The sequence below is a fragment of the Delphinus delphis genome, chromosome 3 (assembly GCF_949987515.2).
Source record: "Delphinus delphis chromosome 3, mDelDel1.2, whole genome shotgun sequence".
In the NCBI taxonomy this organism is placed as follows: domain Eukaryota; kingdom Metazoa; phylum Chordata; class Mammalia; order Artiodactyla; family Delphinidae; genus Delphinus; species Delphinus delphis.
The window spans coordinates 60,685,079-60,756,158 of NC_082685.1; the positions used below are offsets into that span (position 1 = coordinate 60,685,079).

General features: G+C 51.1%; 2 protein-coding genes and 1 long non-coding RNA gene across 3 annotated transcripts; 2 read left to right on the plus strand and 1 right to left on the minus strand.

Annotated features, from left to right (window-relative positions):
• Positions 1-1,615: 1,615 nt before the first annotated feature.
• On the minus strand, positions 1,616-49,016 carry LOC132422089 (uncharacterized). Its single transcript, XR_009518807.1, has 3 exons — positions 48,865-49,016; positions 14,654-14,745; positions 1,616-1,929 (listed from the first exon to the last, which is right to left on the minus strand). It is a non-coding gene; the product is annotated as an uncharacterized lncRNA (long non-coding RNA).
• Positions 49,017-52,912: 3,896 nt separating this feature from the next.
• Positions 52,913-55,732, plus strand: TIFAB (TIFA inhibitor). Its single transcript, XM_060006934.1, has 2 exons — positions 52,913-52,967; positions 54,994-55,732. Exons 1-2 carry the CDS (start codon positions 52,957-52,959, stop codon positions 55,595-55,597), a joined length of 615 nt encoding a protein of 204 aa, XP_059862917.1. The 5' UTR covers positions 52,913-52,956; the 3' UTR covers positions 55,598-55,732.
• Positions 55,733-57,699: 1,967 nt separating this feature from the next.
• Positions 57,700-58,667, plus strand: DCANP1 (dendritic cell associated nuclear protein 1). Its single transcript, XM_060007162.1, is given in 5 exon segments — positions 57,700-57,869; positions 57,959-58,070; positions 58,073-58,238; positions 58,241-58,338; positions 58,512-58,667. Coding segments are annotated over 5 exon segments (702 nt in total).
• Positions 58,668-71,080: the final 12,413 nt, after the last annotated feature.

The following is a 71,080-nucleotide window of genomic DNA, read 5'->3' on the forward strand; positions in this document are numbered from 1 at the left end:
TAGAAACTTAGAAAAGCCAAACATTCGCCTTCTCTCCGCTAACCATGCTGGGCTACCAAGTTTCCTTTTATGCAGCTGTTACAAGTTTGGAGCAGGGAAGACTGGAGGCGAGCTCTGCCCAGAGCCCCATGTGTGCCTCAAGTCCAAAGCCCATGAACTTGTCACTCTTCAACTAACCCTACCACCCCTGCTCGCTCCAACCCAAAGTCCACATGGGGAGATGGGGGCCGACATGCTCAACCCTGTTGCCCTTGCACTTCTCCCCACTCAAGCCCTGGCCAGAGAGCAGGTTCCTACCTTTCTCATCAAACTTGGCCATATCCTTCCAGGGTGGGATGCCAAAGAGCCTTGCCAAGGTGGAAGAGATATCTTCTTCAACTATGGAAGAAATGAACATCTAAATCTTCCAAGTTTTCCTCTTGATATGCTAAAAATAATAAAAAATAAATAAATGTGCTACCCTCCTCCACTTTCCTCTCCCTACACTCCCTCTTCTAAAACCTGGCTTTTAATCTTACTACGTTGTCCCTAAATCTTACATTGAATGTCAGAAGCTGATTAGCTTATTAGCTTTGCATTTCTGCTATAATGTTCCTGATACCTCCCCCTCCCACCATACAAAGTTATTCCAATACTATTGACTATATTCCCTATGCTGTATGTTACATCCCCATGACTTATTTATTTTATAACTGAAAGTTTGTACCTCTTGATCCCCTTCACGTATGTTGCCCACACACGACCCCCTCCCCTCAGGCGACCACCAGTTTATTCTCTGTATCTATGAGTTTGTTTCTGTTTTGTTTAGTTTGTTCATATGTCTTGTTTTTTGCATTTCACATTTAAGTGAAATCATATGGTGTTTGTCTTTCTCTGACTTATTTCACTAGACCTTCTAGGTCTTCCCATGTTATTGCAAATGGCAAGATTTCATTATTTTTATGGCTAAGTAGTATTCCATTGTACGTATATACCACGTCTTCTTTGTCCATTCATCTGTCAGTGGACACTTGGGTTGCTTCCATGTCTTGGCTACTGTAAATGATGCCGCAGTGAACATTGGGGTACATGTATTTTTTGAATTAGTGTTTCGTTTTCTTCAGGTAAATACACAGAAGTGAAATTGCTGAATCATATGATAGTTCTATTTTTGATTTTTTGAGGACTCTCCATACTGTTTTCCAGGGTGACTGCACCAATTTACATTCCCACCAATAGTGCGCAAGGGTTCCCTTTTCTCCACATCCTCACCAATGCCTAAAATTTGTTGTCTTTTTGATGACGGCCATTCTGGCAGGTGTGGGGTGATATCTCATTGTAGTTTTGATTTGCATTTCCCTGATGGTTAGTGATGCTGAGCATATTTTCATGCTCCTGTTGTCCACCTCTATATCTTCCTTAGGAAAATATCTATTCAAGTCCTCTGCCCATTTTTTATTTTTATTTTTTTATTGTGGTATGGTTGGTTTGCAATGTTGTGTTGGTTTCTGGTGTACAGCAAAGTGACTCAGATAGATAGATAGATAGATAGATAGATGATAGATAAAGATATTCTTTTTCATATTCTTTTCCATTATAGTTTATTACATCTGTCCATTTGTTATCAGATTTTTTTTGCCATTGACTTGTATGAATTCTTTATATATTGTGGATATTAAGCCCTTATTGGATATATCATTTGAAATATCTTCTCCCATTCAATAGGTTGCCTTTTCGTTTTGTTGGTGGCTTCCTTCACTGTGCAAAAGTTTTTAGTTTGACGTAGTCCCATTTGTTTATTTTCCTTTTGTTTCCCTTGCCTGAGGAGACAGGTCCAAAAAAAATATTGCTAAGACCAGTGTCAGAGAGCATACTGCTTACGTTTTCTTCCAGGAATTTTATGGTTTCAGGTATTAAGTTTCATAATTTTTTGAGCCTCAGTTTCATTATCTGGAGAAAAAGAAATTACAAGGGTTCTAAATCACAGAGTAGTTGAAATGATTAAAATTTTCTGTATATACAAAGACTTGTAAGCAAATAGTCATAGCAGCATTATTCATAATAATCCAGAACTGGAAACAATCCAAATGACCTTCAGTTGGGGGAAAGGACAAACAAAATGTTTCATATCCTCACAGTAGAATATTATTTGGCAATAAAAATGAATAAACTACTGATACATGGTACAACGTTGATGTATCATAGAAACATGCTAAGTGAAAGAAGCCAGATTCAACAGACCACATATTATATGAATCCATTGATATGCAATGTCCAGAAAAAGGGAAAACCATAGAGACAGAGAGTAAGGCAGTCTAGGGCTGCAAGCGGGAGTGAGATTGACTAAAAATGGGCGTAAGAAAACATCTTGGGATAATGGAAATGTTCTAAAACTGGTTTGTGATGATGACTGGACAACTTTATAAATTTAGTGAAATCACTGAATTGTACATTTGTGATGAGCAAACATTATGATATGTAATTATACCTGAATAAAGTTATTTTTAAAGTGAAAAAAAAAGAGGCTTAGAGAACTTTCACCTCAATCTTCAACTATCCCTTGACCATATGAAAAAGGAAGAAAATCCCACTGCCAGGACCCCTCCCAAGCTCTGCAGGGAGATCTCCCTGGCATCTCAAGTCAGCCAAGGAAAATGGCCACTGCCTCCCTGGACCTCCATCCTCAAGTCTGAGGCAGGCCCCCTGGGTGTCAGTGCGGGACAGAGGGGCTACTTCAGCCCTGCCTCCCCAAGGGGTGAGGACAGGATGGCCCAACCCACTGGCCACGTCAAGCACAGGGGGCTGGGGGTGAATGACTTGAGCCTGGGGGGCTACACACAAAGGGAGTCTTCATGATTCACAGCAACAGGGTAAATATTTAGAAAGAGAAGCTCTTTCCTTAGAGGGCCAGCGTTTGTCTTCCTATTCTGACTGAAAGGATTCGGTCAGATAGGAGTCTGTTACAATGGGAAGGGGAAAAGGGAGCCGCAGAAGCCAGACCAACACTGCGGCCTAAATAATGGAGGTGACCCAGTGGCGTGGGGAGAGCTGCTGGTCCAACAACAGGGTGAGGAGCCTCTGCCGGGATTCTCCAGGACACCCCCGGGGGGCTTTGTACATGCCCTGCCTTCAGCTGTCCCATAGGGCTGGGAATGGTGCCCAGGACAATCTCCATGCATCTTTCTCTAGAAGCAAATATTCTCAAGGCTCCAGAGGATAGAGAGGGTCTGCGCCCACTCCTTAGGCATATCCCAAGCCCCTCTTCCAGCACACATAAAGCCTGTTTCCCAAAAGAGGCTCCAGGGTCCTCCCCTAGCAGCTGGCAAACAATTCTGGGTGGTTAAATTCCTCCCATTCCTAACTCTCCACCTCAAGATGTTCATGACCTGGTTCTCAGAGGGAAAACCTTTTAAGCCCCCTCATGATTAGAGGCCCTTAGGGTCTCTTCAGGGATGTAAAGATTTGTTCCAGAAATAAAGGATTAAGTTCCACCTGTCCGAGTTGATTGGGAAGACCAGGCTCTCCCCGTGCCTGCCTTGGCCTCTGCCTTGGTGGATACCAAGTCGAATGGTGACTGCTAGCAGTTCCCGCTCCAACTCACCAAAGGGTAACAATCATATCTTGAAGCCTGAATCAGCCAAACCTAGTCATGTCTTGAAACAGACATTCTTTTATCATAGCCTGACCCTGACTTACTGGCAAGAAATAGGGTGCTGGTGAGGCCCGCCCTGCCCCACAGATCTCCCAGCAGAGCTCCTGGTTACGGAGAATGGGGTCCAAGTCTTGGGTGGCTCATGGAAGACAGAGGTAAGCACTCAGCAGAAACACCCTCGGCAGTCTTGGGCTGTCTCATGCATCGCTGTATGACCCCTGCTTTTCTGCTACTGGTGGCTCTCCATGCAAGCTGTGGTTTCTGATCTGATTAAGGTCCAGACATCCATACTCTGCTTCTATGGGGCAGCATAAAAAGTGAGGAAACCAACATGACAGCAGATGCAGACCACTCTCACCCCACCTGCCATCAGACAGTCCTTCCAGTTCAGGGGCTAGGACACTTCTATCGCTACTTCCTGGCACTCTGGAATAACCCATTGGCCCTCCAGCTCAGAGAGTCACTGTCCAGTCTGCCAAAGGACATTTGTCTCATGTTGGGCCACCCTATATCCATTAGCCCATCTAAATAACACTTCAGTTTATTTTAGGGTTATTGTCACTAACCAGCTTGATATAGTGTGGGTGAAATGACAAATCCAGATGTATCTGGACGATACAGGGTCATCTACAGAGCCAGGCCAACATGTGCATAAGACCAGCCAGTGATCCCTCTGTAGACTCTGAGTCCTTAGCCAGTGGCGTAGACAGAGCATGCACTGCCCAGACCGTCCCTGAGTGTCCTATCTCTTGTCCGCTCCAGATCCCAGACCACTGCTGCAAGGGGTGGGTATTGGCTATAACAGATGTGCTCTCCGTCCCCAACATTAGTAGCACAAGGTGCACCCAGTAATCCCCCTCTGAAGAGGGCTGGACAGTGAAAATGGGGAGATGAGTGGCGGATGAAGTGAGGGAATTGGGATGAAAGCTTTAGAGAGACAAATCACATCGGCTGGGCAGCCACTGGGGCAAGGGAATTGAAGTCACCAGCATGTGCTGGCATTCATGTAAATCAGCCAGGCCACATGGGCACCAAGTGGTGGCTTGATGTGAAAAGGACCAAAACCCACATGGCTTCTCTCACGGTCCTAGAAGCCTTTTAAACAACAGTCACAGCACCTTAGGTCAGCCAGCCTCTCCAAGGGTCAGTACTCAGGCCCATCAACAAGTTTCCTAAACACCTACTCCATGCTGCTCCCTGGTTTAGGTGCCTCACCACTGACCCCACCCCTGCCCCCAGGAACCGAGTTTCATTGGTCCCGTAATCATACCATGAACGTACACATAGATGCAAACTGCAATGACAGCAAAGAGCAAGGGAGGTGACCTGGTTTGCGTAGTGTGTGTGGCCAGGAAAGATAGGAGAACATTTCAATCTTAGTTTCCCCTGACTTCTGCAGCCTCCTGGAGTGGCTCCACTTGGAAGTACTTGTGGCCTCACAGCCCCTCTAGCCAAAGCTCCCTCCATTCTCGGCTCCAGGCATTCTTGGGAGCAGAGGGCACTTCCGAGGGCCTTCCCTGGGTTCCCAAGGCTGACTTCCTGACAGGTTAGGAAATGGACTTATTAGGATTTCATCCAGTTTTTCACCGCCCCCTCTCCCCACCCCCTGCTCCCATCTGTGTCACTAAATCAACACTGCCCTCTCTCTGGCCTAGTTAAGTGGTCCCTAATGAGGGGGAGTTCTGGCCTGCCTGCGCTCTGGCAGACCACGGAACCCTGAAGCACCTGGCCGCCTGCACTGCTCACCTGCAGCCCTCTCAGATCAGGGTGAGCGGTGGGCACAGGGCGGCCCCCACCCAGACCCAACAGGGGCGGGAGGCCCAGCTCTGGATCTGTCAGTCACACCGGGTCCGCAGCTGCGCTCTCCGCGGCCCCAGCGCGCTGCTCCTCGGAGGGAGATAAACATCGAGAAATCCAATCCAGCGCGGCTTCAGAGATAAACAGATGTGCCGGCGGCCATCGGTCAGGAGATAACGCCCCCGCCCCGCCCCACGCGCCCGCCCGGCCCTGCACCTGCCCAAGGCGACCCGGATGCGCCTCTGGGGAGGCACGGCTGCGTCCCCCCAGCCCGGAGGAAAGGTCTCCAGTACCACGGCTGGGGGTGGAGTTAGAGAAGAAAGAAGTTGGGTTTGTAACTCATAACAGAGCCTAGCATTTGGTGTCAACTGCCAGGGTTCGAATTCTGGCTCCGCCACTGTTTGATGAGAGGTAGCAACTCTGAGCCTGGAAGTTCTCATCTGTAAGCTGGGATAACCGCCGGTACCACCTCATTGGGTTGGTACCTTTGACATTAAAGGAGGTCACACAAAGTAAGCCTCAGTAATTAGCGGTGGCCAACATTACCCAGCCTATGATCCGGGTAAGCAGTCGCTGCGAGCCCTCTTTTTGGGCATTAAAGGGGCCCCAAGGTGTTTGAGGTGGTGGAAAGGACTGTGGCCACACTCAAGACTCCTGCTCCAGGAGATGAGCCGTTGCATTACATCTGGAGCTGGGATCTACTACGTCCTTTCATGCCATGACCTGTGTTAGGCACATAGGTCTGAAAACGACAGCTCAGGTGTGATACAGCAAATGATGACAAGTGAAAGTGACATCATGGTGGGAGAAGGGAGTCGGGAAACAGAGAGGGCTGGAGTGGGGTTCCGTCAAAGGAGGGCTTCTCCTTCCCAGGCACCCAAGGCTCCAAAGTCTCTCACACCTGGGCACGAGGGAGATTTCCCTGCCTAGACAACTCATTCACTCTGCAGACACCTGGGGAACCTGTCTCAAGGGCCATATCCTGTGAGGAGTGAACTATGGCTCCTGACCTCATGGTAAAGCTTAGGGACTCATCCGGATCAGAGATGACTGCAGACTATACATCTCCTGGCTTGCCCCTGACGCCCAGTTTCCCTATCCTTCAGTGAGGCAATCATTACCTCAGCAACGGGATTACAGGGACTTCCCTTGAGGTATGAAGGGCTGATGGATCTCTGGGGCTATATCTAATGTATAGTTTGATTTCTGTCCCTGAGGCTACCAGGCCGGAAGTTAGGTGAGGGTAGGCACCCCTTCTCCCACCTCCCCCCCCCCCAGAAACGCCGGCCTCAGCAAATGAGTAGTATGGAAGTAGTACACACAACGCGAGGAAGAGGGTGAAAAAGGAAGGGGCCATTCCGGGCTCAGCCAGCACGTTCGTCCGCCCTGCACTCAGCTGCCTCGCGCGCCCAGAGCACAGTTCGCGGGCTTTGCATGGGACGGAAGGGCCAGCCCCAGACTGGAGGCGTTGGCTGCTTAGCCACATGCTGGGGACCAGCGGCAGAGCCCGCACCTAGGCTGGCGTCGTTTGGTGGCCCTCCTTACTCCGCCCGCCTGCGGTCTGGAGATCCCGACAAGGTCTTCCGCAGGCTCAGGAAGCGCCGGAGCCTCTAGAGTCGCGAGGCCCACGCGGTCGCTCAGGACGCAGGGGTTCCGGGCGAGCCAAGGACTGCGCCGGCATGCCCGCGCGCTTCTGCTACCCAGGTGAGAAGGAAACGCCAGGCCGTACGCTTGGCGGCTGGCCCTGGGTCTCCGAAGGAAGCTGAACGCCAGAGTCTCCGTACGCACAGGGGCCGGCAGGGTGCACGCAGTTCTCACCTCCTCGCGGAGCGCACAAAGGGCGCGGCGACGCCACCGTGCGTACTAGTTAAAAGCTTTTGAGTCCCCTCGGAGCAGTGTGATGCCACTTTGTTCCCAAACGGCCCGAGCGCGCCCTTTCATGCTATTGTGCGCGCCGCGATTTAGCCCGGCCTTTGTGGGCCTGAAAGGACCGGCGGCCTTTCGGGAGCCGCATCCCCACGGCACCGGCTTCGGCAGCATCGCGATCAGAACCGCGCCCGAGGTGCGGCGTCCCCAGAGCCACTGCACCCTCCAGCCCGTCTTCCGTGCGCGGCAGCTGGGGTTGATGGCACAAGTCGCTGAACCAGAGCAGCCCTCAGCCTCCCGCTTCCGAAGCCCTCGCCTCCTCCGCCCCCCTTCCAGCCAAAGCGAAAAAATGCGTGCAGACCTTTTACCTCTACTTGGAAGCAATTGGGCTGGGTTTAAAGGGCTATTGAGGGCTGAAGAAGCAGCCTCTTTTTGAATAGCTTTGTGCGATGTTTGCAGAGACATTTGCATCTGTTTGCGCTTGGGGAAAAGGCCCTGAAGGCTCCGGAGCGAGAAAGCCTGAGGATTGTTTTGTGTCGGCCTCCCCCGCCCCGCTCAGCTCCGCGCAGGCTGCTGTCCTGTCCTGCGCCGAGCAGAGGCACGCAAAACCCGCCCGGTTCAAAGATTGGGCGCCCTCGCTCTCGGCCCACTTTTAAACAATTGCTGTTAACAATGCAATTTTAAGCAGAAAATCGTCTAACTAGATTAAATCCACATAACATTAAAAACCAGAGGGGAAAAAGTCCGCATGGGCATAGGAGTGCGGACGCCTAACAGGATAGAAAGTGTGAAATGCATGCAGAGGTGGAGCGACCGGCAGGTGCCCCTGCCTTCCTCTGACTGGACAGGGGCTGTACAGCTCGCCCAGCTCCAACCCCGACGCCCCTTGAGAGGAAGGGGCTCCCGGGGGCGCAGGCGCGCGAGACTAGTCTCCCACCTATAAGGACCCGGGGAAGGGTAGTGTGTGCCCGAAATCAGGCCCTCGGCTCCCCAGCATCCCCGCCTTTCCCCAATCCGCCCGCGCTCCCCGCCTCCCGCTGCAGGTCCTTCGATCTAACACCGGCTGCGCCCTCCCATCCACCCCCCCCACCAAGGGTGAGGGGCGCGGACAAGGCTGGAGAAACCGGAACGCCCTCTCCACTCGCGAGACTGAGCAGACAGGCTCTTCAATGGAATCGAATGAAAGTCCGACCTTAGAAAGCCCCATTGCTATGGCAGCAGAGTTCCCTGAAAGCGACAAAGACCAGAGCCCCTCCCTCCCTTCTCGGCCCTGCCCTCCGCTCCCCTCCCCCCGCGCTGCCTAGAGCCACGCTCGCAGCGCGCTCGGATGGGTTAATCACTGTAAAAACAAAGAGATGAAAGGCTCTCCAATTGGAGAGCTCTCGGCGGCCTCTTCCCCAGCCTGCGGGAGAGGAGGGGGCCGCTCTGGCCGAGCTTCCCTGGCGAGGCTGCCCCCAGCCGGGTGGGAGCCACATCCCACCATCCCCAGGCGACGCCGCCCACACAATCTGGCGCCTCCCGAAGGGTCTGCGGAGGCTGGCGGAGGGGGACAGGCCGTCCCCCGCCACCCTCCGACCTGCAGCCACAACCCCACAAAACAGACGCACAAAGCCTTGGGCTTTTTCACGGGCTCTAAGGATATGTTTGAAACTTGGGGGCCAAAAATCCCTAACTCTAAAATACAGAACAACAGCAAACCCCCAGCAGACTGATATTAATAAACATTTAATTAATTGTCGGTGATACGACAACATTGTTAGTCAAGTGTAAATCAACTACAACTCGTGTAGCTCTGTAAAAGTTAAATTTAATATAGGATCTGGAGGCATTTTTTATCTTTGATAGGACGTGGGGTGGGGCTCAGGGAGAATTTTTACAGGCATAAATTAAAGGTTTCCTTCTAAACTCCCGCAGGGGAGCCAGGATGGACCCCAAAGCTGATAGGTCCCTATTTATTCTGTGACTGGGGTACCTGGCCTTGCCTTGCACCTCACCTCACCCCCACCCCCATCCTCTCAGGCAGACTGACCCGGACCCCTTCAGTGCAGCTGGAGACCCTGGAAGCAGGGCAGGGACTTGTCTGGTCACTTTGCCTATCAAAGACCAGGCAGGGATGAGCCTGTGGTCTCTGGCTGGTGGTCCTTCCTTCCACCCAGTTCTGAGTTTCGGCCCTTGGAGAGGATGGGGCAGTTTGGAGAAGGAGGGGCACAGAGAGACTAGTCTGCAGAGGCCTCAGGGTCCAGGGCTTCAGGAAGAGGAGGACTTCCCAGAGACTGGCTCTGAAGTATGAGGAGAAATACCCTGGGCTCTTAGAGGAGAGGGGAGACTAGTGCTGGTCTCGGAGCACTGCTTCAAGGGACAGCTTGCAGTAACTCACTAGAGCTAATTGAAGGCTTTTTTTGTTTAAAGACTGTAGATCCAGGACCAGCCCAGCAACCAGCATCATCTAAGCCAAGTGTCATCCAGTCTCCTTGCTTTGTTATCAAATCCCCCAAGGCAAAAAGAACACCACCCACTACTCCCCACACTTATCACCCAACCCGATTCACTTCTTAAAGCTCCTGATTTAGGGTCAAGAATAACAGTAAGAAAAATCTCTTCCCTTTTCTGGGTCTCAGTATCCTCATAATAACAGTAACAGATTCCTGAAAAGTTTTGTGGACAGTGAATGGGGAGAGAAGTGGGCAAGAAAGGGCCACCTCTGGGCTGGGCGAGGCCCACTGGATGTCCCTGGAGGTGTCCCGGAGGATGCCTGGGGGTGGGCAGTGGCACTACCTGCATTTCACAGTTGGGACAGTGTGAGGTCACCCGGGATGAGACAGCTCTGCATCCCCGGCCCTAGCACACAACCATTTGCCCTTTCTGGCAAGGCCTCCAGTGAGAGAAATGCCAGGGAGGGAAGTTTCGTTCTTGGTGAGATTTGCTCCCAGCCTGACCCCTATCTCTTCAATGAAGTAGAGCTTTCTACTCTCTTCCCATTTCTCTCTCTGGGGACTGCCATCTGTCCCTGGTTGCCACATCCCTCACTGCTGGGGAGGGGGGTTGACGAGCCCCACTGGGAGAGGGCACAGCATGGGCCCCCCTCCACCCACTCTGTGTCAAAAGACTTCATCAGGGATGCTGCTCAATCCAGCCACTGGATCCACTTTCTCTGGTTCGTGTGCTGGGCCTTGCTGAGTCCTGGGACCCTCTTTGTGTCCTGGACGGAACACAGCCAGGAACCAAGCCATCAGAGTAACATCTCCTTCTGCCTTTAAAATCCGTTTTCACATCTCCTATTTCCTCTCCTGGGGATGCAGGCTTTCCTCATCTCCTCCCACCCTTCTCCAGAGAAGACTATAATGGGGATTAGGGTACAGTCTTCTGACTCTTGGGAAGCATCATGCCCAGGGCCCAAGGCCAGGGGAGCCTAGAACATGGCGCAGCCACACCCCTTCCCAGCCTCCTGCCCCAGCCCCTAGAATCTGGGAAGACTCAGGTCCCCTCCTCTGGGAGAAGGTCAAGTGGGCTTCCCTTTCTATACCCCTCCCCACAGGACCAAGGAGACAGTAGCATCCCTCTTCTCTGCCTGGTCCCAAATCACTTTCTGAAATGGCCTGAGATCGCAGAGGAGGCCTATTTTACAGTCACGGGAGCTTTCGATGAAAAGCTCAGGCTCTGAATCCAAGATCTGGCTCAAACCCAGCCCCACCTCTGACCTCAGTGGGCTCATTTGTAAAATGGAGATAGTAGCAGCGGCCCTCTGTGGTGCTGTCCATAGGAGTAAATGCCGTAAAAAGTATTTGTCACCTGCATGGGTGTAGCCACTCCACAAGTGTCAGCAATTGTTAGCATTCACCATTGGGATTCTCATCCCCTCCTCCCACCCTGGGCTGGAAAGGGACTTTGCCAAGAACTTTGAACATCACCCCCAATGTGCCATCCTCTCTTCTCCTTGGTATTTTTTTTTTTTTTTTTTGCGGTACGCGGGCCTCTCACTGTGGTGGCCTCTCCCGTTGCGGAGCACAGGCTCCGGACGCGCAGGCTCAGCGTCCATGGCTCACGGGCCCAGCCGTTCCACGGCACGTGGGATCCTCCCGGACCGGGCCACGAACCTGTGTCCCCTGCAACAGCAGGCGGACTCTCAACCACTGCGCCACCAGGGAAGCCCTCCTTGGTATTTTTATAATGCTCTATGGAGGACTCATCATGTTGCAGACACTGCCTAAGTGCTTTCCCATGCTTACCTCATTGACACTTCATTATTACCCCAGTGTAGACATGGAGAGCACACAGAGCAGCCCAGAAAAGCTGAGTGACCTGCCCAAGTTTCACAACCAGTGATGAGCCTGGGATTGGTCCCCAATCCTCCTGCCTCCAGAGCCGTGCTGTGAAGCCCACCAGGCCCCTGGTCATCCCTCTGTCCAAAGCTGGTGCCCTACCTCAGGCCAGCTGCTTCCCTCCTACCCACCAAGATGGGAGAGGGCAGGCCTGGAGGAGCCTGAGGCCTGGACCCAAGCACCCTGGAGAGGAGGTGTGAGCACTCCTTGGAATGGGGACAGAAAGGCCCTTGAGGGGAGCGACCCATGGAGTTCTTTATCTTCCCTTCATTTCCTTCTCCTCCGTGTCTTGCCCCCAGGGCGCTCATCACAAGTGTGGCCTACTCGGTGCTTACTACAGTCCCCCACACCACCTCTGGGCCTGCACAGGTGGCAAGGATACAACCTTCCTGATAGGTACACCTTGGTGCTGTGCCTAACTGGTCAGAGGCAAGAATATCCCCACACCCCCACTGGAGGGACTTCTCCGTGTTCTCAGGACAAACCAGCCCCCTAATGCTTTGATCTCACCTCACTAGCGGGACCCGATGGACTCCGGCCCCTCTGAATCAGAGCCATCCAGATGGGCAGGTGGGAGAGGCTGAGACTCCGCTTGGGGCTCATCTCCCTCATTTCTCCATCAGAGTCTAGCAGGGTCTACCTTGATCATTGAGATCCCCGGGAAAACATGTTATAGCCCCTGCAAGAATGCTGGTCAGGGCCAACCATCTCCCCTCTTATCCACCTTGCCTCGCCTAACTTCCTCTCACTGCCTAAGAGCAGAAATTACATTTCAGGACTCGAATGTTTCAAGACAATGAACCATCTGCCGTTGACTGTCAATCAAGTCCAAGCTCCTTATTGGAAAGATGGGGAAAGGGAGGGCCAAAGAGGCAGTGACTTGTCCAAAATCAGAGCCAGAGAGTTAATAATGAGAAGCTGGGCCATGGACCATCCACACCAGGAAGATGGTGCTTCCTTAGTAAATGAATGGTCATTCCCTGCAGGCCTACCTCTGCTCTAGGTTTCAGGAAAATACTGGTGAGATACTTGTCTCAGGGCTGATGGGTGACCTTCTAGGGTGAAGGCTTAACCCCTCTTAACCTTTGATCTCTGGCCATCAGTCCCCTCTTGGCCTCAACTCCTTCTCCCAGGCTAAGTGAGTACAAATCTGGCATCAGTCTCCACGGAGGCCACCTGGGGGGACAGAGAGGCCAAGAGGCCCAGTAGGGACAGAGCCCCTTTAAGCCGATCAGCCTTGCCCCAGTGAAGGGAACCCCGGAGGGAGAAAGGCAGCCATCCCCAGTAGGATAATTGCTGCAGGAGGGAAGAGCTGGCCCAGGCCCAGTCTCCCATGAGGACCGCTCTGTCCACATTCCCCAGACCAAAGCCCACTCCTGGGATGTGCAAAATGCTCCCAGGACTCGGGGGAAAGAAGCTGGGTTTAAAAATCCCAAAGGCCTATACCAGACTCCTCCAGGAGAGGTCCAGGCTGAAGAGGGCTCCGCAGAGCTGGGGACTTTTAGCCTACTTGAAAGAACAAACAACTTTCAAGTGCTCTCTGGAGCACCTATTTCATTGCGAACTCTTGTTATGCTAATGAAAGATCCTTCTTCTCTATTCATTAGAGCACATCTCCAAAAGACCTCCTTGCAGCTACTGTGTGTCCACGTGCTTTTGTATGTGAGTGTCTTAAGAGTCAAATGGGGCTCCAGAAAGCAGGGCTTGTGCGTCTCGTACCCCCGTCAGTATTCGCCTGAATTAGACAGGACGGGAAAGGGCGATCACCAACACCTCACCTATTTAGAAGTCACTTCAAAGAAATTGGCCCTTTCTGGGAGCAGCACTGAGAAGCAGCCAGCAGGGAAAAATGTCCAGGCTGCATAGGGTATGTTGCCAAACTATGCCTGGGACCTGGTGGATCGCAGAGTGAGCCCGGGAGTCAAACAGACCCCCGGTTCCAGTCTTGGCGCTGCACTCACAAGGTAGGATACCTAACCCTGCTCTGGACTCTACTTCCTCGCCTGTCAAATGGTGAGGATTCTTGTAGAGGCTAGGTGCTTGCGAAAGCATCTGGCACGGGGTCTGCACGCGGCAAGCAAGCCCTCAGGAGTGGTCTCCACTGTGGTGGGTATTGCCCTGGTCCCTGGCTCAGCACACAGCCAGAGACACGAACCCAGGATGGGCAGGTTTGGAGGAAGACTTTGGAAAGGAGGCCCCTGGCTAGTTATTGGATGTGTGGCTGGCTCTCGGTGACCAATTTGGATAAGCGCTCAGGCGGGCTTGATAGATTTTCTTTTTGGAAAAGTTAAACTGTTTTTTTTTTTTTTATCTGAATGGAATGCCCGATAGGGGCAACTTCTCAGAAAATTTAAGAGTGCAGAGTAGATTCCTTACTTTCCTCTGGACGTGGCAGTGCTCTATCACTTACCATGCATGCCCATGGATGAGTGACTTGGTGCTAAGAACTGAATTGTGTCAGCCCCACCCCCAAGATTCAAATGTCCCAAGATTCATATGTTAGAGCTCTAACCTCCAACTTGACTGTATCTGGAGATAGGGCTTTTAGGAGGTAATTAAGGTTAAGTGAGGTCATAAGGGTGGGGTTCTACTCCGATGGGTTTGGTGGCCTTATCAGAGGAGGAGAGAATAATATCTCTATCTCTCTCTGTCTGTCTCTCTGCCACGTGATGACCCAGCCAGAAGGCTGCTGTCTGCAAGCCAGGAGAAGAGCTCTTGCTAGGACCCGACCATGCCAACACCCTAATCTCAGACCTCCAGCTTCCAGAATTGTGAGAAAATAAACTTCTGTTGCATAAGACTCTCAGTCAATGATATTTTGTATGGCAGCCTGTGTTGACTAATACACTTGGCCTCTCCATGCCTCAGTCTCCTCATCTGTAAAGTGGGGATAGTAATAACACCTTCTTCACTGAGTTGTTGGACACATTAAAGGAGCTTAGCCTGGTACCAGGCACCATGGTAAAGGTTGGTAAAGGCTCATACTTGTCATCTATCACCATCATGATCATCCTTCCATAATGAAATGCGTCATACTCACTATAATTTTAGACAACCCTGGTGCAGACCCCATACGAAGCAGCAGTCTAGAGAAGCAGGACATCTCAGGCATCTGGGGTCATAAATGGCTTCCTGGAAGAGAAGAACATAAAATCATTTTTCTAGTGGCTTTGTTGGCCCACCCCCTCCCTTGCTCTTAGGGGTGGGGAGGGATCAGATTGGAATAAGAGATGGGTAGCCAGCAGGAGGAAACAGCTGTAAGCTGGGGCTCACCTGTGCCCCCTTCTCTCCCCCGCCTTACCTCAGCCCATTCTGGGGCCACACAGGGGCAGGATACTCACACAGAGCAAGGAAAGGGCTGTTGCCTTGGGGAAGAGAAAGCCCTCAAGAGCAGGCCACTGATCTCAAAGGAAAATAATGGGATTTTCTGGGATTCACACTGATCCCCATAGGAGAAAAGCTTCTATTTGCCTTTTTTTAAGCCGCCAAACAAGAAACTAAAGCCTCTTTCAGCCCTGAGTCAGGGCTGTCCTTTCTGAAGTCCTTATTATCCCTGGGGCACCGGCAGAGCAGGCCCCAGCGCCCAGTCCACCATGCAGGGAGCTTTCCGCCAGGCAGAGGCCTGCCCGGTCTCCTAGCGACCCACACCCCACTGGATCACAGGCACTGGCACCTTGACCCACAGCGCATGACTGTGGCCTGGAGCAGGCCTGGCTCCCGTCCTTGATCTGCCCAGGGACGTGTTTCCATATCTAGGAGCAAACACGTGAAGCAATAGCTCTCTAAGCTGCCAGATGCCACACACACATCCCTCACCCCAGCTACCCGACAACGATGACAGGGATGATAACAGTCACTGTAATAACAGAGCGGCTAGTTCTTGATTCGTGTGATGCTCCAACCACCTTGCCTCGGAAGATCTCAATGCCTGGGAGGACGACCAGGCTTCACGCCCAATTGCTGTTCACAGCTCCAGGCCTGCCTAAGTGATTCCAAAGGACCTTCACCTCTTGCCACGTGAGTGTGCCCCTCATCGCCACACTCTAGATGGGGTCGTTGTCTGTGACTGCTCCACCTCTGAACCTCACTCATACATTCACACACACTCATGCCCACATACTCACACACTGCCACAAACACACACACAACCCAAACTCAGTCTCCGGCCTTCTCTCTGGCCAGCTCCTGTACCCTCCCTTCCCTGGACACTCTTCCACCCCCCACTGCTCTCTACACCCCTGGCTAACTTCCTCATATTCAACCAAGTGAACCCAGTCTCCCCCTCCCGACTCCAGCCTGGTCCTCTTCCGCCCACCACTCACCATCCCAGGAACCTCAAAGGCCTCCTCCTCTCCTCCCTCTTCCTCTCCCTCTCATCTTCCCTTGTAGATTTGACTTCCTCAGCATTTCAGCTTAGAAACTGAACTACATTCCAGTGCAGTTCAGACTCCACACTGCACTTGGAGATAAAGCCAAAACGCCATTTTTTGAGGTGCACAGGCACACAACTTGAGACTTTCTATCTTTCTAGCACCAGCTCCTGACTTTGCCCTCCAGGTAAACACACACACACCTGTGCACACAAGCGTAAGTATGCTGCTGTATTTCAACACTGTGCTCTGCATTTCAGTCCCCTCTGTCTGGAAGGTCCTTCCCCCTCCTCTGAGAATGGCCAGCCCCAGTTCATCTTTTAAGACACCTCAGGTGCCACCCTCTCCAAGAAACCTCTCCAATCCCCACCACCACCTCCTTGTGTCATATGTCTGTGGTAGAGACTGCCAGGTGTCTTTTCTTCTCCCACAGTAACAGAATTTTTAGCTCAGTAAATAGTCGAGAGAAAAACTACATTTCCCAGCCTCCATTGCAGCTAGATGTGTCATGTGACTAAGTTCTGGCCAATGGAATGTAGGCAAAAGTGACACATGCCAGCCTCCAGGAACCTTTTTTAAGAGAGCACTGGAGTGTGCCCTTTGCCTCTTCATCTCTTCTTGCATCCTGCTACCTGGAACAGTACTACCCTCTTAGATAAAGATATGAAAGCCACAGGCTAGGAATGAAAGGAACCTGGTTCCTGAGGGTTTAATGGAGCAGAGCTGCCACATTAGTCATGGGTGGAAAACCTAGAGAGAAAAATAAACTTTTACCTTGTTTAAGCAACTCTTGCTTTGGGTTTTGTGTCCCTCCACATAGTGTCTTTTTATGGTGCTCACTTGATATCACAGGCCTATTTCTATCACTGTACCCATCACATTGTGATACAGTCACTTTTCATGGGTCTCCCTGCCACCACTAGACACTGAGCTGCCTGAGGCCAGGGGTTGTATCTAAGGTAACACTGTATCCCCACACTCCACAGCATGGTAGGCATGCAATAATGAGTGGAAGAGCAAATGAATACATGATGATTAGACAGGCAGATGTGCAATGAAAGCCTTGCCTAGGGAAGGTAACTGCTCAGTGCAAGAGTACAGAGGAACTGCTTCTAGCCTCAGTTTACACGCCAGCTCAGATCTGCCCACTTGCCTTGCTTTCTGGCTTGCCTTGTCCTGATGGCTGTTTCTGGTGCCTCCTGTCACTCACAGCATGGCCAGACCTCACCCCTTACCCAGGGACTTCCCACCCAGGCACACTAACCAGGGCACTCCCCCAGGCCTGTGAGGTTGCAGGCTACAGGTGGGCACACAGGGAGAGCTGCTGCCGTGTGCCTGCTCGCCAGCTCACCCAGCATGTCCACCCCAAATGCAGACGTCACTGCTGCTGTCTTGGGATGTGGCTTCCTTGGTGACTGCTGGAGGGCCAGGCCAGGTAGCACAGCTCAGAAGGACACAGGAATTGATGCTCTAACTCCCACGAATGAGACAGAAGCCAGCGGACAAATTTTTCTTCTCCTTTCCTCCTCAGGACTGTTTGAAGACCCAGTAGCCTCACACAACCTCTCTGCAGATGTCTGGCAAGACCAAGAAGCCAGCTGTGCTGGGAACATGCCATGGCCAGCTCACAACACTCTTCCTTATAGTTGTTCTCCCTCCTTCCCTCTCTCACTCCCTTTTCCCCTTAGTCCTGCTTTCCCGGGATTGAACTCAGGAAATGTCAGCACTTGAGTTTTGTGCTCTATTTTCTAAGGATACCCATAGGTATCATGCTTGGGGACAGTGAGGGATCTGGTGTGGTCAGAAAGCAGAGGAGTGACGTGCTATGATGTTGGCAAAGTCAGTTGGTACTGGGTGAGACACTCAGCAGAGACTGGTTGCCAGGCTAGGAGTCTGCTTCCTTTTGAAGCCACTTGGGTACCACGAGGACCATGACAACCATCACTAGGTAGATGTCTGTATTGTCCCTACCACAACCTGGCCAGAAGCTTCCCTTACCTCCTCTCCTGCCATGAAGCCAAAAACTTTCATGATGCACAAGTGTGGGCAGAGAAGACTGGATATGCCACAAACAAGCATTCCCTTTGGCCTACCATCTCACTTTTAAGAAAATATGCTACAGGTCTATCCTCATATGTGTGCAAAGTTGAACATATAAGAGATTCAAGCCAGGCCAATTAGATTCTATTCCAGGACCTTTGCTGGAATTAATGAGAAATTAACAACCTCTTTTTCCTGGGAAGGTTTAGCTCATAGGCTATAAGCCTGGAATAGATGGTGGCTGTCTTGCCTTCATCTGGGGAGAGCCTGTCTGAGAACAAAACCATACAGAGAGGAGCAAAGACAAGAAAGAGAGAGAGAGAGAGAGAGTGAGTGAGTGAGAGAGGAGAGTGGGGGAGAGAGTGAAGAGAGGGGAGTGGGGGGGAGGGAGAGGGAGGGAGAGAGAGACAGAGAGAGAGAGAGAGAGAGAGAGAGAGAGAGAGAGATGGCTGCATAGGAACACCAGGATTCTGCTGTTGAAGTCGAACTTAGACTTTTCAGCTACGTGAACTAATACATTCCCCTTTATAATGAAGCCAGTTTGCATTAGGTCTCTATCATTTGCAAATAAAAATGCACTCATCAGTCCACTGTATAAGGACGTTTATGGTGGTATTGCTGTAACAGCACAACAGTGGCACTCTGTAAATGCCCCTCCTAGTACCTTACTTAAATGAACTGAAGTATGTGCACATAACAGGACTATGCAGCCATCACTACGGACCATGTGATGGTCAGAGGGGGATGGTGGGAAGGCCTCTGCAGACCTCCATTAACCCTTTCAGGGCAGGATTAGCTCGAGCCGGCCCCTCCCCCCACAGATGCTTTCATCCCACTCGTTCGGGGACAATGTCTGCTGCCCCCACCCCCAACCCGCCTTCAGCCCCAACTTGGTGATGACCCCTGAATGCTTGGAAACCCCAAACTTCTGCTCCCAAGGCATGCCTTCCCAGGAAGCCCAGCGTGGCCAGGCTGAAAGCCCAGGTTTAGCATCTGAGATCTGTGGGTTCAAACCCTAGATCCATCACTTTCTGCATCTGTTCATTCATTATGGTGGTTAATTGAGTGTCTACTGTGTGCCAGGCAGTGTGCTAAGACCTGGGAATAAAGCAGTGAGGAAAACCAGCACAGGCCCTGCCCTCATGGAGCTTAGAGTCTGGTGGGGAGAGAGATCTTTTTAACAGACTGCATGGATTTTTTGGTGAATGTCTTACTAGTACAAGGGCCACAAAAGAGAGGTACAAGTGCTGACACTGTTGTGGGTGGTGGAATTCTGACCTGGTCAAGGGGACAGGCTACTCGGAGGAAGGATGTGTGGGAGCCCATCTGGGAAGAGTGGAGCAAAAGATGTTCTACTCAGCAGGAACGGTATGTGCAAATGCCCTGTGATTCAGGGGAAAGCGTGCCATACTAGGGGCTGAAAAGAAGGCCAGTGTGTTTCTAGTGCAGAAAATATGAGAGAGAGTGAGGTGAGAGATGACATTGGACACGTTGGAGGGACCAGGGCCATGGAGAGCCACTGGCGTAGGGGGAAGGCAAGGCAGGGTTGCCCAAGATCAGCTTTTTTTTTTTTTTTTTTTTTTTGGCGGTACGCGGGCCTCTCACCGTTGCGGCGTCTCCCTCTGCGGAGCACAGGCTCCGGACGCGCAGGCTCAGCGGCCATGGCTCACGGGCCCAGCCGCTCCGCGGCATGTGGGATCCTCCCGGACCGGGGCACGAACGCGTGTCCCCTGCATCGGCAGGCGGACTCTCAACCACTGCACCACCAGGGAAGCCCAGCTTTTGTTTTTAAAAGACCATTCTGGCTGTGGACAATGTAGGTATGCAGCCAGCAAAAGCCACACACCTCAGAACCTCAGGCTTCTGCTCCGTTAAATAGTAATGGTCCTACTCCTGCCTTTGAGGTCATTGAGAGGGTTACATGAGCTCCTGTGTGAAGCATTTAGCACAGTGCAGGGCCCACGGTAACAGCCCAACCAATGAGAGCTGCTGGCATTGGGGACTGAGGCTGTCCTGAGTTCCTGGGCTGGGCGGGTAGCAACACTGAGAAGTGGGTCCTGCTCACAGGGTCTCCAATTCCTCATTTTATTGAGTGGGACCAAATGATCCCCAGAGGGCAGATGCTGCTGCCATGGCTTCTCCAGGGAGGGAACTGGAAGCTTTCACTAAACAGCAAGTCCCAGAGATGAGGACCTGGGTCAGAAGCTATGACCCACAGGAAGGCCAGGGAGGAAGGGAAGGAGGGAGAGGCTGGGAGGGCAGAGGGTGTATGGGGCCTTGGTCTCTCTGGAGAGGACTGGCCTCCTGTGGAGATACGGTTCACACAAGTCTCAATTCAGGCGCAGGTAGGGCAGGGCTGTTACCATTTTGCAAACAAGGAAACTGAGGCCAGGAAGATGAAGTCACTTACTCAGAACGACTTAGCTGGTGAGTGGCCAGGGCAGGCTGTGAGCCCAAACTGCTTACTTCCAGAGCCTACAACCACTGAGCCAGATTCACACCAGCAAGGAGCGGCAGCTGTCCCCAGGGAGGACCAAAGAGGCTAAGCGGGAAAGGGGTGGGGGACAAAAGGACCAGGCCGACCCCACACCTGCCTACACTGTCCTTCTTAAGGCCTGACTGCTCAGCTGGCCTGGCTGCCTGGGCAAGCTTTCAATTCCTCCTCTCCCCAACCCATGTCGTTCTGCAGGAAGCCCTGCTCCTGACACCTGACAGAACAGAAGGCTTCTGGGAGGTGGTGTCAGCGGTGCTGAGCCTTGAAGGATGGGCATGAGTCAGCAAGGGCATTGCAGGTAGAGGCACATCAGATCAAAGGGCTGGAGGCAGGTATGGGAGTTGCACAGCAGGACTGAGGTTGGAGAGCAGCCTGGCTCAGCAGGGATGAAGGGTGGGCAGGAGAGGGGGTGCTGGGAGACGCTCATGGTGCCAGTTCATGGGGGACTTTGTGCAGCAAGCTAAGGAGCTGATTGTTCATCTCATAGAAGATGGTGCATGAGCAGAAGACTCATAGGATAAAGGTGCCTCCTTATCATCTAGATGGGCTGGGGGAGGGGGAAGCAGAAACTAGGTCATTGCCTTGGAGGCCCATGGGGGCAGGTGCTTGCCCGGCAGCTGGGGGGCGGAGGTGACCAGGCAGGTTCCGAAGGCTTTGGTCCTGGTCCGCCCCCCTCTCAGCAAAGGCAGCTCCAAGGCCCGATTCTGACCCAGCTAGCTCCCCCGCTGATGGCTTGTGCCCCCTCTCCCTCCGTAAGGCTAATCAGTTTAGAATGGTAGCAAAGGAAGACTCCAAAACTGCAGGGCCCTCACTCTGCAGCTACAGATGAACACGTCCATTAAAAGCCAGCCAAGCCAGACCTGACATCCACACTCTCACTGGGTGAGGATTTCATTAAGACATGGTGGGGAGGTGGCAGGGGAGGCCCCACCTTGAGCTGATCAACCTCTAGGTCAACCTATTGTTTCCAGCTCAGACCAGGGGCTTGAGACCACCGAGCACACTGGAAGCAGCAGGGTTTCTCAAGGTGTAACAGAATCCCTTCAAAGGGGGAGGCTGGCTTGCCAAAAATGCCCACTCCAGTGCCACTCTTAGAGATGGACCCAGAGGTCGGCCTTTTTACACATTCCAAGGATAGGTGCTGATGCCCATGAATGTTTGAGAACTACTGCTTTGGTAGGTTGTGAAAGCAGTGTAGTGGACAAGATGATCGGCATTTTTAACAATGGAATGAAATGGAATATAACATCAGAATAGAACATACCGGAGGGCATTGCATAGAGGAGGAAGAAGTATTATTTTGTGAAACTTTTGCTTTAGTAATATATCTGTGTGTGTTGGGTTGCTATGAAAAAAATATATATATATACACACACACATACAGTTGACCCTTGTACAACACAGGTTTGAACTGTGTGGGTCCACTTCTATGTGGATTTTTTAAAATAAATACCTACTACAGTACTAGACAATCCGAGGTTGGTTGAATCCTCAGAACCTTGGATACAGAGGGCTGACTGTAAAGTTATACGTGGATTTTCGACTGCCCAGGGTCAGCGCCCCTAAGCCCCACGTTGTTCAAGGGTCAGCTGTATATATATTTTACTGTGAGTTTCGGTTAAAAAAGAGGGTTTGAAAACCTCGCACCCACAGCTCTTCAGCAACAAAGAGGGGCCAGTGCCCGCTTCATGGATGTGCCCAGCGGCGAGGCCTTACCACAGCGGTCCTCCAAGGCTACTGATCTGAAGCATCCTGCGCACTGGCAGCCTCCCCTCCCCTGGAAGTCATCCGCACACAGCTGGGAGGGAGCTGCTCCTGGAGGCGATGGCCCCATTCGGGGCCCAGGCTGGGACAGGTGTTGGAAGGGGGACCCCAAAAGAGACTGGAGCTGGGGTCTGTACTGAATGCAAACACAGGTCCCCCTTGTCCACTTCCCAGCCAGCCTCTAAGTCTGGGGCAACACCAAGAGGTCAGCAGCCACACATCCGTACCTTCCAGAGCCCACTGCTTGCTTGGGAGAGAGAGAAGTCAGCTCAGGAAAGGGCCTGGGCACGCCACAAGGTGCAGAGCGGAGGGAGGAATGGATGAAGGGAAGGCCTGGGCCGTGCAGGAGGGTGGGTGGGCAGGCAGGCTGCCTTCCCTGTGCCACATTCCCCAGGCCTTGCAAGGCCACCCATCCCTGCCCTCTCTGCCTTGGAAATCCCTTTGAGCTCGAGAGGGCAGATGGGGGTCAGAAAGTGATGAGCCCCAGCCCCAGCCTCGTTTGAAATCGAAGGATCCTGGGCCAGGGGCGAGGCCTGCGAGGTGGGGTCACCACCTCCAGGGCAGCGGCATCCTCTGGCCTGGGCCAGCCCGTTGCTAGGGCCCCTCTTCCGAGGCATCAGGTTATAGGGCCGCGTGGAGCAGCCCATCTGCCGGCTAACTTCTCACTTTCCTCCCTAAGGCTGCCTGTGACCCGGCTCCCCAGGCTCTGGCCCGTGTGTAAAGTGGCGGGGGGCCTTTATTCCCACCGAGCCCCTTCTCAGCAGCTCGGCAGCCAAACTGCTCTTGGATTACATTTTGATGAGTTTTCAATTTAGGCCTGCAGACAAGGGAAGGGAGGGGATGGGGGTGACGGGGTGGAGGCGGACGGGGGCGGGCAGGGGAGCCGGCGGAATAAATGCAACAGATGGGTCCAATTGTGCTTCCCAGGCAAATGAAGGAAGACATCTGTAGCTCCCGAATACTGGTGGTCTGAAACGCAATTAGCCCTCTGTGAAAGGGGCCCCTCGCAGCCCCCTTGGCCAATCCCCTCCGAGGCACTGCTCACGTTACAATGGCCTTGACCACAATCCATTGAGCAGAAAAAGGAAAAAAAGAAAAGAAAGAAAGAAAGAAAGATTAATCCAGGGGTTGCTGGGCGGTGTGGCTGCAAGGAGAGTTGCTATGCTGGAAAGGAAAGGTTACTTACGTTTCTGCTTTTCTCTTTCTTGCTTCTCAATATATTTACCACAGGTTCTTATTGAAGAGAAGGCGGGAGGGGAGTGTCTTAATTTTGGGCTTGGGGAGGCTATGTGGGCTCACATCTTGAGTGGTTATGAATCTGCAAAATTGCTCAGAAACCTCAATTTTCGACTGACTTGTTTGGAAAATAAGGAATGAAGACACGAGTCCCTGTGGCTGAGAGGGGGTCCCACCTCCCGCCCCCCTGAGGGGTGAGAAAGTTGTTGTGTGATAAGACCTTCTGCCCTAGATCATTATAATGGCTGCTGCGAGTTCCAGGGACCTGTGCTGCACAGTTGGACACGTGAGTTCTGCCTGGCTCATCTGAGGACCTACCTCTTTCCCACTCTCGGGAGCCCAACGGGAGAGCTGGGACAGGATCAGGGCCTCCTTTGTTGGCGCATTTACATGATTGGTGCTGCCTGGCAAAAAAAGGGGGAGAAGCCCAGTACAATGGTGCTCCAGGGCTCAGAGCCCCTTTAAATTACCCTCCTGGCTTTGTTCCCCTGGCTCTCTGATGGCGATCAGTGCGGTAGCAGCTCTGCCCAAGAAGGTGAAAGGAAGTCCACATTCTGGAGACCCGCCCCCCCCCCCTGCCTTGGGTGTCTGTCGCCTGCGCCCAGTTAGAGCCATCAGGTGGCAAGCCTGGGTCACAGGCGCCCCTCCAGGACACGCACTCAGCAGCTCAGCGCTGCCCTTATGGATAAGAACCTCTACAGACCACAGGCTAAGTGGGCATGCTCCTGTTTTTTTGTTTTGTTCTATTGCGGTAAAATATACACAAGATTTACCACTTGTAAGTGTACAGCGCAATGGCATTAAGTACATCACACTGTTGTGCAACCGTCACCACCAACCATCTCTAGAACTCTGTCATTATCCCAAATAGAAACTCTGTACCACCAAGTACAAACTCTGTACCACCCCCCTTCTCCCTCCCCTCAGCCCCTGGCAGCCACCCTTCTACTTTCTGTCTCTATGAATTTGACCACTCTTGGTACCTCATCCAAACGAAAGCATCCAGTATTTGTCCTTTTTGACTGGTTAATTTCATTTACCATAAGGTCCTCAAGGTTCATGTTCATGTTGTAGCATATGTCAGAACTTCCTTCCTTTTTAAGGCTGAATAATATTCTATTGTGTGTGTCCACATCATATTTTATCTTTTCATCTGTTGGTGGACATTTGGGTTGTTTCCACCTTCTGGTTATTGTGAAAAATGCTGCTATGAACACGGGTGACAAGTATCTGTTTGAATTCCTGCTGTCAATTCTTTTGGGTATATACCCAGAAGTGGAATTGCTGGATCACATGGTGATTCTATTTTTAATTTTGTTTTGTTTTCCTTTTGTTAGTTTTCCCTTTTTACTCCAAAAAGGAGGCTCCAGAGAGATGAAATATCAGTTCAGTCCCAGGAAGATGCAGTTTAAAGACCATCCTGATGATGACGTCTAATAGCCTTAGGAAATGATGCCTGGCTTCATGTTAAATTCAAGCCCCTGGTGTTTTCGTTTGCTTTAAAAATCATGTGTGATCCAGGCCCCAGGGTTCTCTGCAGAACTGGCCAGTTATCGAAGCTGGATTGGGGCCGGCTCAGGGCTTCATCAAGGTCTGCTGACTCCAGACCCTTTCTCTTCCCAGGTTAGGCTAAAGATGTATTAATCATTCAGCAGTTTGGAGGTTTTTGTTGTTGTTGTTGTTGTTGTTGATTTTTGGCTGCGTGGCTCAGCATAGCATGCAGGATCTTAGTTCCCCGCCCAGGGATCGAACCTTCGCCCCCTGCAGTGGAAGCGCGGAGTCCTAACCACTGGACCACCAGGGAGGTCCTGTTGTTGTTATCATTATTCTCATGTGTGTTTAGACAAAGTACTAGATATTTGGACTTAATTTTTTGAAGCTTCACTAGCCAAGTGCTCTAAGATTCAGGAATTTCCTAATTAGTCAGCATCTGGTGCATTTTGGTTAATCAGGGAAGCCAGGCTGAAATGCGTTGTCTGTGCTTGTGTGACTATCTTCCTGAGAATTCCCAGTGTTTCTCCCATGGGCATATATGTCTTTCCCATTCCTAAATCCCTGTAGTGGCAAAGAATCAGTTTGAAAAAGTAGGGACCACCCATCCCTGATTTCCTTGGATGACCTTGATTTCACGTACTATATTCCATATGTCATTCCCATGAACCTTCTGCCCAGTCCAGAAATCCTAGTGTTACATCATCCAAACTCTCTCTCCTATCCTGGAAATAGGACAAAAATTTTCTGTTGAGCCACAATCCCCAGAGTTTGTAAAAGGAAGTTGCTGGACCTAAAACTCTGAGAATCACGAGAGCCTGAGGGATGTGAGGGAACGGCCCCCTCTCAGGAATCTTTTCCCAACTCTGAGCCAGTTCCTCCAACAAGGACATGAAAATCCCCAAACAAGTTCTGTCTCAGGACATCTTGGAACAGGTCAGTCAAGCCACACGATTGCCTATGCTCAGGGCTTGGCACTGAGCTCCCTTCCAAGTGCCAACTGTCCCTACCAAATGACCTGGTCCTTCCCCCCCACTCCCCAGCAAGGCTAAGCTCTCTATTAGAAATGACACCCTGACCCGACCCAAGTCAGATGTAAGGATCCAGTGGGATTGGCTGATGAGACCAGTGTTCTGGAGGGAAAAGGCAGAGCTGTGTACCTAACAGACTTCACCTGAGGTCATGCACGTGGGGTCATTTCTGCAGGAATCCCCAGGGCTGGTTCTGGAGTATCCCTCACAGAAACTGCAGCCCAGGTCTTGCCCACAGCTAGAACTGGCCAGGAGAAAAGGGAGCCCTGACCAGATACAGCCGTCCTCTCTCCATGAGTGGGCCGCACCCCTGGTCCTCACCATGGGAACCTTTCACCCACTCACCTGGAACAAGACCCCACCTCCAGGCACAAGCTGCACAGGGGCCCCTGGCTTTGCTTAGCACCAGCATCTAGAATTGTGTCTGTTGTAATTTAGATACAAGGAGCCCTATGTGCAGGCTCAGCTCATGCATCTCCAGCACTTTCAGTCTCAGGAAGCACTTTGAGATGCAGCCCCCAATTGAAACTACAACCACTCAGAGAGCCGGGGAGGACAGTCAACACTCTTACTCCATTCATCCATTACTTCCCTTTATCAAGGTCATACAATATGCCAGACTCAGTTTGAGGCACTGAAGATTGAGCAGTGAACAAAGCAAGACAAGGGACCTCCCCTCAAAGAGCTTACCCTCCCAGGGCTTCCCTGATGGCGCAGTGGTTGAGAGTCTGCCTGCTAATGCAGGGAACACGGGTTCGAGCCCTGGTCTGGGAGGATCCCACGTGCCGCGGAGCAACTGGGCCCATGAGCCGCAACTACTGAGCCTGCGCGCGTCTGGAGCCTGTGCTCCGCAACAAGAGAGGCCGCGATAGTGAGAGGCCCGCGCACTGCGATGAAGAGTGGCCCCTGCTTGCCACAACTAGAGAAAGCCCTCGCACAGAAACAAAGACCCAACACAGCAAAAAATACATAAATAAATTAAAAAAAAAAAAGAAGAGCTTACCCTCCCTTCGGAGGGCAAAGAGTCAGTAAGCAATTAAATATCTAATAGGACTGTCAGGTAGTGATACATGTTGTGCAGAAAAATGAAACAGGGTGTGGTAGAGACTTCTGGTGCTCAGCCACTACCACCCTTCTCTCTTTCACGGAACTGGGCACAGGAGAGGCTCACATTCCCCCTCCCCTTGCAGTTGGATGGAGCCATGAAACTAGTACTGGCCAATGAGCTATGAGTGGAAGCCATATATGCCACTTCCGGGCTGCAGCATTTAATTGCTAGTTCAAGGCTTTATAGCCCACCTTCCCTCTGTTATGGCGACCCACAATGCTGCAGTCAGCCTATTCCCTGAGGGACGATGAGTTATGATCACCATAGAGCCTAGACCAACCATCCTTATTAAAACACAATCAGGGGCTAGAACAGTGGTTCTCATATGTTTTGGTCTCTCAAAAATTATTCAGAACCCCAGAGACCTTTTGTTTATGTGAATTTCATCTATTGATGCTTGCCTTTTTAGAAATAAAAAAAGCAATATTTAATTCATTCTAAAATAACAATAATAGAGGAGGGACTAAGATGGAGACCTTGGAGGCTCCTGGACGTCCCTCCTCCCATGGACACACAAAATGTAGAGCTGTGCACGGAGCAATTTCCTCTGAGAGAAATCCAGAAACTAGATGAGTGACTACTACACATAGACTGAGTGACAAAATAACCACATAGAAATGGGTAGGAAAGACTTAGACGCACACTCACCATAAACCCCACTCCCAGCAGAGTGCCATACAACCAGGAGGGAACTCCCAATCCCAGCTTCTCCCTCAGGAGCAAAAGGTTTGGACCCCACATCTAGTGTTCCAACTTTTAAGACCTCTGCCTGATGGATGGTTTGACTACATACTTTACAAGCAGCTGCCTGAGGGTCCCGCTTCAAACCAGCCTCCATCTAGGGGCTGACTGTGATCCTCCTCCCCTTTGGGACACTGATGGGTCCTGGCATGACATCAACTACAAGGAGCCACCAAGAAAAAAGTAGGCTGCTTGGACAATCACAAAAACCTCAGATAGCCAAAGCAATCTTGAGAAAGAAGAATGAAGCTGAAGGCATCCATGTCCTTATTTCAAACTACATTACAAAGCTATAGAAATCAAAACAGTACAGTATTGCTGTAAAATAGTCACATAGATCAAAGGAACAGAATAAAAAGCCCAGAAATAAATCCAGGCATATATGGGCAATTAATTTTCAACCAAGGAGCCAAGGATAAATAATGGGGAAAGGATAGTCTCTTCAATAAATGGTACTGGGAAAACTGTATATCCACATGCAAAAGAATGAAACTGGGCCAGTATCTTACACCATACACAGAAATCAACTCAAAATGGATTAAAGACTTAAACATAAGACCTGAAACCTTAAAACTCCTAGAAGAAAACATAGGGGGGTTAAGCTCCTTGACATTGGTCTTGGCAATAATTTTTTTGGATTTGATGACAAAAGCAAAGGCAACAAAACCAAAAATAAACAAGTTGAACTACATCAAACTAAAAAGCTTCTGTACAGCAAGGAAATCAACAACACACTGAAAAGGCAACCTGTGGAATGGGAGAAAACATTTGCAAACCATGTATCTGATAAGGGGTTAATATTTTTAATATTTAAAACATGCAAGGAACTCACACAACTTAATAGCAAAAAATCCAATTAACCCAATTTTAAAATGGGCAGAGGACCCAAATAGACTTTTCCCCAAAGAGGACATACAGATGGCCAACACATACACAAAAAGGTGCTCAACATCACCTAACCATCAGAAAAATGCAAATCAAAACCACAATATCACTTCCCACTTGTTAGGATGTCTATTGCCAAAAAAACAAAAGATAACAAATCCTGGTGAGAATGTGGAGAAAAGGGAACCCTTGTACACTGTTGGTAGGAAGATGGAGATATAGGAGGTTCCTCAAGAAATTAAAAATAGAACTACCATATGATCCAGCAATCCCACTTCTGGGTATATTTTCAAAGGAAATGAAATCACTATCTCAAAGAGATATCTGTATTCCCATATTCATTGCAACATTATTCACAATAGCCAAGATATGGTAACTTATGATAAGTGAAATAAGCAGACAGAGAAAGATAAATACTGCATGGTATCACTTATATGTGGAATCTAAAAAAAAACATGTTGAACTTATAGAAATAGAGAGTAGGATGGTGGAATGGTGGTTGCCAGGGGCTGAGGGGTGTGGTGAGAGAAATAGGGAGAGGCTGGTAAAAAGGGCATAACCTTTCAGTTATATAATTGAAATTTACTAAGAGAGTAGAACTTGTTTTCTTACATATATATATATATATATATATATATATATATATACACACACAGTGATGGATGTGTTAAACTCCATAGCGACAATTCTTTCACAATGTATACATATATCAAATTATCACTTTAAAGTTGTACACTTTAAATATATTACAGTTTTGCCAATTACACCTCGATGAAGCTGAAATAAGTACATAAAAGGAATAATAATAAACCCATTTCATGTTAATATAGAACATTTTTATGAAAAATAACTGTATTTTTCAAAACAAAAAATTAGTGAGAAAGGTAACAGTGCTTTACATTTTTGCAAATCTCATTAATATCTGACTTAATAGAAGACCACTAGATTCACATATCTACTTCTGCATTGAAGCTGGTCTGGTATGCTGTTGAAGTATACGAAAATGGAGTCTCAAACAAATATGCAGCTAGAAAAGCAAAGACTTTGCAGACCCCATGTGAGGGTCTCGGGACCCCGCAGGGTCCTTGGAACACACTTTGAGAACCACTGAGCTAACGCATGCTGAGAGTACTGGCAGCTGGAGTGCGATTGTCCAGCCCAGAGGCAAGGGTGGGCTGAAAACGGGTGGGGCAAGAGAGGATGGGCTTGCAGGTTGAAGCCGGTGGCCTGGCTCTTTGGAGGGTCTACCGCCTAGGAACAGGTGGAGCAGAATGTGGGGCTATCTGGGCTTCTGACACCAGCCTCCTGCTCTGTCTACTTGTCCCTCACATTAAGTGCTAAGAACTGGTATTTAAGACCATCTTCACCTTTAAGCACCTTCACACCATTCATTTGTAAAGCTGCATCAGGTGCTGAGGTCTTAGTCAAAGGTAAGTGTCCTTGGACTCATTCCATGGCATCTGCAAAGGACTGATCAGGGAGAATTCCAGGCTTACTCCAGGTTCCTGGCATGTGCCCTGGACTTTAGTACCAGCGATGGTGCGATGGTGGGGAATTGGGACATTCTTATGGGGGTCCACATACCAGACCAGGAATATCGCACAAATTCCTTGATGCCATGGAGGGGAAAAGGTATGAGCCCTCCTTGTAAATAACTGTAAGTAAAAGTAGACATTATTAATAAGAACCTGTTTCATTTATTAAGTTCTCATAAAATGCCATCCATTCCTCCCAACCTACTTCAGAGTCAGATATTATCTCCATTTAACAGTTTTAAGAGCTTACACTCTTGTATGTATGAATTACATGTTTTCCTTTTTGGGGTAACTTTTTAGTTTAATATAATTTCACACACAAAACAGTTGCAAGAACTCTTGAATACCCGGATTCACCAATTGTTAATGTTTTCCCCAATTGTTAATATTTTCCCCCGTTTGCTTTATCATTCTGCCAGCCTCTAGATAGATACATAGGTACATAGATAGATAGATAGATAGAAACACTGTTTTTTAGCTGAATCCTTTGAGAACAAGTTGCAGTCAGCATAACATTTTAGCCCTAAATACTTCAGTGTGTATTTCCTAAAAAAAAGGACATTTAAAAACATAATCTCAGTATAATTATCGAAATCAGGAAATTTAACATTGATATGTGTTAATATCTAATGCCCAGTCCATACTCAAATTTCTCCAGTTGTCCCAATTATGTCCTCTTTACCTATCTTCTCTCAAAGCCAAGATCCAATCTAGAATCATACATTGCTTTTGGTTGTCATGTCTCTTTCATCTCTTTTAGTCTGGAATGGTTCTTCAGCCTTTATTTTTCATAACCTTGACATTTTGGAGGAGTACAGGCCAACTGTTTAGCATGATGTCCCTCAGTACAGACTTTTCTGATGTTTCCTCATAATCAGACTGAGGATTGACATTTTGGCAGAAACACCATGGAGGTAATGTGTTCTTCTCACTGCATCGTATGAGGAAGGACTTGATGCTGACCTGTCCCACCAGGGACAACCTTGGTAATGTTGACATTGGTGATGTTAACTTGAAACTCTTGGTTAAGGTGATGTTTATTGCATTTTAGTGTTTTCTCCATTATTGTTGACTTAAGGGAGACTGAACCCTTAACTACCGTCATCACAATTCTTTTTCAGGTGTGGGCCCAGGTAATATGGGGATTTAGGGTGCAGTTCTATGTTTCTTTCTAATCCCACAACAACACATATTTTTATTTTGATTTACTCTTATGGGAGATTTCCAAACTATCTTTTCCAAACTTACCAACTCTTCCCTCCTTCCAAACTTGAGTTGTACTTGCCTGCTCCCGGTCTTTTTCTATGCCTTCCCTCCTCTCAGACATCCCCTGTCTATTCTCTCAGGCATCAACATATTTAAGGCCCAGCCCAAGTGTCACTCCTCCAGTCTGGCTAGGATGACAGGCTGGGCCCAAGGAGGTCATGTCCAGCCCCCTGAGTGTCCCCTGGAACGGCTCCTGTGACTGTAGGTGCCCTTCTGCTCCTGTGCAGCTTCCTTAAGGGGAGACCGAGAGGCAGGATGTTTTTGTGAAACTGGCACAAAAACTTGCACAGGGGCTGAGGCAGTGGGCTTTGGGATGCAAGGAATGAAGGCTGAGGTCTGAGCAGATCCCCCTCCTCCACAATCCAGACTCCTCTCCTATCACCAGCCCTTTACAGCCCCCCATCCAGGGATGAACTCCCTTCTCTCCTCTCTGCCAGGCCCCATATGAGGAATTCAATCCAGAAGAGGGAAACTTAAAATTGGATGTCAAGTATCATCACCCCATAGTTCAACAGAATAGCCCCATGACGAGGGTCCCAACAAGCCCTCCGGTGTCTTAGCTATCACCTTCAGCTCCAGGACTTCAGTCAAGCTTTCAAGTATTCAGACCCTTCCTGTGCCTGGCTATGAGGCACGCAGACCCCGAGCTGCACGCAGACTGCCATCTGGGGCTCGGGAGGGGTAAGCTCAGTTCGGGTATTTAATGTCTTGCCACCGAGACATCCTGCCCGTCCACTTGCAGTCCCCCTGAGCGTCTGCCGACACACGCCCTCCTTGGATCCATCGCCCACAGGATGGGATCTCTGACCTCTCTGTGTCAGGTCGCCCTGGGCTGACACTGTTGCAGAGACTGGCAGATGTTGCCAGGTCCTGGAGTTCCGGGCAGTCTGTTTCCACTTGGGGACAGTGAGTGCACATTTAGCTCTTGTTACCAGGACACACCTCACTCTGTGTGCACTTCTAATGAGGCAGCACACTCTCACAAGCTGTTAGACTGTGGACACGCTGCAGCTTTCCAATGAGAGAGGATTTCGAGGGTGTATTTTTATAAGGAAGAAATGACATAAGCGTCCCTCTTTGTTATTTAAATCTCATGAAAATCAGCTATAGATGGTGTGTAATTGGGCACAGAATAGGGCACAGAATATATTCTGAAATAACGGGAGCCCTTTTATCAGGTTATATATGAAGAAAAAAAAGTCAAAGAAAAGCAAAATCTCCATGCAAAACAATGAACTGTTTGAAGGAAGAGAAAAGAGAGACTGGGGATCAAACACGGCTGGGAGAGTATTCAAGGGGCTGGTTTTGAGAAGTCGCTTTGGAAGTGGGGGTTAGAGACGGCATAGGCTGTGATCATTATGGCTCGACTTGGGCTCAGAATTCAAGCCGCACATGGAACCTCAACCAGGAACCAGGGGCAGGCAAGTGAAAACACGGGAGTCCCTGAAGGTGGGCCAGGTGACGTAGGTCCTCTATGAGGGCAGGAAGGGCTGCAGGTCCTACCCTCTGTGCCCTGTACCCTGGGGTCCCAGAGGCAGGGAGCCTTGGTGGCCAGGCACCCAGGTGATAAACCAGAGCCGGTCTGGGGGCATGAGTTGGGAGCCAGCCTGACTCAGGAAGAGGCACTCACAGCTCTGCACTCAGATGTTCACTAACAGGCCCCTCCTCAACACCAGCCAGGGGTGGGGCTATGGTGCTGGCCCTCGTCTCCCCCAGGCACCTGACTTCATGTGTCAACAGCACAGCTTTTCATCTGTCACTCGCCCTGTGTACACCTGGACCTGAGACTTTCCTTCCCTGAACCTCCATGATGCCATCTGTCTAACAGGGGAGATTACGTCTCTTGAAAAAGTTGCTGTGAGGATAATAATATAGGGTACGGTGCCCAGGACAGTACCGTCACATGATACGTATTGAATGCAGGGTAGTATTTCCTCTCTCCATCAACCCAATCCCCTCCTCTCATTCCCTGCTTCCCTGCAGGCTTCTCCCCCAGGTGCCCTCCGGATGGATCTCCCTTCAAGCCTGGGTGCAGCCCTGAGGCCTGGCTGTGATGGGTGGACACCCTGAGACCCACAGAGACAGCAGTTTCAGAGAGGGTGCCCAGAGTCCACCGTGAAACTATGAGGGGCTGAGAAGTCCCCAGGAAATGAGCACACTGCTGCTACTGCCACCGCCGGTGTGGCTGCCATGTCAGGGTCAGGGCCACTGATGGCCGCTCTCTGCACAGACTCCACAATGTCCTCATCTACTCTCCTTCATTTCTTGGGGCACCAACTGTGTGCCTGGGGTCCCTGGTCCCAAATATCCCCGCAGGCACAGCTCTATGAGAACACCAACTCCAGCCTTCCACCCAGACAGTGTGAGGCTGCCCAGTCCAGGAGCTTAGCACTCCCCCAGCCCTCAAGCTCCTGCCCAGGTCCCTCCTGACCTAGTGGTGGTCACACTGAATTGCAACAGCCTCGTCTGTCCTCCCCATTGGACCGTGAACGCTGAACACAAAGCACACAGCACAGGCCCTGGTACTCAGCAGGCGTCACATCAGTGCCTGTTAACAGAAGGACAGTGAATAAACAGCTCTTGCTCTGAAAGTGCGGGCGCTGCCCGGTGAGCCTGGGATGGGAGGGCGGACGTTGGGATCTGGAGCACGAAGCTCAGTAGCGCAGATCGCAGAGCAGGGGGCAGGGTCGGAGCGCCATCTACCGGCAGATTCGCAGACCGGCGGGAAAGGGCTGAACCCCGCTGGGGATCCTCGGCATCGCCAGTGCGGCCCCACACCTGTGATGTCAACAGAGGTTTGCGACGCTGCTCCCGAGTCCACGCTCCAAACATTCTACACACCGCCTCGCAATCACCAGTAACCTGGGCCTCCTCCTCGAGAAAAGAAGGGTGGGGCCCGGGAGGGAGTAGGAGGTCCTGAATTGCGTTGAGAATACTCAGGAAGGGGCTTCTCTTCCACCAGCTCCTACAGGGCAGGAATTTCCCAGAAACTCTCCTCACTGGGAGGACTTGAGCAGGATTCAATGACTGCAGTTACTGCAGAGCAGAGGTAAGGGCCTGCTCCCTGGAGGAACCAGCAGGCTTTGGGGTCAGACAGACCCAGTGAGAATCCCAACTCTGCTCCTTACTAGCTGTGTGACTGGGGACTCAATACTTACCCTCTCTGTGCCTCAATTCTCCCACCTGAAAAACAAGCTACATGACAGTACCTACCCTATAGGGTTACTACAAAGATGAAAAATCATCTATAATTAGATGCCCAGATCCTCACTGTTCCCAAGGTCAGGCTTCCCTTTTGTGCCCACCTAGCACTAAAGACCCAGTCTTCAGCCTACTTGGTTACAGTAGCGCCACGTTCATCAGGCTCCCCTCTGCGATGTTGCTGGGAGTCTGCAGGCTGAGGCTGCCCTCCTCAAATCCTAGCTGCTGCTGCAGCTCTCATTTCACCTCCTGACTCTAGCTGCCCGCTCTGCTTTTCTCCAGTGACCTCTTGCCACCTCATAACAAGCTCTCCAAGGCCCTGCTGAGTCCCCGAGTCTCCCACCCCAAATGTGGCCGGGGACGCTCCTCCAATACTCCCAAACCCAACCAGGACCAGACTCGCCTGAAAGAATAACAGGAGGGGGCTTCCCTGGTGGCGCAGTGGTTGAGAGTCCGCCTGCTGATGCAGGGAACACGGGTTCGTGCCCCAGTCTGGGAAGATCCCACATGCCGCGAAGCGGCTGGGCCCATGAGCCATGGCCGCTAGGCCTGCGCGTCTGGAACCTGTGCTCTGCAACGGGAGAGGCCACAGCAGTGAGAGGCCTGCGTACCGCAAAAAAAAAAAAATAAATAAATAACAGGAGAGAAACACAGAGCATGATGGGAAACCTCAGGCTAGCTCCTGGGTGCGAGCAGGCTCAAAGTCTTAAAGCCAGCGGTGACCCCAGGCCCCGCCTGACCCACTGTCCCTGAGGTCCCTGGCCATCACCCCCTCCACATGGGGGAACTCCAGCCATGTTGCTCTCCCCCATCTCCAAGAACCCCCAGCCTCCTGCAGCCTGAGAGGAAAATCGCTTCCTTTTTATTTCTGCAAGCAAACCGGCAAGAGGCACAGTTCTGCCCTGAATGAAGACAACCTTTCACGCAATTATACAAAACAAAACTCTCAAGTGTTTTTATTTTGTTGCCTAGAAGCTCTCCATCCCCGAAGAGCATCTTGGCTTTTTCTGTATAAAATCAAATGCCCTGTTAGTTATTTTTCCCTCTTCTCAGACAACAAAGGAATAGCTTGCTCTCAAAGTTGTCTCCTACAGGAACTAAAAATCAAATAACAACAGTTAACATTTATTCTGTGTTTCCTAATCTAAGCTCCTGCTATAAGCCCTTTGCCTGTTTTATCTCTTTGAATCTTCACACGGACACTGGAAGGCATTTGGTCTCCATGTTATAGAGGAGGAAAAGAAGCATAACGAGGTTCTGGGACGCCCCCCCCCCCGGGTCCCATAGTTAGTAAGTGTCTGAATTCAGATTCAGACCCAGACAGTCTAGCTTCTTAAAGCTTTAAGTGGGCAGCATTGCTTCAAGGTCAGAGCATGAGACTTGAAGTCTTCCCCTTCCCTACCCATTTCTAGCCATCTGAGATTTCAAAAGCACCGAGTCCAGTATCACCTGGAGCGCCCTGTTACAAATATGGGTGTCGAATGCTCAGTGAGATGTCTAGAGCATGGGAGGTGCCCAGCATAAGGGACAATCGATCAGGGCCTGAAAGGCTTGTAGCTGGGCGGTGGTGTGGCCTGAGAGGCAGCTTCCTTGTGTCGTCCCTTACCTGCCCAGGGAAGGATTTGTGAGGAAGAGGCATCTGTTAGCTCTGCACAGCTCAATAGCTCACATCCCTCCACTGCTGGAAGCCCTCTCGCAGTTCACTATTGCCTTGGGATACAATCCAAACCCATCACCATGGCCTACATGGCCCTTCAGGGACTGTCGGTCCCCCACCTGGTTTTCCAGCCTCCTCCCCATGCCCCCTCCTGAGCTCACAGACAATCCCCGACCAGCCAAGTTGGCTGCCTCAGGGCATTTGCACTTAAGGCCTCAAGCCTCACTTCATTCAGTCTCCTGTGAACCAGAGTCTCTCTGGTTTTCTGAAGTGCTGCCCTCAACCCCAGCTACACACCCATCATTCCTCCTTCCTTTCCTGACTCTCTAGAATGCTAGCTCCCTGAAGGAAGGCTTCCTGACTGTGGAAGGCTGAATAATGGCCCCAAGACATGTTCGTTTCCTAATCCTGAAACCTGTGAATGTCACCTTATATGGCAAAAGAATGAACAATAACTTATATGGCAAAGGATGTGATTCAATTAAGGATATTGAGATGGTGACATTATCCTGGATTATCTGGGTGGGACTAAATGCAATCACAAGTATCCTTATAAAAGGGAGGCAGAGGAAGATTTCACACACACAGAGGAGGGGGCCCCATGTAGAGGGAGCAGAGCTAGAAAATGCTGGCCTTGAAGATTGGAGTGATGCAGCCACAAGCCAAGAAATGCTGGCGGCTACCAGAAGCTGGAAAAGGCAAGGAAAGGTTGCCCTCCCTACAGCTTCTGGGAGGAGCATGGCTCTGATATACTGATTTCAGACTCCTGGTTTCCAGAACTGCACGGACTGACAGTTTGTAGTAGTTTGTTACAGCAGTCATAAGAAACTAATGCGGGGACTTCCCAGGCAGCAGAGTGGTTAAGAATCTACCTGCCAATGCAGGAGACACAGGTTCGATCCCTGGTCCGGGAAGATCCCACATGCCACGGAGCAGCTAAGCCCCTGCACCACAACTACTGAGCCTGCACTCTAGAGCCCATGAGCCACAACTACTAAAGCCCACATGCTCTAGGGCCTATGTGCCGCAACTACTGAGCCTGCATGCTGCAACTACTGAAGCCTGCTTGCCTAGAGCCCGTGCTCCACAACAAGAAAAGCCACCACAATGCGAAGCCCATGCACCGCAACAAAGAGTAGCCCCCACTCACCGCAACTAGAGAAAGCCCACGCGCAGCAATGAAGACCCAACACAGCCAAAAAAAAAGAAACTAATGCACCAACACACTAGTTTACTACTGAATCCTCGGGGCCAAGCCCAGTGCTCAGCACACAGTAGGTCCTTGATAAGTATGTGTTGGATTATTGAATGAAAGTAACTACACCTAAAGAAAACTATCAAAAAAATAAATGGGATAGAAAAAAAATTAAGCAGGCAAACATTAACCAAGAGAAATACGGTACCACTATCTTATGAGCCTAAGTAGATAGCAAGGCAAAGGATTACCAGTGGGGAATGCGTAGGCACCTAATAGCATAATCTGGAAATAGATAAAGCAAAATTTGACAGAATTAAAAGGGAAAAGTGATGAGAACATGATCATAGTAGGAGATTGTACTGTTCCTCTCAAAAATGAATAGGTCAAGCTGGCAATGAATAAGATGGTAGATGTGAACATCACAATTAGAAGCTGGATCTAATAAATGAATGCATGGGGACAAAAGGCTGAAGGCAGGCCACGGATCAGAGGCTGAGAGAAGAGACTGCAGGGGCCACTTGGGGGCTGGGGGGTGGAGCTGGGCCCAGAAATCAGAGCAAAGGAGGGGAAACTGAGTGCAAAGGGCAAGGGGTAAGCTTCAGAGAGAGCAGAGAAGTAAAGGGAGTCCGAGCACCTCCGTCTATGACTGTTCATAGCCTGCTCGTCACTGGTGAGTTCTGTGACTTCAGGCAAGTGAGGGAACCTGTCGACACCTCAGTTTCCTCCTCCATAAAATGGGGACACAGGTTGACACAAAATTGTCATCAAGGGGGTTCAGTAAGACAACGAACCTAGAGGATTGGCACGTAGTAAACACGCAGTAAACGGCAGCCCTTTGTAAAATGGGAGACTGGGATGAATGCATGGGCAGGCGAGAAGTAAGTCGGCCTGCTCTGGGGGCCAGAGGGGTCTGGGGTCGGAAGGTCTTCCTCCAGCAGCATCCAGGTTCCTTCCAGTGTTCCCACTGAGAGGCAGCTGATCTGAGTCCCGAGGAGCAACCCCTGTCTAGGGGTTCCTGTCTAGGCTCCTGGGGAGACCCTACGCGGCTCCCCTCCATTCCCAAGGGCCAGGACTACCTTTCCTGAGGGGTCCCATCAGGCCCCAGGAGCTCTGAAGACAGATTCTATTTATCATCCTTGGATGCGTGATTTAACTCCTTTGTGCCTCAGTTTCTCTATGGGTAAAATGAGGGTAATAACGGTCCCTACTTCATAGGGTTACTGAAAGAATCAACTTACTGGATACATGTAAAGCACTCATAGCAGGGCCCACCACACAGTATCAGGACCAGAGACCCTAAGGAACCCCAGTCTAGACACACCCCCCTGGGATGTCTGCCCCCTGCTCACTGGTAGACCTTTGCGCCTTCATGGTGATTTCTGTTATTGGTCCTGTGGGGACTCACGTACTACAGAAAAATCACATCTTGGTTAACTGGAGGTTACCACACACCTCACACAAGGGCTGCAAACTCCAAGGCTTACAGGAACGTCGCATGTAAAACAGATGGTGAGACAGGCTGGAGGGGACTGAGCGTCCAGCTCATCTCGAGGGCACAGACTGGTACCCTGTGGGAACAGAAGTCCCAGGTGGCCTCATTTTCTGACTTTTCAAGAGAAGCTGCAAACAAGATTTATATTTCCAAGGTCCTGATTTTAAAATGTTGACAACTTAGACAAAATGGTTAAAACATCATACTCTAAACTAGCCCAAACTAGCCACCAGTTTCTTGTTCGAGGACAAAGGATCCACGAAGCAGAGGGGCCAAGTCCTGGTGGCTCCCAGCTTAGACTGGGGTGCCTGCAAGTTAGGACAGCTTTCCCTAAAGATCCCCGGGGAATTAGATTCCCTGGGGCAAAGCACCAAAACTGTTTTTTTAATTGAGGTATAGTTGATCTACAATATTTTATTAGTTTCAGGTGTACAACATAGTGATTCAAAATGTTCATAGATTATATTCTATTTAGTTATTATAAAATATTGGCTATATTCCCTGTGCTGTATAATATATCTTTGTAGCTTATTTATTTTATACATAGTAGTTTGTACCTCTTAAACCCCTACCCCTATCTCGCCCCTTCCTCTCTGCACTGGTAACCACTAGTTTGTTCTCAACATCTGCGAATCTGTTTCTTTTTTGTTATATTCATTTTTTTTTTTAGATTCCACTTATAAGTGATAACAGTAGTTGTCAGTAGTTGTCTTTCTCTGTCTGACTTATTTCACTAAACATAATACCCTCCAGGTCCATCCATGTTGTTGCAGATGGCAAAATTTCATTGTTTTTTATGGCTGAGTAGTATTCCATCACATATATATATATATATATCCCATCTTCTTTATTAGTTTGTTTCATAACCAATTTGAATGTCAGTGCAGCTGTATGTTTGCAACAAACAGAACAAATAAGAGGTATGACATTAATCACTCCAACAATGACAGCAAAATACCGGTAATGAATGAAAAGTTGTATACTTGATTTTCTTACATGCTGGTGTTGGAAAAAAAAATTCAGTTTATAATGAAAAATCTTCAGACCCTCAACTTTGTGGAGTAAAGAATGAAAGAGAGAGAGGAGGGGTAGAGGCAGGCCTGCCACTCACACTTCTCGGCGTATCTCTGCCACCAAGAGGGAGCAGGGACTCTGAAAGAGCGAGGTCGGTGTTCTGGCCCTCAAGGATGTGAGACTCCACAGGGGTCCCCGTGAGCTGACCGATTATAAGACAGCCTACCCCACTGAACATCCTGCCTCTGGACGCTCAGGGTAAGAATCCAGCAGTGTGCTCCCTGGAATTCACTCGACCGAGTTAAAAACTTACGTCCACGTGAAAACCTGCTCACAGATGTTTAGAGCAGCTTTACTCATAACTGCCCCAAACCGGAAGCAACCAAGATGTCCTTCCATAGGTGAATGGGTAAGTAAACGTGTGGTACATCCAGACAATGGAATATTACTCAACACTAAAAGGAAATGAGTTATCAAACCATGAAAAGACATGCAGGAAACTTAAATGTATGTAACTAAGTGAAAGAAGCCGATTTGAAAAAGCTACACACTGTGGGATGCCCACTCTATGACATTCTGGAAAAGGCAAAACTGTGGAGACAGTAAAAATTTTGGTGGCCTCCGGAAATGGAGGGGAGAGAGGGATGAAAAGGCAGAGCACAGAGGATTTATAGGACAGTGAAACTACTCTCTATGATACTATAATGGTAACACCTGTCATTATACATCTGCCAAAACCCAATAGAACGTACAACAGCAAGAGTGAACCCTACCGTAAACTATGGAATCTGAGTGATAATAATGTGTCAACGTAGGCTTACAGACTGTAACACATGTGCCACTCTGGTGGAGGATGTCGACAGTGAAGGAGGCTGTGGGTTGGGATGGGAGAGGGCACAGGGGAGTATAAGGGAACTCTCTGTACTTTCTGCTCATTTTTGCTCTGAACCTCAACTTGTTCTAAAAAAGAATGCCTCGTTTTTGAAAAATGCAGGCAAGACGTTTTGAGCGCACAAATGTTGCGCGACAGCGCCTCCTAGCAACCGCGAGCTGTGAACTTTCTTATAGACAGTAGGGCTTGGAGTTTTTTTGGAAGCACCAGAGAGCAAGAGACCAGGGGAACTTTTGCTTCTCTGAGCTGCACTTATTGATAGCTTGGGTGTGTTAGGGGTTAGAGGGAAGGGCAGGGCGAGGGAAGGAAAGGCAGGCTGAGGCTGGCATTTACCAAGCCCTGGCCCTGGTGCTTTAGCCAGGTTCCCGGGTTTCCAGGCCATGGCTTGTGCTGAAGGCTCGCAAAGGCTGCCAAGCTTGAGCGCAGAGGCCCCGGGCTTTATTGGAAGGCACTGGAGGCACCCCATGGTCTGCTGCAAGCCCGGCAGCAGTAGGGTTTGCCTCCAAACGGTTGAACCGCGGTGGTCACGGGCCTCACCTAGAAACTCTGCAGTTCTGCAAGCAGATGGGCCCACGGGGCGTGTGTGCCCACCCCAGTGCCAGGCCTGCTGAAGCAGGCAAGTGGGTGGACAGGCAGAGGACCACACACAGCAGGGACGTTTTGGGTCAGTGGCCACCAAACGGAAACAGCCACGCACCGGGCCACTGGGTGGCAGCTTCAGCAGGCCTAGCTGGTGATTGACGCTTCACAAGGCGACGCAGTCCCAGGGAGCCTCTGGAAAACCACTTGGAGACAGAGCTCTCTAGGCAGGATTTCTCATCACTTTTCCATTTTCATGATATAGCTCCCCCCTGGGGCTGAAGGAAGGGGAAAATGCTTTTTATATTATATTAGTGGCCATGTGGAAAAGACATGTTTCCCAGGACGTTGGATGCGGGATGAAGACGCACATTTGTAAAGCATATGTGAAAAATGTCATGTGTGGAGGGTATGAAATATTTGTTGTCATGTCTCGGGCTACTCTTGTGAAATATCAAAGGACAGAGAGAGCGAGGCCACTGGGAAGAACGTGAGCGGCTGGCCCTGAGGACACATCCACAGAGCAGGGCACCAGAGAGTGTTTAGAAAAGAGGTGGGTGGGCATGGCGGCATTGTCTGTTCATGTTTGCTCTACTTGCAGAAAGAGTATCGGGAAGGCACTCAGTACAGTGCTTCCCTATTGGGAGGGGTGAGGGACTTTGAACTCTACTCCTTTTTATCTTTTCAAAGATTGTAAACAATGTGAATATATAAACTTTTCAAAACAGTACATAGGGCTTCCCTGGTGGTGCAGTGGTTAAGAGTCCGCCTGCCGATGCAGGGGACACGGGTTCGTGCCCCGGTCCGGGAAGATCCCACGTGCCGCGGAGCGGCTGGGCCCGTGAGCCATGGCCGCTGAGCCTGTGCGTCCGGAGCCTGTGCTCCGCAACGGGAGACGCCACAGCAGTGAGAGGCCCACGTAAACAGTACATAAAAATAAAGCAAACAAAAAGCCTTTTACTTTGTGAGGCTGTGTCTCAGAACAGACTATAACCTTCAGAGAAATACTGTATCTTTTGACTAGAAAATAATCTCAGACTTCCTCCCTCCAGCCACCACTTTCTCTGTACCCAACGACTGGTCATCAGCCACCCTCCAGTACACAGAGGCCTGTACCAAGTTGTGTGTAGAAGCCCAGCAGCTTCTACAGAGAACGATCCCCTCTCTCGGGGAAGCCTTCCCCCAGCTAAGCTGCAGTCTTGCTGCTGCTGTTTTAGGCTGTCCCTTGTTCCGCTCTCTAAGAAGGCAGAGGGCTGATCGTGGGGCTTTTCACTAGAGCAGTTCCGAGGTGTCAGGTTAGCAGTCAGCCTCCCTCCGTGTGAATAAATCTATAGCAGTGGAGCCCAGCTCTGAGCTTTCACACCCTTGAGGAGTAGGCTAGCGGGCTGAGAAAAGAAGACTCAGTTGTCTCCCAATATCTGGTTTCCCTTTCGTCTATGATAAGACAGCCGTCATTTGGTCACTGAGCACGCAGCTACCCAGCCTCCCTTGCAGCTAGGTCTAGCCCGTGGCTAAGGCCAGGCCAAAAGGATGTGAGCAGAAGTGATGCGGGCAGTTTCCAGGTCGTGCCTTTAAAGGGAGAGGATGCGCCATGTGCTTTTTGGTCTGCCCCAGTCCCGCTGGTTGGGATGCAGACATGGCAGGGAAGAGCCATTTGGAGCCACGTAGATGAGGACAATGCTCTGGGGTTGACAGAGTGACAGGCTGGCAAGAACTCAGGTTGCTGACACTGAGGAACTACAATTAGGAGCAAGACTAGACTGCTCTAGACTGCTTACACCTGGCCTATTAGGTAAGTGAGAAATATATTTGTCTCTTGTTGAAGCCACAGTTTTAGATCTGTGTTAAACCAGCCAAACCTTCATTACACTGGAGAGAGAAGAGAGGGAGAGAGAATGTAGAGAAAAACTTAATGTGGGAATTCTGGAGAAGACAAGATAGGCGATCACCACTTTGCCTCTCTTCATCTAGGTTCGGGCGATCAGTACAGTCACGCTAGCGGACGTCTCCACGTTCTGTGCTTTACATGCACGACCTCAATCTCACTGCATCCTCACTCCCTCACCATTTTGGAAATGGGAAACCGAGGCTCCGAGAGCCTCATGTGACTTGCCCAAGTCCCTTGATACATTAGCGGTGGAGGTGGGACTCAGATTCCGTCCACCTAACCCGAGAGCCACACTACTTTCCAAAGACCCAGGTTGCAGGTTCTCTGGGTATGGTCCCATCCAGACTGTGTGCTGGACCTTCTGTCTCTGGTGGCCTCCCACATTCTGGGGGCAGAGACTGTATATGCTTCATGAGGGGCTGTGGCTTAAGGTACTCAACGGGACAGCAGAGAGAGGAAAACAAGCTAAGCGATGAGGGCCAACATGCCCCATCAGACCCAATCAACTTTGGGGCTTTGACAGGGTCAAGGGAGAGACTGGAGGGGAAGAGCCAGGAGGACGTGGGGGCAGTGATTACAGCAGAACCTCCGTGTGTGTGCAGAGGCTGAGGAAGCAGCAACCCGCTCCTTCTCCCATAGTTCTCTGACGTCTGGCTCCCTCGCACTTGAGTGAGTCTTTGCTCATGCACGCCCCCCTCTTGAGACGCCTGCTCCTCCTTTACTAACTTGGTCAACTCCTGCTGGTTCTTCAAGACCGGCCTTGGCATCATCTCCTTGAGGAAGCCTTCCTAATCCCCCTAGGCTGGTCTTGGCACGTTGTTCGGACTCCCTTGTCCTCATGCTTCCCTCCCGGGTCCCATTGGGTGGTACTTGTCTGAGAGCCTGTCTTCTGCATGTGCCTGGACCTCCTTGAGGGCGGGGGGGTGGGGGTGGGGTGTCTCATATGCTTGGCCGCTGCAGAGCCCATCCAGGGCTGGGTGCAGAGGAGGCCACTTCCCTTTGGGCCCAGCCTGCTCCTTGGGAAGAGGTCCCGAAGCCCCACTTGGAAATACCCATAAATGAGCTGGAACTTGGCTCTGGAGGCATGCCGGGGTAGGGTCCTGGAGTGGGGAAGTCTGGCAAGCTTCTGTTCTGTGTGTGGAAACAGCTATGAGTCCCCATGGGCTCCGAGCACATGTACACATGGGGGTGGTCCAGGAGCTCCAAAGCCTAGGGAATCCTACTACCACCAAAGCCTCCACTCCCCAGAAGTTTCCATGATCCATCTCTTTGTCCCAGACTGAAATGCAGGTCATGTGGGATCTGACATCCACTCCAAAGTGAGGTTTCTGTCTTTCACTGGTTTTGAAATTCCAATTTTTATTAAGCCGGTAAAGGAGAATTAAAGGCAGGCGATTTAATCTTGCAAAACAAAGCCACAGAAATTGCTGGAGGGCCTTTCCTTTGTTTTGGCAAAATCAAGCCAGATTGCACTATCCAGGGGATGGCTGCTTCCTGAGGTGGCATTTGAGGCTCACAGCCCCAAATCTTGGCCAGGCTACTTTTCTTGGCACCAGAAGCCTCCGCGATTTAGCATTTTCCCAGGAAATTCAGGTCCTCCTCCAGCTCATGATGACCATTCCAGATGCGGAAGGCGGCTTGAGGTGTGAGAGGCGGCAGGGGTGAGTGGACACCCAGCGTGGGTAGCACGGGCCCCTCAAACGCCTGCTGCGGGTGGCACTCTGTGCATTGGAGACCAGTTTTCCCTGTGGGAAGGATCCAGCAGTTTAAAGAAGCAGCCTTCTAGGAGGAGCTTTAAACTATGAGCAAATCAAAAGTTCGGAAGTGCTCTGAATCTCTGCGTTTTATGTGTCTACTGCATTGGGGGTTCAGAACTCTGCTCGTGGGCTCTGAGTCTGGGGCCCAAACCTGCAAAAAATGGTGCTCGGTGGTGGCTGTCTGGCCAGAGCTTTCATAACAATGACACCAACCCTTACCCTTAAAATCTGTGCTATCAGGAACACCGGGAAAGTGCAGAGACCAAGCATCACAGGATCCTGCTCACAGGCAGGAAAGGACAGGCGCTGAGTCTGGTAAGTGACCCGCTACGTGGATGATTCATTGATCTGCCCACTAACACCTCCCTGAAATTTATATTGTTGGAAAACAGTCCACACTGCTGACAGTGCAGCATGTTATTTTTAACAAAGAGTATTTCTGTTAAAAGATATAAAGATGGGAACACGAAATGAACAAAACCTAGAAGGTGAATTTGAATGCTTTTTGTTTTGTATTGCAGCCAAGGTATGGAAAATATTTTATTCAACCAAATATGGTCAGATATGGTAAACGGTCACCATCAATCATAAACCTTATCTTAAGATAACTATTTGAAAGAAAACTGGATATCCACATGAAGTTGGTCTCTGGATGCCTACCTTACACAGTATATAAAAATTACCTCAAAATGGATTCAAGATCTAAATGTAAGAACTAAACCTATACAACTCTTAGAAGATAAACTTCATGACATTGGATTTGGCGATAACTTCTTGGATGTGACACTGAAAGCACAGGCAACAAAAGTAAAAATAGGTACATTGGACTAGATCAAAACTGTAAATTTCCGTGCATTCAAGGACACAACAGAGAGAAAAGGCAGCCCATGGAATGGGAGAAAGTATTTGTATATCCCATATCTGATAAGGGGTTAATATCCAGAATATGTAAAGAACTGCTATAACTTAATAACAGAAAAACAAAGAACCCAGTTAAAACATGGGCCAAGGACTTAAAGGAGACATTTCTCCAAAGATGATATACAAATGGCCAACAGCACATTAAAAGATATTTAACATCAGTAATCATTAAGGAAGTGCAAATCAAATCCACCGTGAGATATCCCCTCACACCCATTAGGATAGCTACTATAAAATAAAATAAAATAACACCCACAACACAACAACAACAGAAAATAACAAGTGTTGGCAAGGATGTGAAGAAACTGGAACCCTTCTGCACTGTTGGTAGGAATGTAAAATGGTGTGGCCACTATTGAAAACAGTAGGGCAGATCCTCAAAATATTAAACACAGAATTAACGTATCCAGAAATTTCACTGCTGGGTATATATCCAAAAGAACTAGAAGCAAGGTATCAAACAGGTATTTATACACCGTATTCCCAGTAGCATTATTCACAATAGCCTAAAGTGGAAGCAACCCGAATGTCCATTGACAGATTAATGGGTAAACAAAATGTGTTATATATGTACAATGGACTATTATTCAGTCTCAAAAATGAATGAATTCTGACACATACTACGACATGGGTGCACCGTAAAGACATTATGTTAAGTGACATATGCCAATCACAAAAGGACAAATACTGTATGATTCCATTTATGTGAGGTATCTAGAATAGTCCAACCCACAGAAACAAGTAGAATGGTGGTTGCCAGGGGCTGGAGGGAGGGCGAAACGGAGAGCTGTTGTTTAATGGGTTTAAAGTTTCAGTTTTGCAAGATGAAAAGGTTCTGGAGATGGTACAACACGTGAATATACTTAACACTACTGAACTGTACATTTAAAATGGCTAAAATGGAAAACTGTGTTATGTGCATTTGACCACAAGTTAAAGAAAGATAACTATTTGCAGAGGAACAGTTTAGTTCTTTTTTTCCTCCATCCTCCTGCTGTCAGATCTACATGGAGTACTTCTAGGCACCTAAATTGCCACACAGAGGTATTTTACACGGTATGTTAAAAATCTGCCTTTGAAGACATGCTAATTTCAGAATACATTTTATTCCTAAACTTTAGTTAAAGTATTTATGCTAGGCTTTTACCTCACTTAATTAAAAACAAAACCCCCATGTTTGATGTGTGTTGTGCTGTGTTTGGGGCCATCTTTCCTGGCCAGCTGCATTCTTTAAATAAGATCAAGCTGTGTTTCTTCAATATGGGTTCTTGACTGAAAAAGAAAGAAGCCCTTGGCAAAGCCTTTTGACCAGGTGAAAGCTGATCCCAGTCCAAGTGTTAGATGAAGACACTGGCTAGAGGGCCAGGGAGGTTGGGCAGGCGTGATTATCCCCATTCTACAGATGAGGACAGTGAGGCCCAGAGAGGAAAAGCAACTTGCCACAAAGTATGTCCACGGCAGAGTCAAGGCTGGGCTCCCAGTGAGGGCTCCCTCCCTGCCCTCCAGCCCACAGCTGCTCTGGATGCTGTGGGTGGAGCGGGAGGGGAGAGCACACAAGCCAGGATGCAAGACGCCTCCACCTCCGCCTTCCCCAAGCCTCTCCTCCCCAGGCAGCCTAAGGGACAGCCCTTAGCTCAGTGGGAAAAAAGGAAGTAAAAGCACAAGGTAATTGCTGGGCTTGCTGGCACTGGCTCTACGTGGCCTGACTACCGCACCCCAAGGGGAGAGCCCAGAAGGCCTCAGAATTCCCAGGCACCATGTCTCCGGGGCCTGCCCCAGGCATTGGTCAGGGCTCCATTATTGGATTTAGCATAAAGTAAAACTGACATATATTAAGAACACAGAACAATAATGAAATTGGGCTTAGCAATGACCCCTGGAATAGGGGAGGGAGCATGGGCAGAATGCTCAACATCTCTGCCTCCGGAGCAGGTGGAGGTCACCCCCCGGGCCACGCTGGCCAGCCCCACCTGCGCAAGGAGGCCCCACCAGTGCTCTGAGAGGGAGCGCAGCAGGAATAAGCAGCCAGGGCTGTCCCTCATAGCCATTTGCTTCACCCAGCCCAGCCCAGCCATCAGAAGCTGAGGACCAAAGGCCCAGAGAGGGGAAAGGGCTTGCCCCTTGGCAGCGCAGGAGTTCAGGGCAATGGTCTGAAGATCAGACCTGGGTTTGAGAGGCAGCTCCGTGCCCTTCTATGTGGGTGATCTTGAGTGAGTTACTTAATTGTGCCTCTGCTCTCTCATTTGTGAAACAGAGTTAACAGTGGAACCTCTCCCACAGGTGTAGTGAGGATTAAATAAGACAGTTCATATAAGGGCTTAGCACAGGACACAGGATAGAGTCAGGACTCACTCAACACTCATTTCATTATTGTTTTAAAATTCAAATGCACCGTCACTGTCTTTGTTACCATTCTTATTAGCCAAGGGCATAGAGCAAAGCGTGGGAGAGCCCTTCCAGCAGCTGGGCAGCTGACGCCACCTTCCTCCGCCAGGTGCCACCCCACCTATCATCGCTTCCACCTGGCCAGCTCCTAGTCATTCCACACAAGTCAGCACAGGGTCCCCTCCTCCAGAGTGCTTCCCGGTGCGCCCCACCCCTGGCAGTTTAGGTGCCCCTCCTGGGTTCATATACTGGGCATCCCCCCATCACAGCACCATCTCTACAAGTGACAGCTAATTTTTTTCTTACCTGACGGCTCAGTGGGGACAGGGAACGCTGTCCTGATGATCATGGTAACGACCGCTGGAGCCCTATCCTGAGCGCTTAGTGAGCACGAAGTGCGCGCCTGGGCCGAGAGCGGTGCGTGCCTTTCCTCCAAGGGGGCCCCTCCTTGAAGAGGATCATGGTTACTCCATCTTACAGGTAAGGAAGCAGACCTCGTCTCTCACCCTCGCTGTGCTGCGTACTAAGTTTGTCCCCGGGCAGGGACATGTCTGTCCCAGCCAGTACCTGCCCTTATAACAAACCGTCGCTCTGCAGGGCCTCACCCTCTGGCTTCCTGCTCTGTCTCCACGGTTGGAGTTGGTGTCCTCTGGTGAGATTTGCTGTAGATTCACCTTAGGCCATTTCAGGGCATTCTGAGTAAGATAAACAAGGACCCTGTCGCCCTCCCTCCCCAGCAGTCCCATGAATGGCTCCCCCAGACTTTCACCGTCTGCCCCTTTCCGCCTAGAAGAGCAAGCCACCGGGTTGAGGGATGCTGCCACCTGGTGGCCACAGGCTATCAGGACACGCGGGGATGTCCTGATGGGGATGGGAATGGTAAGCGGCCACACTGGCTTGGCAGGCTGGAAGCAGCGCCCTCTCTGCTGAGCGCACTGCCAGCCAGCCAGCGGAGCACAGGTTTGGAGAAGATGGGGCAGCTGGACCGCACAGAACACCACCCATGAGGCACGACAGTTTCATGTTTAGGCCCAGGAGTACAACAGACTGGGCCCAAATCCTGGTTCGGACATTTCCCAGACATGTGATCTTAATTAGTCGACTGATTGCTGGGAGCCTCCGCTTCCTTTCCTGTCTACTGAGTAGCCTTCTCCTCCTGGGTTAGGGCCACCTGCCCCAGCCAGAACGTGGAGATTCTTTCTAGAGCATCCGTTTTACTTCATTATCATTTAAAAATGGAATTTCTATTGAACTCATGCAAATTTTGTATTCAGCTCCAGAACTATGTTTGTCTTAAGCAAAACCTGAAGGCTTCTGAGAATCTGGGGTTTGTGCAAGCTGTCAGTGGGCTCTGCCAGCCCCTCTCCCCGGGATGCATCTGCACTCGACTCTGGTGTTCTACCTACCAACCCTCCCCACGTGCTTGGCACTTTGCACGTGTTTCATTTAGCCCTCACACAGCAACAAATTATCCTCATTTTACAGAGCAGAAATCAGGTTCAGAGAGGCTGAGTAACTTGTCTGAGGGCACACAGTTGCTACAAAAGAAGGAGCCAAGCCTCAGACCCGAGTCTATCTAACAGTAGAGTCCTCGTCTGCCCACCATTGTAGGAGCCCCAGAAGCTGTCCTTCTGTCCCTGTCTGAGTTCTCGAAGGAGCACGACTGGGGGCGTTTGCTCACTGATGTACACTCCCCAGCGTCCTGACACCAGCCAAAGGAGGCCGTCCTAGCCAAGGGCGCCGAGCAGAGAGAAGCCAGCACCTCACTCCCCCTGCTCTCACCTCCCCTGGCTCTCCCCCTGCCCCCGGGGAAAGGCCAGACAGTTACCAGCCCGACTTCTTGCTAGCCCTTGGGAGATGCAGCTGGGCAGTTCTTCCTCTTGTCAGATAAGTTCCCTGGCTGTTTCAGTTCCCTCTCTTGCTGGGAACTTCTGGGAACTGAGTTATGAGGGAACTCAGGGACCACAAACACATCTCTCCCGCCCACCCGCTCTCCCGGGCCAGGGCTGGGAGTGGGGACACAACCTTCCTCTCACTGAGGCCTGGTTCCAGGGGGCAGTGAGGAGTGATGTCCCATGCCCCAGCGAGGAAAACTAAGGCATGGAGAGGGGATAGGACTTACCCAAGGTCATACACCTAGGGGCAACAAAGCCCCTGCCAGGCTTCTGCCTGAGGCCCACTGCCCTTCTCTGCAGATGGGAGGAAATACCTGAGCATCACCTAGAAGGGAAGGCAGTGTGTGCGAGGGGCCCTGGGGAAGACCATGGTTCCAAGACACGCAGCTGGCCGGCAGTCTGGGCTAGGCAGACCCATGGGCCGAGAGGAAGGTCTCTGGAACGTGGCCAGCCACCTTCCACTCAGCAGGCTCAGCCCTGGTGTGTTTGCAGACCTTAAAGCTCCTCAGAGTGGCCATTTGGACTTCTGGTTATCCATCCGTCCATCAGGGAGGTGAAGCTGTCTGTGCTGAGCGGGGGGGTGGGGGGGTGGGGTGGGGGGGGTGGGTATGGTGCCGGCAAGAGCCCTGAGGTCTAGCCTGACTGCCTGCCCCAGGCCCCTCCCCCTCATAAGCCAACCAGCGCGCCTGAGATGCTGCCATTGGAACCACTGCGTGCAGGGAGGATGCCACGTGATGACGAAAGCAGAGATCAGGGTGAGACCTCTACAAGCCGAGCAATGCCAGAGGTTGCCAGCAAGCCTCCCGCAGCTAGGGGAGAGGCCTGGAACAGGTTCTCTTTTAGGAGGAACGAATCCTACCGAAACAGTCTTGGACTTCTACTCCCCAGGACTTTGAGACCATACACGTCTGTTTATTTAAGCGACCCCATTTGGGGTACTTTGTTATGGCAGCCCCAGTAAATGAATACCCCAGTCAATACCTCTCTGCAGAGATCATTCAATACCCTGACCTCTATGACCATAGGCTAGTTTTATCTGTTCTTGCATTTCATGTAATTGGAATCACACAGTCTATATCATTTGTGCCTGGTTTCTTTTGCTCTCCATAATGATTATGAGATGCATCTCCATTGTTTTGTGTATCATTGGTCCATTCTCTTTTTTACTGCTGTGTAGTGTTTCACTGTATACATATTATACAAATTTTTATCCATTTTTCTTAATGGACATTTGGGTTGTTTCTAGTTTGGGGTTAATAAGATAAAACTTCTGTGAACATTCTTTTTTTTAATTTTATTTATTTTTTTATACAGCAGGTTCTTATTAGTTATCCATTTTATACACATCAGTGTATACATGTCAATCCCAATCGCCCAATTCAGCACACCACCATCCCCAACTCACCGTGGTTTTCCACCCTTGGTGTCCATACATTCATCTGTGTCTCAACTTCTGCCCTGCAAACCGGTTCATCTGTACCATTTTCTAGGTTCCACATACATGCGTTAGTATACGATATTTGTTTTTCTCTTTCTGACTTACTTCACTCTGTATGACAGTCTCTAGATCTATCCACGTCTGTGAACATTCTTGTACAGGTCTTTTTGTAGACGTACATAGTGAGATTGTTTCTGTTGGTTTTTTCTCTTGTTTGACAGTTGGTCCTGTAGCTTAGCATGCCTAGTACTTTTTTATTAATTGTAGAACATTGTTAATGAGAAGTTGTAGAGGCTCTGTATGATATTAACTTTTTCTAGCAAGTATTTCTTTTTTTTTCTAGGAGGCAGTTAGAGAAGAGAGATTGAGGTCATCTGGGGCCAGTGCTGGACCCACATCCATCTTGGTCTCTTCCAGGCTGCCCTCGAAGGCCAGCAGAGCCCTGGAGAGGTGGGCGTAGAAGGTGGCCTTCCTGCTGTCCTACTGCTGGAGAGGCCACCCTCTGTGAGTAGCTGTTTTATCCTTCCCCTGAGACCTTGCCCTTTCCTGAGACACTCAGTGGACCACCGTGTTGCCCATAGCTCCCTCGGCCACCCCTGGTCCGGCCACTGTGGCCCCCTCACAGTCTCCCACATGCAATGGGGGCTCCCCTCACTGACACTCTGTCCAAAGAGCTCCCCTTTCTAACAGGTCTGGGATGCCTTTTCCCCACCCACCTGGCAGGGGGGAGGAGGAACTGTTCATACCCTGAAATAGGTCCCTGGGGACGGGGCAGTAGAGACTGGCAGAGATGAAACCCGGGAGGGAGCTCAGGGGCCTCTCCTAGCAAGGGTCTCAGACTGGGGTTTCCAACCTCTTAGCAGTGGGGCTGCACTTCTGCAACAAGAAATTACGCTTCCATTTTCTTTCCTAAAGGGAAAAAGGAAGAAAGCAACAAACCTGATGAGCGTTCTGACGTATCACTTCTCTGAACCGCAGCCACAGCTGCCATCCCCAGACCCGCCCCAGCCTAGACCCACTTCCTCCCGAGAGCTCACAGCTGCAGTGCCGGAGTCAGATGTGACCATGGAAATAAGGTAGATGGGGGTCAGAGACTGGAACTCACAGTGAGAGGAGAAGGCCTGGTGGGACTGGGAGGGGGCCCCTGCTGGCTCCTCGCCAGGCACATACCCCAGAGAGTCTTCCTCTGAGTTTCCGCTTCCCTGGAACAACTGGGGTCCTGGAGCAAAGAGGAGGCCTCTGCAGGGGCTCTGCGCCAGCAGGGGGATTTCTATCAGTTCTGGAGGACTCAGCAGAGCAGAGAGTAAGGTCACAGGAGCAGTGTTGAATGCTTCTTTTCTAAGGGATTCTCTTAGGGTCCCTGGGCTGTGGGATTGGTTCCTGGAAGTGAGCTCTGAGCTCCTGGCCAGGCCTGAGGACTTGGCCGTCCAGCTCAGCTGTCCTGGGCCTAGTTTACACACACCTCAGGGAAAGGCTTTCTGCAGGCTGGGGCAAGAAGCCGGGTGTGGTTGTGGTGTGTCCGTGTGGGGCTGCGTGTGTGCACGAGAGAAAAGGGCGTGCCCTAAGGGCTCTGCACTCACTATCAGATTGGGAGGTTCTCACCATTACTTCACCCAAAAGATAGGGAGTCCAGGGTCTGGAGGGACTTGGAGCCTGTACCACAGCCTTTAAGGACCGGACTCTCGTGTGGGGTCTCTCTGGACTTGATCTCCCATGATTTCCACGTGTGTGAGCTTCTTCTCATTTAGCCATTTGGCAGGTGTGCCCCCAGACACTTGCTGTGGCCAGGCCCCGTCTGGACCGGGCAGTGGGACACGGGGCATCGAGGCAGCTCTGCCGTCGGGAGGCCTCAAGGAAGAGAGGAGGAGAAGGGCCCAGGGAAGGTGGGGCAGGGACCCACATAACTGACACATAATGGAAAAGGGACCGAATGGGACAGCCCCGGGGGGGAGCCTCCTTGTTCTGAGGGTCTGGGCGCAGAGAGAGGAAAAGAGCTTCATGGAAGAGGTCACCTTTGAACCGGGCCTTGAGCAGTTTGGGAGAGAAGATGCATTCTCAGGAGAGAAAATACTGGAAGCAAAAGCCTGGTGCTGGGAAAGTGTACATTTAGTTATTCAGATCCACTCAGTCCTTGGTTCCTGTAGAAGGTGTTGGCATGTCCTGGGCCATATGGGGTTGGTACACGTGCCAGAGAGTTTATGTTCCTCAAATCCACGCAGGAACAGAGCCTTCCTGCATGTGCCAGTGAGATTCTAAAGGACAAATTTCTAGAGATGGAGTTACAGAGGCAAGTGGCATGTGCATTGTGCACTGGTAGGTATGTATGGCCAGTTGACCTCTGTGGAGCCCCATCAGTTCTGAGAGATCTCAGCTCTTTCCAAGTTCATCACCGGCATCGGTGAGGAGGGGATGCTTGTGGCATTCGCGTGCATAGGAGCACTGAGAATGTGCTAGATGTTTTTGTTCTTCCTTGGGGTCTCCAGGCAGCCTTTCTGATCCCCCAGGAGCAGGCGGGGGTCCCCTCTTCTGTGTCACTCCACAACGCCGGGAGCTAGAAACCCCTTCTCCTTTCCCAGCTGGGTGTTCCCGTTGATCAGCTCATCCCTGGCCACTGGTCGGCGCCTGGCTCAGCGGAGGGCTCGGCAGGCAATCGTTGTGTGACTGTCGGATACAAGGAGGGTGGATCCTACCTTCCGTCCTTCCCTTTCCATGAGGCAGGGCAAATTGTCCCCAAATGCCAACAGGCCACCCAAACCCCACCACACAGGCTGGTATGCCTTGGACCTCGCACAGACAAGGATCGACATACCTACGTCACAGAAGAGAGAACTAAAGTTTGGAGAGTGAGTAGCGTGCCTCACTCAGAGTGTGTTAGGGATGAAGCTGAGGCTAGAAGCAGCGGGCCTGAGCTTCCACACCAGCTCTGGCCGTGGCTGCAGCCTGACTGGGGCAGAATGACTGCATGGACGTTCAGTGCCCGGCCCTGCTTGGCCAGAGGTGGCTGGGAGCCCCTGAGGTGGGCAAGAATGTCTGGGCTCAGGGAATCACAGAGGAGTGTCTGCCTCCACCCACGCCTGTGTGTCTGTGCTCCGTCTTTCTTAGGCTATCAGCCATGGAGAGGCCCCTCACGGTCCTGCGGGTGAGCCTGCACCACCCCACGCCAGGCCCTGCCACCTTCGCCAACGTCCCTCTGCAGCTAGAGCACGACACCAGCCCACTGCTGGTGGGCCGGGGCCCGGATGCCCACCTCCGGCTGCAGCTCCCTCGCCTCTCCCGCCAGCACTTGTCACTGGAACCCTACCTGGAGAAGGGCGGTGCCCGGCTGGCCTTCAACTTGAAGGCTCTGAGCCGCAAGGGCTGCGTGTGGGTCAACGGGCTGACGCTGAGGTTCCTGGAGCAGGTGCCCTTGAGCACCGTCAACAGGGTCGCCTTCTCTGGCATGCAGATGGTGGTCCACATCGAGGGAGGTACCTCCCTGGAGGCCTTTGTCTGCTGCTTCCACCTCAGCCCCTCGCCCCTGATTTACAGGCTCCAGGCTGAGGAGAGCGACGAATGGGAAATCATCCCCCAGGAGCAGCCTCTCTCAGGTTCAGGGCAGCAGACTCCGGGTCACCTGGGGTTTCTCGACAGCCCTTCCCAGCCCAGCCCTGGAGGAGCACCAGAAATACAGCTCCAGAGGGAGCCCCCAGACAGTGCGCTCTGCTAGCCCCGCCGGCCACCCCGGAGCAAGCCTTAGCTGAAATGGGGCTTGAAATAGTCAAGTTACATCACGCAAGGTTGACAAGCCAGGCCTGCCGCATAATAATGAACCTTTTCTGCAAGCATGAGCCACCAGGGGTGAGGGGAGTGCCCTCCACATCCACAGCTATGCAAGGTAACAGGAACTTCATATACGTTTAGAGGCCCTGAGGGGTTCTGGGAGCCTCTCTCAGTGTTTCCCCACATTTCCCCCTCTCGTCTGACTAGGAGTTACTTTATGTTGCTAATTTTGTGTGCCGCTTAAGAGCCGGAGTTTGAGGTTGCACCAGGAATGCATGGACACATGTAACAATTACGTTTGTGGTAGCTTGGGGTTACCTTGGGCTTTCAAATACCCACAGGCACTCGGGGCTTAGGGAAGCCTGTGTTTAATAAACTGCAAGTATTTCATTAAGCTGGCATACCCAGTAGGATTCCCTGATCCCCAGATGGGCCGCCTGTACGCCACATCGTCATGCAGAGGCAGGGGCGGGAAATGGAGAAGAGGTGTAAGAGGAAATTGGCAAGGCGGGGGCTCACGGTTCTGAAAAGGATGGAGGTAGGGCTGAGGGCTTCCTGGGGATGGGGAGCTGGGGGCTGGGCCTGCCAAGAAATTCATCGTCACTGTCATTCTCTTTATCCTCACGCTCCCCCACTCTCACTTCTGGGTCAAGGCCTTGGCTGACCAGAGGGCAAAGGTCTTCAGGGGAAGGTAGCTTCTCAGAGCAATGGGCTCTCCCAGGACTAACTCTATGAGAGGGCAGGCTGGGAGGTTGTGACAGAATACAGTTCAGCAGTTATTTCCCTCAAGGGTGGGTCATATGCCAATGGGGGTGGACGAGTGGGGGATGGAGAGTGGGCTCATTTTCTCAATGCATGTTGGGAGGTATGTGCTGGGGAGCTGAGCGCAAGCAGCCACGCTCCACGCCATCCCAGGGAGGGGGAGTGTGGTCTAGAAACCATGTTCACCTGTGTGATGAAGGGAGGGACCTCAGACCCGGATGGTTGCCACCAGCCTGGACCCTGCTGTACGATATCCAAGGCACTGAAGCTGCCCACTAGCTGGCTCACATCCCCAGGTCTGTAACCACCTCCAACAAGGCTTTCAACACTCCTCACTTCCTGCCCAAGAAGAGAGATCCTTTTGCACCCAGGGTAGGCTGCAAGGTAGTTCAGCCGCACTGCCAGGCCTGAGCATCTTCTCCTTGGGGAAGATAGCAGTGGGCGGGACCCAGACTGCCCAGACTTGGGAAGATTCCATCCGATAGGGAACGAGGCAGATACACTCAGGTCACAGCCACAAAGCAGAGGAGGGCAAGGGATGTGAGAAGAAGGGGCTGTCCAAAGCTGTGAATGGCCCATGGGGCCACCAAAGCAGTCCTTCACTCAACTTTCACCAAGCACCCACCTTGTACCAGATGCTGTGCAAAGCCCGGGGAACCAGCAGTGAACAGGTTGACTAAGGCCCTGCCCTCAGGGAGCTTACTTGGGACTCAGGAAAGACATGAATTCAGGAGATGGTCACTGTGGGCAGTGCTAGAGACATTGTGTTTTCTCTCTCTTCACGCTGGTGTTAACCTCAGCTCTACTATTAAGTGGCCGTGTCTGGTGAGTGCTTACTATGTACTCCACGCTCCGCTAGGTGCTGTGTACATTCCCCCATTTAATCTCCACAACGCCCAGATAGACAACGGTACTAACCACATTGTACAGATGAGGAAATTGAGGCTCAGCAAAGTGAAGTATCTTGACCAACGTCACGCCACTCACTAGCTGTGTGATCTTGGGCAAGTGACTTAGGCTGCTTTGGTCTCTATTTCTCCTTCTGGAAAATGGGCAAGATGATAGCACCTCCCTGCTGGAGCCCGCTGGGCTCCCCACTGGAGCCAGCCAGCGGGCTGTGAGGGTTTTAGGAGGTGGCACATATAGTGCAGCACCTGGCACACAGCAGCCACTCTGTAAGTATTAGCTACTATCGCGAGACCTGAGGGAGGGAAACATATAGGTCCTGACCCAAGGGCTCACCTTAGACAGGAATATGGAGTGAGAGAAGGTTGGGAGCCTGGCGGGATGGCTCTGGAGCCTGAGGGCTCAGCCACACTCTGTGATTCCCTGATGAAGAATTTTGTCTTAGCCGTGGACCTGGTGGGCAGTCAGGAGGGGGGTTATTATTGTGAACGTTGGCACCAGAAGGCCCAATATTCAGGGTTCATAGAATGGGAGACACACAGTCAGGGCGGGTGAGCCGCAGAAGCCATGTGTGCTGTGGTCTGATGAAGCCCACTGTTTTGGGACTGCCTTTATTTTTCACACAATGATCCCTCCACAGACCGAAGTGCTCCCCAAACTATGCATTAGGGAGCAGCAGCCCTTTGCATGCAGAACGGAAAAGCCACTGCCTGAAATCTAAACCTGAACATCGAAGGCTGGAGAGAGGAAGCTGGCTGGGGGCTCCCCAGAGCCCCCAGGGTGCAGCTCCCCTGCTCCACGAGGGAACCTTTGCCATAGACCGAGAGTCCTCTTCCTTCCAGGAAGGGGCAAACCCAACCTAGCTGGGGGCCTATGAGAGGGAGCAGCCCACCTCCTCCCTGGGGGAGTCTCTGACTTGGGGTGAAGTCTGGGAGGCCCTCTGGGCCCCAGGATGGACTGTGCAGCACGCGGGAGGAGGGCAGACCAGAGACAGGGCAGAAGGGAGCCAGGAAACACCCAGCTTGTTGTTTCAGACTCTACCTGTTCATAAAGTCCCCTCCGGAAACTCACTGCCTGCCTCATACAGGTTTCCTAAACAGCAAAGCTCCACTCCATGCGAGGCTCCATTTTTCTTCGGTAGAAAACCATTTAAATCACCAGACCCCAACACCCACCCTCCAATTCCCGCCCAGAAGCTAGAATTATCAGGTTGGCTGCAGGCCCTGGTCCATGAACTGGATACCCCTTTCCTTTGCTGCTCGGACAGACTGAGCAGGGCAGTGAGTCCCTCTCAACAATGTCCTCTGCATTCCCTCAGCTCGCATACACAGGGCGGCCTATGTGGCTGAGGGGTGTACACGCGCGCGCACACGCACACGCACACGCGCACATGCTGTTGTGGTTCCGAGCAGGGGCTCTGCAGTCAGGCTGCTGCCTGGGTTAGGATTCTTGCTCCACACTTACTAGTTCTGGGATCTTGGACAAGTGACTGAAATTCCCTGTACCTCAGTTTCCTCTTCTGGGAAATGGGGAAGATAACAGCTTTGAGAAGGTAAAATGAGGCCCTGCACACAAAGAACCTGGTGCCGTGTCTGGGACACAGGAAGTGCTCAATGGGCCTGCTTTCATTGTTTGATTTAGTGGAATGAATTGAATGCATATAGACACATGGACTCAGCTTACACACACACACACACACACACACACACACACACACACACACATCTGCTACAAAGAGCTACAGGAATTACATTCAGGCATGCCCCAGAGCGCTACAACTCTCTGAGAGGACATCTGGAAATTTAGAAATCATTCCCTGTGCCCTTTCAGGCATTATACCCCCACATTCCTCTGCTCTTCTAAGAATGGGAGTCCCCCCGACCTGTCTGTGAGTCACTGCGTTCGCCTGAGCCCCGTGCGGAGGGAGACACGAGAACGCTCCTTCAACAGCCCCAGCGTGGGGCTCTGAGGCACAAAGAAACGCCGTCAGGTCGTGGCGGCAGACTCAGCAGACAGCTCAGTCCTGGCCACAGCCGTGCACGGCCGTTCTCTCCCGGCACCGGAACGCTTCGCCCACGGTTTCCATGTCTCTCTCCCTGTGAGACACCAAGATCCACACAGACGAGGATGCTGGGTGGTTTGCTGTTGTATTCCTGACGGCCATCACGGAGCTGGACAGAGCCGGGATGGACAGACAGGCACGCGTGGTCAGGGAAGCAGTCATCTTGGCGGTGCTAGGGCTTGAGCCAGGCTTCTCGGGGCAGGCGAGGGCAGGGCCAAGGCCTGCAGTGGGGGGCAAGAAGCAGGCCGGCCCTCTGGGGCAACAAGGCCGCAAAGCTGAGGGCAGACAGTAAGTCTTACCTGCCGTAGGCCTCTGTCGGGGCAGCCCAGAACCTCTGGCTGGGGCAGAACAAGGCTGGTTCTTCTGCCTAGTTCTTGAGACTCTGCAGCCCAAACTCAACCCAAACTCTGGGTTTTTGGAACTCGGTGTGATGACCACTGAGGAAGGTTGACAGATTTGACAGGGTCCCACATCACCAAGAGATAGCTCTCAGCCAGCACTTCCTGCCCCAAACAGAGGCACGTCGGTGTCCCCAGGAGACCCTGAGAGGGCTCCCAGCCACAGCCATCAGGGCTCGGGCTGGCTGGATTGAGTCTGGGCCTGTGGGCCACAGAGACCACCTACTCCAAACATACACTAGGAGCACACAGCCTCCCTGAAACAAGACTGTCTCTTAAAGAGATTTCCTGTGGTACAGGATGCTAAGATCTGGCCCTGCTAGAGGCATCTGCATTTTCAAAGAAAGGATTGGAGAGGGCAATGCCTACCCAGTGGAAAGAGCGACATTGAAGTTTTCACCGTAGGCTGATAAAGGAAACATTTTCCCTTTCCCCTCAGATCGAGGTTACTTCGTAAACGTGAATAAGACAGAGTTAAGGGGCTAGCTCAAGGTTGCCCTGTGACCAAAGAGAGCTGAGACACGAACTGGGAGGGGATTCTTTCCCAGCAGCCCACTGAGTGGCCAGACTGCAGTCAGCAAAGAGATGTGCAAAAGCAAGGGAGCCCCCATGCCAGGGGAATGGTTCGTTGCTGCCTGCATAACCCCCTCCCACCGCCGGACTGGGCCGGGAGACCTGCCTCCTGCTGTAACTGCTACGTGAGTCTGGCTGTCCAGCTTTGCTCTGTGTCCTCTGCTTCCTCTGCTTCCGCTCCATGGCGTCTGCTGGTACTGGTACCTCCATCAGGTGAGCGGGTCTCTGAATCACTGAGGCAGCTTCCCCTCACTGAGGCAGCTCTCCCTGCACCCCGTGCCCCAGTCACGCGCTACCACACCAGGCCCCAAAGCCACGCAAGGAGGAGGCCAGCTCCTCCACCTTTAGGAGGAGATTTCGGGGTTAATCAACTCTATTCACGTTGCAGGTTGTGCTCCCTCTTACCTTGAAAGTGAACTCACAGGCGGATTAAAGTGAAATAAAATCTACCATTTGAGTTACATTCTCAGCTGATTGGAAACATGCATTACCTCCCCATGACCGGGCCGTGAGAAGGGAAGTTATCTCTCTTTAGAGTTTGTAAACTCTTTAGAGCAGAGGCAGCTTTAAAGCTGCTGGGGGAAAAAAATGATCCGGGAATAAATTGCTCTCATTTACCTTTGTTTTCCAATCATACGCTCCAGTGGGAACAAAACAGCCTAAGCGAGTGGATGTGGGGAGCCAGGTGATCCTCAACAGAAGAGTTTCATTATTTCCTTCTTTAGGCACATGAGTTGAAAGGGCTTTAGGTGCCATTTGGCAGGGGCCTTGCACCACAAAAATGTGTGTCCCGCAGTAATATCAGCATCCTTGAGCTGTTTCTATCTCTGCTTCCACTTCCCCGTGACACCCACTTCTTTAAGGGGCACTATCACCAGAGTGCGCAGCTCCAGACGTTTGGGAACAAGAAACAAGGAGTCTGAGAAAGGGCAGATGGGAATCAAAACCAAATCACAGTCCAGGGAGGAGAGAGAAACCGTGGGGTCTGGGGTTCTGGAGGGGGCTTTCCTTCCCCTCTGTTCTCCGATCCTCTCTGCATTACCTAACACAGAGCTTACATAGAGCAGGTACTAGGCAAAGCCATCAGGACGCCCCAGGCTCTGAGCCAAGCACTTTAACTGCTGGAAGGAGCCCCAGCTGGGATGTCTGCCTCACTTTCCTTTAAAGATGTGCACGCCGGGGGGGGGGGGGGGGGGGGAGGGGGCGGGGAATCTTCAGAATAAAGCAGAGACGGGGGCCTTTGGAGGGAGAGCTCAGCCAGGCAGCCAGCCATGGGGTTTCCATAATTGCTTCTCTGAGGGATGGGGATGCCGTGATATCACTCTTTCGTTCACCTGCAGCTTGCCGCAGATGGGCTAGGAAGATGGACCCTATTAGGTCACCTTGCCTGTGGGGCAGGTGGGGTGACGGTGGCCCGGAGTATATCAGTCAGGATCCAGTCAGGAGAAAAAAACACTCTGAGTATTTCAAAAATTTGGTTCAGTGAATTGGGTATACAGGTGATAGAATCGCCGAAAAGCCACACAGGCAATGCAATTCAGAGTTCGGCAAGAGCAAGAAGTGCTACCACGGCTAGCTCCCACCCCTGGGGCTGCAGGGGCACCTGCGGAGACCGTGTTACCAGAGCGGGTGCTGGGGGGCACAGAGCTAGAACCACCCGTGAAGCTGCGACCTTGGAGGCAGAGGCCATCCAGCAGGAGCTGGAGCCACAGAAGAGATGCAGCTGCTGCCAGACTCTCCCCAAGGTGCTGAGAGAGAGAGCAAACTATCCTAGCTTCTCCCCTTTCCTGGCCCCCAGTGGCCCGAGGCGTCTGAGGAGCAGCCTAGGAGATGCAGCTTGCAGAGATGACTCCCCGAAGTACAGAGCCGAGGAGGGAAGGGGGAGCGCGGGCTCTGAGGGCAAACTGTCAAACCCAGCACAGGGAGTGTGCCCACCTCAGTGCCCTCAGTCCCAGCCTGAAGCCCTGGGGTGGCCGCCAAAAATGGAGCGGAGATGGGAGGGGGACGCACAGCACAGAGGCTCCGCGGCTCAGGGGCCTCCCGAAGCCACAGGCAAACACAAATCCCCCTCTACCACTGTCATCCCAGCCTGTATGACCTTCAGCATCTGTAAGAAAGGAAGGCAGAGGGCACAAAGGACAAGTGCAGGACAGTGAGGTACAGATGTGGCCTGGCCTGGCCCGCACCGTCCTGCAAGGATGTCTGCTTTGATTCTGCAGCCCTCCCCTCCCACCTGAGAGGCAGGGCAGCAGAGCAGCGTCCACATCCCCCCTGCCCTTCACTTACTGACCCTGAGACTTCATTTTCCAAGCCTCTTTTCCTCGTGTATAAAGTGCGGATACTATTAGTACCTACCCCACCTCTGTGAAGACTGAAACACACAACCTGTACGGGATCTCAGCACCTACCTTGGAAATGCTCAATAAATGCCACCCATTTCTTTTTTTTCTTTCTTTTTTTTTTTTTTGCGGTACGCGGGCCTCTCACTGTTGTGGCCTCTCCCGTTGCGGAGCACAGGCTCCGGACGCGCAGGCTCAGCGGCCATGGCTCACGGGCCCAGCCGCTCCATGGCATGTGGGATCTTCCCGGACCGGGGCACGAACCTGTGTGCCCTGCATTGGCAGGCGGACTCTCAACCACTGCGCCACGAGGGAAGCCCCCATTTCTTATTTAACAGGAACAACCACCCATCCCCAAATGCTCTTCCCTCCAGAAAGCTTCCTTGACTTGTTCCCGCAAAGAGCCAGCTCCTTCCTACCTCCAAACCAGTGTTGGGACACCCAGAGCGGATTTGCAGGCGTGATCCACGGAACAGAATGTACTTCCTCAGCCGGGCCTATGGGTACTTGCTGTGTGCTCGACATCACGCCGGCACTGCCCCCTAGCAGAGCCCTGGGGGTGGTGGAAACTGTCTGCAGGTCGAACAACCACCTGGCACACAGTAGGTCCTCAGTAAGTGTCTGTTGACTGTGAGTAAGAATTTGGAGGGGGTGAAAGCAGACCTTCAGGGAATGAGGCTTTGAGAAGCACATCACACCACAACAAGGATGCTGGTTAAAAGGTTAACGTGCACTTTAAAAAACTAACTGATCAGAATGAGACGAGGCCGGCAGGTTTTTCTGTTTCTAGACGAGTCCCGTCTCCGTGGTGCAACACAACCACCCAGCCCTTCACCTCTTGGAAACACACGCACGAGGCGCAGGGCTCCCACGCTGGAGCTCTGGCCCGAGAGCCCTGGAAGCAGGCAGGCTGGATGCCTGACGTCGGAGGCTTCCAGCACCAGTGCTGGGCCTCATTACTGAGGAACACATAGTCCCCTGTGGCACTCGCTGGAGGCCAGAGAGGGAAGCTAAGCATCAGGGGGCTCCGTCTTTCGTCTTTCGGTTTTACATTCCTCTTCCCCGGGGCCTGCGGTTGCTGTGCAGACTTCAAGCTGCAGTATCAGGAAAGCCTCATGCGGTCTGACGTCTTCCCCAACACGCACACGCACACGCACACGCCTGCCTCTGGGCTTTGTCAAGCACCCCAGGCAAAGTGTTGGTTAGAAAACCATGGGGTAATGATGAGCTGTGAGTTTTGCTCCTTAAAAGCAAAAGTTAAAGTTAGAGAGAAGATACCTCCACTTGAGATTCTCAGCGTGCTTTGCAAACCAGAGTGAATATTTTGGCTCAGCTCAGAGGAAAAAACAGAAGCCAAGGAGATCTCATTAGAGGAGTGGTAGGGGGCATTCAGAACAGGCCAGAGTGTTCTGGGTAACGAAACGCTATACACCCTGGACATGAGGTCCCGGGAATGCTGAACAGCTAACTCTGATGGAGAGAGCGGCGGGTTGAAAGAAAGACATTCATCATGGCTGAGACTGAGAAAGTCACCAAAAGCTCCGCATGCCTCACTTTGCCAGCCTCAACCATCAGGGACGTGCTGGTTAATGTTTAACAACAGGCTCCCTGGGTGGTGCGTGAAGTCTGGTTGTAGCGTTACCCATCTCCGATTTCCATGGTGTAAATTCTCCAACTGTGGTCAATTTCAACCTATCAAGTTGACATCACTGAACTTGGATTTGGAAAGAGATGCACAGTGAGCACAGCTTTTCATAGCATTTCTGCCATACAGACACAATTTACAAGAGCACAGATACAGTAAAAACACAGTAAAATAATTAGGAAGCTGTGTGTTGATTATTTATTAACTTTGTATTTAATATCGTTTGTTTAACTGTGAGTTCATACAATTTAATTTTTAATAGTGCCTTAACAGTCGTCTCTTACAAGACAGCATGAGACAGCTCCAGGACGCCACTGTATGGAAAAAGTACCTGCCCCTTGTGCTCAACTGTGGGCCAGAGACACAAAGTAACCAATGCGAAAATGCCTTGGAAATAAAGATGCTAGTACACAGAAGCTCTAGAGGGGTCAGAGTAACTATCCTAAGAAACTTGTATAATGCTTTGCTACTCAAAAGTGAATGTGTGTTTAGATTCAGAACACTGGATATTCAAAATAACCTTATGAAGATGTTAAACCATCCCATGCAACAGAAGAAGAAACTAAGGCTCAGAGAGGGGATGAATGCCCAAATTCTCTCAGCAGGGCAGTGGGAGAGCCAGTATCTGATTTCTCCTAGATCCTTGCTCTTCTCACCCCCTTCGCTCCATGCACACTCGGTGAAGGGCAGCTGATCAGCTCTGGTCGAGCTTGGGTTGCAGAGTCACATTGTCAATGCCCGTCTAGCAGATGTCACCAGATATGATTTACAGGGGCAGTGCTTGTGCTAGGGCCCTGGAATCAGTCCTCTGGCTTAAAACATGCAACGGGGGTGTTAAGTAAGAGACCACACTCCCTTCTTTCCTGGGAACTCTTTTAGAGTTCGGGGCAGTGACAGATTGCCTGGCATTTAGAGGAAGGAAAGCACAGCTCTCTGGGCCTCACCCCACCTCTCATCCCTCTTAGACAAAGGATATTGGAGTCTCTGGTTTACTGATCAGCAGGAAGCAGAGGGGCTTTCAACTCACTCTCTGAGCTGTAGCCAAACCCCAAGGCCTGCTGGACACTGACAGCAGGGCAATGTCTGGTTGGCCACCCAGGCAGTGTGTGAGCATTACCCAGCAGCCCCTTGGGAGGCTCCAGACAGGCTACCCCCCAACCCAGAGCAACTGGCATTGAATTCCAGAGGCATCAAGACCCCCACTTGAGGCTTGGATCCCAGACCCCCAACTCACATGTGGCAGAAACCCATCCCTCCTCCAGAGCAAAGTGAGCCCCTCTGCTACCTCTCACCTTCTCCCAACTTGGCTACTACCCCTCTGGCTTTTGGGTAGGAGACACCCCATTGCCCAGGCCGTGTCCCCTCAATCCTGTGTCATTTCAAATTTTCTGACATGTAGATGTGGTATGCTTGGCTCTTTTAAACATCACGCTTTATGGCCTTTTGCAGTGTAATTTTGTTCCTGTCCTGCCATTCAATTTGAATTAAATATCAAACAGATGTGAGTCATTTTTTGCTCTTTATGAAGAAAAAGTTTAATATTAAGGAGCATGCCCTCCTATATGATCAGGAAAGCCATTCGGAGAAATAAGCCCCTTCAAATTAGAAAAGAATCACGTTGGTTAACATTAAGATGCTTTCAAGTGATACATTTCGAAGTGCTAAAGGAAGGTGTTTCCAGCAAGCTATAAAGCAGCCAGGAGAAAGGAGGAGAAGATATACGGCCCCAGGCTGATGGGGAAATCGGAGCTCAGAGAGGGGGCAACACCACCTGGGGAGGAAGCCCTAAGCTTGGAGATGAGGTTCACAGATGATGGTGGGGGAGGCCATCTGTCCCAAAGGCCGGGGGTGGGAGCGGGGGATGCTCTCTGCAGCCTGTGTGGTCTGAGTGGGAAGGGAGTCACGAGGAGCTCCATTCTGCTCAGAGCCAACCTGACCTGGGTAGCCATTCCCCATCCTCACATACTGGCACCAGCTTGGCACATCACCCCCCACCAGTAGCCCCAGGGGTGGGCTTGTATGTTTGGGCGTGCTGAATGGCATAATCCCCTTGTTCCTGCTACGGTCTCTTGGACAGTGTGATCTTTGGCCTCTTGTGCGTCTTAGATGCCTCCAAAAATGCCAAGAAAGCTGTGTCTCCTCTTCAGACACAGGAACATACATAAACCTCCATACAACCTCAGGGTCCCTGATTTAGACCCCCTTCCCCCCGAGGTGGCTCTAGAACAGAGCATTTCATCCTCAAGACACTCAGCCCACAGGACTGAGGCCCTTCTCTCACAGAGAACCGGAAGCTACTTTCCTGAGCATCCGCAAGCCCAGCACTGTGCAGGGCCTTGGCGTGAGCTGAGGGAGCTGGTCAGTCTCCAGACCTCTCTGGCTTCTTGGCAACATGCATGCCTGGAGCTCAGCATTATTGGACCTGCCGCCATTCATGGCTTTGAGCCAGGGCTTCTCCAGTGCCGGCTCAGGCTAAAGTGTTTCCATGTGGTCCTTTGACTCTGCACCTAAAAGGCAGTTCTCCAACTACAGCCGGCTGACTATAAATGACATTTCCATGTGGCGGGGAAAGGAGCCAGAAGGCCTCTGATTCCAGCTGGTTCTGGACATCCTGGACCCTGAGATGAAGCTCTGCACACCCAAGGTTCCCCTCTAGGGATGATGTGCAAATGCCCAGAGGCCCTGCTCCGTGGGGAGCAGGAAGCCCCGCTGATGAGAAACAGAACCGACACTTCCTAGAATTCCGCACACAAAAGAGAAGTTCAGTGGAGGGATTTAGAACAAAGAAAAGCCTAGGCTTTGGAGTCAGACAGTCAACGTCTGGATCCCAGCTCTATCACTTACTCCCTCTCCCAGCCTCAGTTTCTTCCATCTGTTAAGCAGAAATGCATGTCTCCTAGAGTGTTTGGGAGGTTGAAATGGGCTGATGCACGTGCAGCCCTTAGTACAAGGCTTGACCTACAGCAAGGGCTCAACATTTGGAAGTTATCTTTTTTGCCCTTCCTTCCAAGAGGACAAGACCCCTATCTGATGGTGCTTGTGGGGTCTGGCACTGGGAGGTAGATCACAGCCAGGCTTGCTCCCTGCAGTAACCATCCTGATAACCACATGAGGGACAGGAGATGCAAAGGGAGGGGATATGAGTTACTGTCTCATAATTCCTGTCTGAGGGGTGGGGTGGGGAGGAAGAGGAGGGAGGGAGGGGGAGGGGACAAACTGCAAAACTATCTACAAGTGGTTTTAGGAGAGGAATTGAAATTCACAAATCATTGCTGCTATTCCAACCGTTATTTTGCATCTGTGGCAATTCAGTAAGAAGGAATTGAGGTCTGTTCTGAAAGCCTGGGGGGAGAGGGAGGTGCAGCAGAGAAAGGGTGAGGGACCCAGGACTACATCCAGATTCTAGAAGGGCTCTGAGCTCAGGCGGCAAGTGCTGGGCTGGTCAGAAGAGAATTCCGGTAGGAGGAGGACAAAGCTGTGCCTTGAACGATGAGAAGTCTGTTGAGGGAGAGACACCCACAATCTATGTCTTGCTGCTCACCAGGCAGGGGTCCGAAGATAAGGAAGCCTGCTCTCAGGGGTCTCGGTTTAGGCTCCCTCCATCTTCCAATGCACTCGGTCACACACAACAGCCATTCGTTTCTGCTTCACTCAGAACAGGAGGTCCCCTCCGCAGTGCTGCCCAGCTTTGGAACTCCTAATGGCAATGAAAACGCAGTTCCCTCACCCTACCGCTAGGGGAAGCCGTGCGCCGGTCAGAGCCCTGAGGACACTCCCAGCCCTCCTCAGGGGCCAAGGTCCCTCTCCAACTGACAGGGGCAGGGGGTGTATGTGGGGTCCTGGGCTGTGAAAGGAAGCTTACTGTGATGGGGGCTCAGCCCCATTTCCCCCAGGACACCCTGCCCAACCTTGGAACTTCATGCAGGTGTCCACATGCATTCTGATGACTCTGCTTCTACGGTCTCTGCATGGGCAGGGCCCCAGCTGCAGGCTTTTCTCCAGCCTTTGTGACCACATACATCTTGTCCTGGACTGATGACATGGACTCTCATCCTAGCAGGAACTTGATAACTTAGACACATTCATATCAATCTCTATTCTCATTTAATTTTCATTTTTATTATGCATTTAAATATTGAATGACTTAAATATATTTAAATAAGCAATTACATCTCCCTCCAGTCTTTCTTTTTCAGGGTATGCATCTTCCCACAGTCATAATCAGGGTGCGTACACTTGCTTTCTTCAGTTATTTCCTGGGCATTTGACATGGCTTCATACTTGTCATATTGATCTTATTGGCTATTCACTAATGGCATCAATGACACACCTCAGTGTATAACCAATCTATGGGCAGCATTTTCACTGGTTACATTTTTTTTTTTTTTTACTGTGTTCAAAGTAACACTCTAAACTATTTATAAAATAATTTTCCTTTTGAGCTATTCCCCTGGAGATGTTCCCGGGAGCTGGATGCCCAGTTGAGAGCTGTGTGAAGATTCTCTGTGGGCTTGATGTTCTATGAATGGCCTCTCACTTATCCATGTGCCAACCCAGCATAGTGCATTCCTGATTCCCATTTTACAGATGAGAAAACTGAGGTGGGTGGAGTGGGTATCTCCCTGTGCTATTTCTTGGCATGTGACCTCCTCCCTCACGATGCTCCCTGGGTTTAAAAGGAGACCTGAGTGTCTTTGCCCAAGGCTGTAAATGAGTAACAGTGGAAATGTCCGGATGGCAGCACGGAGATAATTATAGGATGAAGAATGTCGATTCTTCAACCTCTGAAAGAAGCCTGCAGATGGCTGTCTCTGACCAAGCCCAAGACTGCCCTCCTCAGTCCCTCCAAGGACCCTTTAAGCCAGGGAGGGCATGCTTTTTGGATCTCTAAGCCCTTCAGAAGATGTGAAAATGGGGGCAGGTCAGCCACATGAAGTGCTGGCCGCAATGTGTAAACACCACCTCAGAGCGCTGCTAATCTCCCAGGTCAGGGCCTGGTGCCACCAGCCACCCACTGCAGGCACAGAGGCCCGGGTGGCTCTCACCCAGTTGCCTGTATGATCTCACATCACTGGCAGGCGGTCATTGGGCTCCCAGGACCTGGCAGGGGACCATTCGCGGGTACCTCTCTCTGCCCTGCGGCAGCCTGAACGCCCTGCCCAGCCTTCTCTAGATGCAAAGCTGCCGCAGCTGCCGGGCCAGAGAGGCGCCAGGCTCACACAGGCATCTCTGGCCCCCAGTTGTGCCCCTGGGCGAGGTGCATGGGGCTAACCAGAAACACCTGTGTACATGGAATTTCCTGCCCCAGTTCAGCCTTCATTTCCTCCGCCAGTAAAAATCCAAGGCGTGCAAAGGTGAAAGAAACCAGCCAGTCAGTCACCCGGACGACGGCCACCAGGGCGGCAGAGACAGGACTCTCTAAATTAAATTTTAATTCCCACCCGATGGCCTGGCCAGGACAGCCATGATTCAAACCATGTAACCGCCACCACGGCCAGGCAGATCCCCGCCCGGGTCCTTGCGGGAATTAACCTCACCCCTGGGCTAGTGGACAGGGGTGTCTGCCTTGGCCATCAGGTCATGGAATGAGACCCTAAGAATGAAAGCACTCCCTTTTCCCTCCACCTCATTCTGCAGCTGCAAGGGCTGCCCAGCTGATTAGCTGCTCACTGCCCCAGGCTGTTTGAATTATTAGGTGCTGGAGAGATCAGATCCCACCAGTGATTCAGGGACATTTACCAAGACAACATCAAAGCCGGGGGCAGCCCGGGTCCAAAGTGTAGGATAATGGTCAGGGCCCAAGGCTCTGTGCTCTGTCCTGGCCCAGCAGGTTTAGGTGAGGAGAGAGTTGTAAAAATGCCTCCATTTTTCCAGAATATCTTTCCAGAGATTCCTACCGGCTGGAGGAGGCAGGGCTTGGAACAAGAAAAGAGATATTGAGCTACCTGTTGTATGATTAAACCAACCAAATCATCGTCAGAGACAGTGGCTTGCCTGACCATACAGCTGGCTGGGACCAGGCCACCAGACTGAGTCCATCACTGAAGACTGAGTCGTGACTCCCATCTTCCCATCTCAGCCAGCCATGAAAAGGGCAGGGAAGCGGCCTTGTGGGGGTGATCCTGGGGTTCACAACAGACCTGGGCTCAAAGCCCAGATTGTGCTCTTACACAAGCTAAATTCTCTCAGTTTCAGTCTCATGGTGATAAAATGGGAAATCATGATAGCCCCACCTTTATAAGGTTGGTGTGAGAAATAAAAGAATGTCCATGAGGTGCTTTATGCTGAGGAATGTGACAAGCCAGGAGACCAGATGAGGCTGCTTTTGCCAGGAAACTTCTGATTTTCTGTCAGTGGCATGTCAGCCATGGTCACCATAGGAACGGAGGTGAAGACTCGCCCTTCAGGAGGACTTGACCCCATCCTAGACACCCACATCCCCACTTCCGGTCTCGTTCAGTCTTGTGCAAGATGCACATGCCCCCTTCCCACCCTGTCTGACTGGTTTCTTCTTTGAGGGGTTCAAACACCAATATGTGTCATTGGTGATGGCAGGTGAGCCAAGGGATGGTGGGATTGGCACAGATCCATCCGAGACCTGGAGAAGCAACTGGGACAGAAACTTCAGGACAGAGGGCTGGGAGCAGGAGGCCATAACCAACTCCCTAGCAGAAGCACTGTAGAGCCCTCATTGGGAAGTGGAAAACATCCAGGTTTTTGACAGCTGCCATCCGCCATATTTTTA